General features: G+C 44.9%; 1 protein-coding gene across 1 annotated transcript; it reads right to left on the bottom strand.

Moving 5' to 3' along the window:
- Positions 1 to 227: 227 nt before the first annotated feature.
- LOC137384013 (methyltransferase-like protein 27) lies at positions 228 to 58,336 on the bottom strand. The gene is made up of 6 exons (XM_068057580.1): positions 58,276 to 58,336; positions 7,188 to 7,237; positions 6,072 to 6,236; positions 4,054 to 4,190; positions 3,658 to 3,752; positions 228 to 430 (listed from the first exon to the last, which is right to left on the bottom strand). The coding sequence occupies exons 1-6, from the start codon at positions 58,334 to 58,336 to the stop codon at positions 228 to 230; spliced, it is 711 nt and encodes a 236-aa protein (XP_067913681.1).
- Between the last annotated feature and the right edge of the window lie 13,753 nt (positions 58,337 to 72,089).

A 72,089-nucleotide genomic window follows, 5' to 3' on the forward strand; every position in this document is an offset into this window, starting at 1 on the left:
TTTCTGCCACCTGTTATGTGAGCACATCCCTTTCAATTTACACATAATGTAATGTCAGCAACACATTTCAGACAAATGAAGAGCAAAGAGACAAGGAAAGGGAAGATCACTCTCTGGTTTATTTGCACCAGGTGAATTCCGGCTCATTTATTTCTCACATTAAATTTATTCAACACAATTTTCAAATGTAAACCTCCCAGAATATCCAGGGACTGGTGACAGCATCATTATATCTTCCTATAGATGGCCACAACCCCATCAACGTATTCTTCTGAAACCTTTGTCTCCAGCATCTCCTTCTGCCACTTCTCCACATATCGCTCCACAACCTTCTCCCACAGCCCTTTGTTCACCAACTCTTGAATTAAAGTAAGCAGTTTACTTCTGTGATCACTCTCCTCAGCTCTCATTGTTAAACCGTTAAAGCCACCTGCAAAAGACATGTGAACCAGCCAGACAACTCCATGTGAAACATGTATTGGTAAGGCAGCCATTTCCCAACAACAGAGTTATACTGCACAACCTGGGCTGACCTTAGTCAGGCCATCACGGGTCCTTGTGGCAGCACTGGAAGCAGGTGCCATCAGCACACATGACGCATACAGCCGTCCAACCACAATCACAGGGCAACTGGCCAATTTGATTTCATGAGGAGTGAGGCACATCGTATTGGAGGACGGGGGAGTGTAACAAGATGCCAATTGTGCCGTCAACTGACAGGAATGTCGATGCTGGCACCATATTTAAAGTGCCCCAGCCCTGCTTGTACTGCTGCTTCACTTAGTGAGTTTTCTGCTGCATTGCTTTTCTATCCTTGTGCTGGTGTGCTGCTGACCGCCTGTGACTCAACTCCCTCTGGCGACCCTGTGCTCTTGTTACCCAGACCAAGGCCTCGAAGGCCCGGAGCTGACCGGGAAATAACAGGGACCATGTCCGGGGAAAGACACTGGCTTGTCCCACGGGTTTAGTGGTGCCTCCCTGCGAATCTTCCTCCAGGCTGTAAGGAAAATGCAGGCGGTCCTCTTCCCAAGGAACAGCAGGAACAGACCCTCCTGTCTGACCAAGCAAGCTTCGACGGAGATCACAGATGAGGTTAGCAGCCAGAGGATCACCCACCAAACATAGGAACATAGGAGCAGGAGTAGGCCATTCAGCCCATCGAGCCTGCTCCGCCATTCAGTTAGATCATGGCTGATCATCTACCTCAACGCCACTTTCCCCGCTATCCCCATATCCCTTGATGTCATTTGTATCCAGATAGCTATCGATTTCTGTCTTGAACATGCTCAATGACTGAGCTTCCACAGCCCTCTGGGGTAGAAAATTCCACAGATTCACCACTCTCTGAGTAAAGAAATTCCTCCTCATCTCAGTCTTAAATGGCCTTCCCCTTATTTTGAGTCTGTGGAAAGATTTGAGGCAATATCTGAAGAGTATGTTATGGTTCTTCGAGCTTAGTGTAGAGTCCTTTTGTAGGTTGATCTTGCTTTTCATTGGGGCCCAGTATTCTTCTCAAACCTGGTTCACTGTAGGAGACTTTTCTCTCTTCGGGTTCACGTGTCTTCAATGGATTTGGAAGCAGATGGGAGTAGACAGGAGCGAGATGTTCTCAGTCCAGGAGCAAAACTGCCTTCTGTCTTCAAACACTGTTTCTCCAATTTAAAACACTCAGTTCAAAACTCTGCAACAGCCAGTTAGTCATGTGACTAAACTGGTCTGACCATGTCTGCTTTGTGTATTGGGAGTAGGGGATAGCTCCTTTGTTCCAACACTGTCTGCTAGTATGTAAATGTCTTTCTAGTTAAGGGTCTAGTGTTTATTGTTTAAAAAAACAATTCCTTCTTTACTCCAGTAACAGTTTAAAATCAATGTTCATGTGGTGAAATTAATATGCCTCATTCTTGGCAGGTGGGGGCCTGCATGACACCTCCACACCCAGGGGAATGAAACGCGATTTGAAAAGAAGGCATATTTCATTTCAAGGGATGAGAGAAATATATATCAGATAGAAAACCATGCAATTATGTTATTCATTTCCATTCATTCATAAACCTTAAAACTTATTAAAATTGTCTTTTCTGTGTGCCTGTGCTGCTTTAATTTCCCTTTTTTGGCATCCCAGTTATCGTCTGGTTCTTCGGGGAAATTTTTCTTCAGTTTGCCCATTGCCAGGACTGCCTAGGGTCTTTGTTCCTGTTGAGGTCATTTTCTTTCTGGAGAGTTAGTAGTGGGTGGGTCTATCCTGAACTCTCTTTCAGTGCTTTGCTGAGTCATGCAAAGGTATTTGAATGCACATAGACACACTTGGGTTTCACAGGTGTATAGACCTTGCTCTTGCTATTGTGTGATGCAAAAGTTTAAATAAATGGAGGTCAATTTCATCGCTGAAAATATCTCATGGTTTCTTTGCTGCCTTGACAGATGGCACCTTCACCCTCGCAGTCTCAATGGGCTCCTAGTGTAGGGCCTGGCCACGTTTGGTACAGCTTCTCAACTCTGTCAGTGTGCCTGGTGAGCCTGGGCACCAGCTGCTGAAGTGCAATAGGAAGGAGGTGACAGGCAGAATACATTGATGTGAGTCTTTAATGAGTTCACTTGGAGCGGGCATCATGATGGCAGGAACTGGGTATATATGAGATTTTCCCGAACCTCCTGTGTGAGTCTCTCAATGTGCATGGCCTCTGGTGCAAGGGGATCATCATCCAATGCTGCCTGTCCACTTCCTCCTCGTTGGATGAGGACTAGTGATCAATCATTTCCTCTTTATGCAAGGCCTTCCCCCTCTGCAGTTCTAGATTGTGCAGAGTATAGCAGACCACCACATTACTTGAGACCCTCACTGGAGCATCCTGCAGGGTCTCTCGGATGGACCCATGGCAGGTGTTATACCTCTCCTCTGATGCAGTGCAAGGGTTTCTCACAGGTGTGAGTAGCTATGTCTTCAATGGCTAGCCTTTTCCCTGAGAATCCATCCCAAAAAGTGAGCAAGCAGCCTGAAAAGCAGTGTGACCTGGGACTGCTGAAGTATGTAGGTGTCATGGCTGCTGCCTGGCAAGAGGCCACACACCTGCAGGAAATGCTTTTGACTGTCGCAGACCAGTTAGACGGTGATGCAATGGAAGCCCTTCCTGTTGATGAAGGCGGCTGCATGCAATTGATGACCTTGCACCTGGGGAATCCAGTAATGGCTATGATGCCAATGGCCCTCTCCGCCTGACTGGCACGGTCGATTCTGTATTGCATATATTCTCTGCCCTTGATGCAGCAGTGGGCAGCTGCCTGGGAGACTCCACACACGTCCCCAGTGGATCCCTGGAAAGAGCCCGATGTGTAATAGTTGTGTGCCACAGTGATCTTCAGGGCCATGAGCTTTGGTTGTTCACCGATCATCCTACAATATGGCACATAGGTCAGTGACGGCCTCCCTGGAGAGCTGAAGTCTTTGCTGACACTGCCGTTCGAACACTTGTAGGTAGTTGAGGCAATTCTGGTACATTGTCTGTCACTTGCATGGCCGGCTGCTGTCATTCCCCCATAAAATTACCCCTTCCCCCCAGTGCTGTTGCCTTGTGACAACCTTCTTGTTTAGGTGGCACTTCCTGTGGATGTCACAATGATGGGCCGAGTGGTCGGACGGGAATGGACTTTTCTGCTCACCTGATTTGGTGACTCTCAGCAGTTCTGGAAGGTTGTCCCATGGCAGATACTGTTGAGCCAGTCCACCAACAACAGTCACTAAATCATAGGTACCGAGAACAATTTAATCAAAAACAAAGAGGCTTGTTAGACTCTGTGCAGACAAACCATTACCTGATCTCATATAACAAACTGAGAGGACATCTTTCATAATAAGTCAAGTTCCCTTTAAACCCAATCAGTCAGATTGAAGATCCTGCTACTCTACCAGTGGAGGAGCTCTAAAGGTCTCGGAAATATTTGGTCATGACCTCTTCAATGGAGCCAAATTTCAGAAGGATTAGCAACAGAATAGTGGGGCCTGTTCCCTGGGATCTCTGGGGGTTAATTCGATGAGGTCGAATCAGTTGATTACCTGATTTTATCGGCAGTGAATTATCTGCAGTTCCCATCCATTGTGTGAGACTCTGATACAGGCCTTTGGATTTCACTATATTCACCATTCTTTCACTGCCGTCGATTCCATGGAATTTTTTAAATCCCACTTTCTGCAACTAAAGAAAGCAGATTTCTTCACATCAGGGGTTATCCAACAAGACTCTAATTGTCTATTAAACTTGTCTCCTGGGGATTTGATCAAGCTCCACATGAAAGGTTAATTGTGCCACATAATTTGGAGTCCCAGCATCTCTTGGTCAGGATTTGGGCACTTGCACCAATTGCAACTAACTGGAAACAGATTAGTGACAAAAATGAAGCATTTCACTCTCTCACGTGATATGTGTTTGGTTTCTCCCCTCCTGCCACGGGACTCATGGGGTCCAAAAACCAGTCTCACTAACAGAAAATGGCTGAGCTTGTTTCATATCCCGATAGCTGCAGAACCCACTGCAAAGGAGATTTCATTGTGTCTGTGACTAGCTGTGCTTGATTACCCTGTGTGCAGTGTGTACGCTAGTGACTATGGTACTGGATAAGCTGCCAGAAATTGTAAGTTCATATCCCACCATGGCATGTTAGGAAATTGGATACATCACATCTGGTAATTTACAGGTCGGCACCAGAAAAAATGAACTTGGAAGCTACTGATTGTCATAAAAACCCACTTGGTTCATAAAAGCCAGTATGTCCTCCATACTCCAGTCCCAGACGACATTGTCATGCACACGAGACATGCAATTAGACAACAATCATGAACAAAGTCTGAAGCATCATAAAAACTGACTTTGTGTTTTTTAATGAACCTTTCTTTTAAAAAGTGACCAATACTCCTAAAAGGTCAAAAAAGAAAAAGGCTTGGCCTTTGTATATTCAAGCTGCCTGACAAGGACAAAGGACAAATCTTCAAAGCTAAGAGGTTTCAATTGAGCCCATCTTACACCCATCCTAAAACATTCCAGAATTGAATGTCTTCTTCTGAAACAAAGGAAATGTGAAGTAGCCACATCCTGGGCCATTGTGTGATCACCAAGGGGAAGAGACCAGAATGTCTCCGACCAGGAGGTGTGAAGTAACACAGCTTTACCTTAAAAAAACAGCCAAGAGAGAGTCTCCAGAGAGAGAGAGACGCAAAGCAAATCCAGCAACTTGTTTTCCAGCAAACCAGAAGGCACGTGTTCTGCTGTAGAATCCAACATCTACATGAGACAGCAGTGAACTAGAAGTGATCCAGAGATTACAACTGAGTTTTCAATGAAGACAGACATCTACAGTCATCTTCCTTGTTATGTCAGCGACCAGTAACTGAGGGAGGAGCCAGCCATTTCATTCAGATTCAAACATCTGTAGGTTTGCTTTGAATTTTATTCAAGTTTAAGAGACACAAATGTTTCATTGTCCTGGGAATTTTGGAAAGCCCATCTCAGCCTGTCTTATTCCAATGGAGTTGCCACTGGAAGCTTTTAGAGAGATAAAAGAATATATTCTTCCTGGAAAATACAGTGATCTTTGTCAGGATATTTTTATTTAGAGATACAGCATTGAAACTGGCCCTTCGAGTCTGTGCCGACCAACAACCACCCATTTATACTAACCCTGCAGTAATCCCACATTCCCTACCACCTACCTATACTAGGGGCAATTTACAATGGCCAATTTACCTATCAACCTGCAAGTCTTTGGCTGTGGGAGGAAACCAGAGCACCCGGCAAAAACCCACACAGTCACAGCGAGAACTTGCAAACTCCGCACAGGCAGTATCCAGAATCGAACCCGGGTCGCTGGAGCTGTGAGGCTGCAGTGCTAACCACTGCACCACTGTGCCACCCAAACATGCTTGTGGGGAAGTTGTCAGTGTCTTCACCCCCTTCTCGGTTTCTCTTCCTCCACTTATACCCACAATATACCGCAACCCGCAACACTGTTCAATAACATCTGCATTCCAGAAACTTCTCAATATCTCCATAGTATTTGATTACGGGTTCATCATCTCTTACCCCTTCAGCCACTAGTCCTGTTCCACAACGTACATCAAGGACCAATGCACTGTCTCGATCTTCTGGATACACAGCGTCCACAGTCTCCACACCAAACCTGGGATCCTGGTATTCCATCACACTCATGTGTTGAGGGCAGAAAGAGATTTCATTCACCTGGTCTGGCTACAGAACAGTTTTGTTCTTATTTAAGAAAGGATGTAAATGCATTGGAAGCAGTTCAGAGAAGGTTTGCTGGTCTACTACCTGGAATGGGCGGGTTGTGTTATGAGGAAAGATTGGACAGGAGAGGGTTGGATCTGCTGGAGTTTAGAAGAGTAAGAGGCGACTTGTTTAAACATATAATATCCTGAGGGGTCTTGACAGGGTGAATGTGGAAAGGATGTTTCCCCATGTGGGAGAATCTAGAACGAGGGGTCACTGTTTAAAAATAAGTGGTCACCCATTTAAGACAGAGGAGAAATTTTGTCTCTCAGAGGGTTGTGAGTCTTTGAAACTCTTCCTCAAAAGGCAGTGGAAGCAAAGTCTTTAAATATTTTTAAGGCAGAGGTCGATAGATTCTTGATAAGCAAGGGGGTGAAAGGATATCAGGGGAAGGTGGAATGTTGATTTGAGGTTACAATCAGATCAGCCATGATCTTGTTGAATGGCAGAGCAGGCTCGAGGGGCTAAGCTCCTAATTCACATGTTCGTATGTACAATCTCTGCCTTACAGCACACAGTGAGAGGAGCTGATTCAGGAGCATGTGTTGAACCAGGGGAGCTTAGCAACAATCATCACCTATTGTAATAATGCACGTGAACAGTCTGTATCTGTCACCCATCAAATCAACAGATGGAGAATTTTCTGGTATACATGAGGTTACACAATCGCACACCTCTCCTAGTTTTGCCGTTTATTACAATGCTGACAGTATATTGATCCCACCTCCTGTGTTGTTTATCTCTGACCTCCCTCTTTCACCATGCTGATTCTAAATCCATCTTTTTCATTTTTACACCCTGCCAGCCCTCTCTACTCTCTGAATGTTCCTGTTATTAACCGGCCTCGTTGCCCTGTTTCCTACCCATCCCCACTCTGTTTGCATGGACATCCACTGCTGTCTTTTACTGTACCTGGTAACAACAATGACTGAGGTTAATGTGTTGCAAGAGCTGGAAACTGGCTGAAAGAGAGGAACAGAGATCAACTTAAATAGCAATTTAACAGTATCACCAGTGTGGATCCCACTGGATTGGACTTGGGGCCCTTGCTATTTTAATACATATAAATGACATGATGGTGGATAAATCTATAGATCCAGAGTGAGGGTATTTAAATCTATGAAAGAATTGTCACTGTGCTGAGCAGCATCAAATGACATGATGACACTGGTTTCATGTTTGCATTAGCAAATATACAAAATCCAAGTGGAAAAGCAGAATGTGAGTGTTTCTGCTCTTTATGACTGGCTCATGTCCCTGGTTATTGAACGTGTCCAGAATGACCATAGTCACAGCTAGAGTGACAAGACCACAATTTCTATCAGACAATACTGGACAAAATCCGTGTTTAAACTTCGAGCACAAGCAACTTTCACCTTTGTGACGAAGCAGAAATGAATATTGGTAACATTACAATACAATAGGGAAAGATTTGTACTGGCTGCTCTGGGTGATAATTTCACAACTACAAGCAGAACATTTATTGCAGACGGCATTTGATAGAAAATGATAAATTCAGTTATAATGGAGGTGCAGAGACACCAAGCAGAGTAACCCATGGTAACAATGACCATGGGTGGAGTGATTCTTTCCCCCAGAGATCAGTTCCATGGCTGGTAAAGTGAGAGAGTGACAGGTACTGCCTGATGCATAGAGTCATACAGCACTGAAACAGGCCCTTCGGCCCACAGAGTCTGTGCTGACCATCAACCACTCATTTATACTCATCCTACCACATCCCCACAATTCTCCGACCAACTACCTACACTAGGGGCAATTTACAATGGCCAACCTGCAAGTCTTTGGTTGCGGGAAGAAACTGAAGCACCCAGCAGAAACCCACACGGTCACAGGGAAAACTTACAAATGCCACACAGGCAGTACCCAGAACCGAACCCGGGTCGCTGGAGCTGTGAGGCTGCCATGCAAACCACTGTGCTGTCCAAGCCACATGCAGGCCAGACCAGGTAAGAACAGCAGATTTATTTCCTTAAAGGACAATAGTGAACCAGATAGTTTAAAAAAAATAACAATCAGCACTAGTTTCACAGTCGTGATTACGCTAGAATTTTTTGAAGTGCCAGAGTAACTGAATTCAAATTTCACCTTCAGCCGTGGTGAGATCGAACCCATGTCCCCAGAGCATTAATCTGGGCTCGGCATTACTCGGCCAATAATATTCCCACTGTGCCACTGCCTCCCCCTACTTGCAGTTCTCAGACAAGAGTCATAAAATTTCACTTTTTCCTCCATTTCCATGGTTTTGAACATTGTGAGGAGGTTGTTGGTGGCTGCAGCCACATCAATTCCAGACTTTTCCATCAGTGGAAATAAAGAAAACGAGACAATAAAAGGAGGGTAAGAATAAAATATTGCAGCAAAGTTCCATTCATTCTAAATAGGAGGAAATGAAATGGGACAGATATATCCTTCCTATAAACACTGGACTGGGATTGAAATGGGACAGATACACCCTTCCTATAAACATAGGACTGATATTGCAATGGGACACATACACCCTTCCGAAAAACACTGGACTGGGATTGAAATGGGACAGATACACACTTCCTATAAATACTGCACTGGGATTGAACTGGGACAGATACACACTTCCTATAAACACAGGACTGGTATTGCAATGGGACAGATACACACTTCCTATAAACACTGGACTGGGAATGAACTGGGACAGATACACCCTTCCTATTAAGACTGGACAGGGATTGAAATGGGACAGATATACCCTTCCTAGAAATACTGCACTGGGATTGAAATGGGGCAGATACACCCTTCCTATAAACACAGGACTGGGATTGAAATCAGACAGATACAACCTTCCTATAAACGCTGGACTGGGATTGAATTGCGGCAGATACACCCTTCCTAGAAACACTGGACTATGATTGAAATGGGACAGATACACCCTTTCTATAAACACTGGACTGTGATTGCAATGCGGCAGATACAACCTTCCTATCAACACTGGACTGGGATTTAAATGGGACAGATATACCCTTCCTATAAACACTGGACTGGGATTGAAATGGTGCAGATACACCCTTCCTATAAACACTGGACTGGGATTGAAATGGTGCAGATACACCCTTCCTATTAACACTGGACTGTGATTGCAATGCGGCAGATACACCCTTCCAATAAACACTGGACTTCGATTTAAATGGGACAGATATACCCTTCCTATCAACACTGGACTGGGATTTAAATGGGACAGATACAACCTTCCTAATACACCGGACTGGGATTGAAATGGGACAGATACACCCTTCCTATATATAATTGACTGGGATTGCAATGGGGCAGATACACCCTTGCTATAAATACTGGACTGGGATTGCAATGGGACAGATACACCCTTCCTATAGACACTGGACTGGGATTGAAATGGGGGAGATACAGCCTTCCTATAAACACTGGACAGGGATTCAAATGGGACAGATACACCCTTCCTATAAACACTGGACTGGGATTGAAATGGGGCAGATACAGCCTTCCTATATATAATTGACTGGGATTGCAATGGGGCAGATACGCCCTACCTATATATAATTGACTGGGATTGCAATGGGGCAGATACACCCTTCCTATAAATACTGGACTGGGATTGAAATGGGGGAGATACAGCCTTTTTATAAACACTGGACTGGGATTGAAATGGGACAGATACACCCTTCCTATAAACACTGGACTGGGATTGAAATGGGGCAGATACAGCCTTCCTGTAAACACTGGACAGGGATTGAAATGGGGGAGTTATATCCTTCCGAAAACACTGGACTGAGTTTGCAATGGGACAGATAGAGCATTCTTATAAACACTGGACTGGGATTGAAATGGGACAGATACACGCTTCCTCTAAACTCTGGATTGGGATTGAAATGGAACAGATACACCATTCCGATAAACACTGGACTGGGATTGAAATGGGACAGATACACCCTTCCTATAAACACTGGACTGGGAATAAAATGGGACAGATACACCTTTCCCATAAACACTGGACTTGTATTGAAATGGGCAGATACATCCTTCCTATAAACACTGGACTGGTATTGAAATGGGACAAATAAATCCTTCCAATAAATACTGGACCGGGATTGAATTGGGACAGATACGTCCATCCTATAAATACTGGACTGGGATTGCAATGGGACAGATACATCCTGCCTATAGACACTGGACTGGTATTGAAATGGGGCAGATACACCCTTCCTGTCAACATGGGACTGGGATTTAAATGGGACAGATACACCCATCCTATAAACACTGGACTGAGTTTGCAATGGGACAGATAAACCCTTCCGATAAACACTGGACTGGGATTGAAATGGGACAGATACACCCTACCATTAGACACTGGACTGGGATTAAAATGGGACAGTTACACCCTTCCTATAAACACTGGACTGAGTTTGCAATGGGACAGATATACCCTTCCTGTAAACACTGGACTGGGATTGAAATTGGACAGATATAGCCTTCCTATAAACACTGGACTGGATTAAAATGGGGCTGATACACCTTTCCTATAGATACTGGAGTGCGGTTGAAATGGGGGAGATACAGCCTTCCTATAAACAGTGGACTGGGATTGAAATGGGACAGATACACCGTTCCTATAAACACTGGACAGGGATTGAAATGGGGGAGATACACCATTCCTATAAACACTGGACTGGGATTGAAATGGGGCAGATACAGCCTTCCTATATATAATTGACTGGGATTGCAATGGGGCAGATACGCCCTTCCTATATATAATTGACGGGGATTGCAATGGGGCAGATACACCCTTCCTGTAAATACTGGACTGGGATTACAATGGGACAGATATATCCTACCGAAAACACTGGACTGAGTTTGCAATGGGACAGAGAGAGCATTCTTATAAACACTGGACTGGGATTGAAATGGGATAGATACACGCTTCCTCTAAACTCTGGACTGGTATTGAAATGGGACAGATACATCCTTCCTATAAACACTGGACTGGGATTGAAATGGGACAGATACATCCTTCCTATAAACACTGGACTGGTATTGAAATGGGACAGATACATCCTTCCTATAAACACTGGACTGGTATTGAAATGGGACAGATACATCCTTCCTCTAAACTCTGGACTGGTATTGAAATGGGACAGATATATCCTTCCAAAAACACTGGACTGAGTTTGCAATGGGACAGAGAGAGCATTCTTATAAACACTGGACTGGGATTGAAATGGGGCAGATACGCCCTTCCTATATATAATTGACTGGGATTGCAATGGGGCAGATACACCCTTCCTATAAATACTGGACTGGGATTAAAATGGGGCAGATACAGCCTTCCTGTAAACACTGGACAGGGATTGAAATGGGGGAGTTATATCCTTCCGAAAACACTGGACTGAGTTTGCAATGGGACAGATAGAGCATTCTTATAAACACTGGACTGGGATTGAAATGGGACAGATACACGCTTCCTCTAAACTCTGGATTGGGATTGAAATGGAACAGATACACCATTCCGATAAACACTGGACTGGGATTGAAATGGGACAGATACACCCTTCCTATAAACACTGGACTGGGAATAAAATGGGACAGATACACCTTTCCCATAAACACTGGACTTGTATTGAAATGGGCAGATACATCCTTCCTATAAACACTGGACTGGTATTGAAATGGGACAGATAAATACTTCCAATAAATACTGGACCGGGATTGAATTGGGACAGATACGTCCATCCTATAAACACTGGACTGGGATTGCAATGGGACAGATACATCCTGCCTATAGACACTGGACAGGTATTGAAATGGGGGAGATACACCCTTCCTATAAACACTGGACTGGGATTGCAAAGCGGCAGATACACCCTTCCTGTCAACATGGGACTGGGATTTAAATGGGACAGATACACCCATCCTATAAACACTGGACTGAGTTTGCAATGGGACAGATAAACCCTTCCGATAAACACTGGACTGGGATTGAAATGGGACAGATACACCCTACCGTTAGACACTGGACTGGGATTAAAATGGGACAGTTACACCCTTCCTATAAACACTGGACTGAGTTTGCAATGGGACAGATATACCCTTCCTGTAAACACTGGACTGGGATTGAAATTGGACAGATATAGCCTTCCTATAAACACTGGACTGGATTAAAATGGGGCTGATACACCTTTCCTATAGATACTGGAGTGCGGTTGAAATGGGGGAGATACAGCCTTCCTATAAACAGTGGACTGGGATTGAAATGGGACAGATACACCGTTCCTATAAACACTGGACAGGGATTGAAATGGGGGAGATACAGCCTTCCTATATATAATTGACTGGGATTGCAATGGGGCAGATACGCCCTTCCTATATATAATTGACGGGGATTGCAATGGGGCAGATACACCCTTCCTGTAAATACTGGACTGGGATTACAATGGGACAGATATATCCTACCGAAAACACTGGACTGAGTTTGCAATGGGACAGAGAGAGCATTCTTATAAACACTGGACTGGGATTGAAATGGGATAGATACACGCTTCCTCTAAGCTCTGGACTGGTATTGAAATGGGACAGATACATCCTTCCTATAAACACTGGACTGGGATTGAAATGGGACAGATACATCCTTCCTATAAACACTGGACTGGTATTGAAATGGGACAGATACATCCTTCCTATAAACAATGGACTGGTATTGAAATGGGACAGATACATCCTTCCTCTAAACTCTGGACTGGTATTGAAATGGGACAGATATATCCTTCCAAAAACACTGGACTGAGTTTGCAATGGGACAGAGAGAGCATTCTTATAAACACTGGACTGGGATTGAAATGGGACAGATACACCCTTCCTATAAACACTGGACTGGTATTGAAATGGGACAGATACATCCTTCCTATAAACACTGGACTGGGATTGAAATGGGACAGATACATCCTTCCTATAAACACTGGACTGGGATTGAAATGGGACAGATACACCCTTCCTATAAACACTGGACTGGGATTGAAATGGGACAGCTACATCCTTCCTATAAACACTGGACTGGGATTGAAATGGAACAGATACACCCTTCCTATAAACACTGGACTGGTATTGCAATGGGACAGATACACCCTTCCTCCTAACACTGGACTGCGATTGAAATGGGGCTGATACAGCCTTCCGAGAAACACTGGACTGGTATTGCAATGGGACAGCTACATCCTTCCTATAAACACTGGACTGGGATTGAAGTGGGACAGATACACCCTTCCTATAAACACTGGACTGGGATTGAAATGGGACAGCTACATCCTTCCTATAAACACTGGACTGGGATTGAAATGGGACAGATACACCCTTCCCATAAACACTGGACTGGGATTGAAATGGGACAGCTACATCCTTCCTATAAACACTGGACTGGGATTGAAATGGGACAGCTACATCCTTCCTATAAACACTGGACTGGGATTGAAGTGGGACAGATACACCCTTCCTATAAACACTGGACTGGGATTGAAATGGGACAGCTACATCCTTCCTATAAACACTGGACTGGGATTGAAATGGGACAGATACACCCTTCCTATAAACACTGGACTGGTATTGAAATGGGACAGATACATCCTTCCTATAAACACTGGACTGGTATTGCAATGGGACAGATACACCCTTCCTCCTAACACTGGACTGCGATTGAAATGGGGCTGATACAGCCTTCCGAGAAACACTGGACTGGTATTGCAATGGGACAGCTACATCCTTCCTATAAACACTGGACTGGGATTGAAATGGGACAGCTACATCCTTCCTATAAACACTGGACTGGGATTGAAATGGGACAGATACACCCTTCCCATAAACACTGGACTGGGATTGAAATGGGACAGCTACATCCTTCCTATAAACACTGGACTGGGATTGAAATGGGACAGCTACATCCTTCCTATAAACACTGGACTGGGATTGAAGTGGGACAGATACACCCTTCCTATAAACACTGGACTGGGATTGAAATGGGACAGATACACGCTTCCTATGAACGCTGGACAGGGATTGAAATGGGACAGATACATCCTTCCTATAAACACTGGACAGGGATTGAAATGGGACAGATGCAACCATGCTATAAATACTGGACTGAGTTTGCAATGGGACAGATACACCCTTCCTATAAACACTGGACTGGGATTAAAATGGGGCAGATACAGCCTTCCTGTAAACACTGGACTGGGATTAAAATGGGGCAGATACAGCCTTCCTGAAAACACTGGACAGGGATTGAAATGGGGGAGATAAAACTTTCCTAGAAACAGGGGACTGGGATTGAAATAGGACAGATACATGCTTCTTATAAACACTGGACAGGGATTGAAATGGGACAGATACACCTTACTGGTTAAAACTGGACTGGGATTGAAATGGTGCAGATACACCCTTCTTATAAACGCTGGACAGGGATTGAAATGGGACAGATGAACTCTTCCTATAAAAACTGGACTGGGATTGAAATGGGACAGATACATCCTTCCTATAAACACTGGACTGGGATTGAAATGGGACAGGTACACCCTTCCGATAATCACTGGACTGGGATTGAAATGGGACAGATACACCCTTCCTATAAACACTGGACAGGGATTGAAATGGGACAGATACACTCTTCCTGTAAACACTGGACTGGGATTGAAATGGGACAGATACATCCTTCCTATAAACACTGGACTAGTATTGAATTAGGTCAGATACACCCTTCCTGTAAACACTGGACTGGGATTTAAATGGGACAGATATTCCCTTCCTATAATCACCGAACTGGGATTGAAATGGGACAGATACACCCTTCCTGTAGATACTGGACTGGTACTGAAATGGGACAGAGGCATCCTTCCTATAAACACTAGACTGGGATTGAAATGGGACAGATACACCCTTCCTGGAAACACTGGACTGGAATTGAAATGGGACAGATACACCCTTGAAATAAACACTGGACTGGGATTGAAATTGGGCTGATACATCCTTCCTATGAACACTGGACTGGGATTGAAATGGGACAGATACACCTTTCCTATAAACACTGGACTGGTACTGAAATGGGACAGATACATCCTTCCTATAAACACTGGACTGGGATTGAAATGGGACAGATACACCCTTCCTGTAGATACTGGACTGGTACTGAAATGGGACAGAGGCATCCTTCCTATAAACACTGGACTGGGATTGAAATGGGACAGATACACCCTTCCTGGAAACACTGGACTGGAATTGAAATGGGACAGATACACCCTTCCTATAAACACTGGACTGGGATTGAAATTGGGCTGATCCATCCTTCCTATGAACACTGGACTGGGATTGAAATGGGACAGATACACCTTTCCTATAAACACTGGACTGGTACTGAAATGGGACAGATACATCCTTCCTATAAACACTGGACTGGGATTGAAATGGGACAGATACACCATTCCTGGAAACACTGGACTGGAATTGAAATGGGACAGATACACCCTTCCTATAAACACTGGACTGGGATTGAAATTGGGCTGATACATCCTTCCTATGAACACTGGACTGGTATTGAAATGGGACAGATATATCCTTCCAAGAAACACTGGACTGGGATTGAAATGGCACAGATACACCCTTCCAAGAAACACTGGACTGGGATTGAAATGGGACAGATACACCCTTCCTTTAAACACTGGACTGGGATTGAAATGGGACAGATACACCCTTCCTTTAAACACTGGACTGGGATTGAAATGGGACAGATACACCCTCCCGAAAAACACTGGACTGGGATTTAAATGGGACAGATACACCCTTCCTATAAACACTGGACTGGGATTGAAATGGGACAGATACACCCTCCCGAAAAACACTGGACTGGGATTTAAATGGGACAGATACACCCTTCCTATAAACACTGGACTGGGATTGAAATGGGACAGATACATCCTTCCTGTAAACACTGGACTGGTATTGAAATGGGACAGATACATCCTTCCTATAAACACTGGACTGGTATTGAAATGGGACAGATACACCCTTCCTATAAACACTGGACTGGGATTGAAATGGGACAGATACATCCTTCCTGTAAACACTGGACTGGGATTGAAATGGGGCTGATACACCCTTCCTACAAACACTGGACTGGTATTGAAATGGGACAGATACCTCCTTCAGATAAACACTGGACTGGGATTGAAATGGGGGAGATAAAACTTTCCTAGAAACAGGGGACTGGGATTGAAATAGGACAGATACATGCTTCTTATAAACACTGGACAGGGATTGAAATGGGACAGATACACCTTACTGGTTAAAACTGGACTGGGATTGAAATGGTGCAGATACACCCTTCTTATAAACGCTGGACAGGGATTGAAATGGGACAGATGAACTCTTCCTATAAAAACTGGACTGGGATTGAAATGGGACAGATACATCCTTCCTATAAACACTGGACTGGGATTGAAATGGGACAGATACACCCTTCCCATAAACACTGGACTGGGATTGAAATGGGACAGGTACACCCTTCCTATAAACACTGGACTGGGATTGAAATGGGACAGGTACACCCTTCCGATAATCACTGGACTGGGATTGAAATGGGACAGATACACCCTTCCTATAAACACTGGACTGGGATTGAAATGGGACAGATACACTCTTCCTGTAAACACTGGACTGGGATTGAAATGGGACAGATACATCCTTCCTATAAACACTGGACTAGTATTGAATTAGGTCAGATACACCCTTCCTGTAAACACTGGACTGGGATTTAAATGGGACAGATATTCCCTTCCTACAATCACCGAACTGGGATTGAAATGGGACAGATACACCCTTCCTGTAGATACTGGACTGGTACTGAAATGGGACAGATACATCCTTCCTATAAACACTGGACTGGGATTGAAATGGGACAGATACACCTTTCCTATAAACACTGGACTGGTACTGAAATGGGACAGATACATCCTTCCTATAAACACTGGACTGGGATTGAAATGGGACAGATACACCCTTCCTGTAGATACTGGACTGGTACTGAAATGGGACAGAGGCATCCTTCCTATAAACACTGGACTGGGATTGAAATGGGACAGATACACCCTTCCTGGAAACACTGGACTGGAATTGAAATGGGACAGATACACCCTTCCTTTAAACACTGGACTGGGATTGAAATGGGACAGATACACCCTCCCGAAAAACACTGGACTGGGATTTAAATGGGACAGATACACCCTTCCTATAAACACTGGACTGGGATTGAAATGGGACAGATACACCCTCCCGAAAAACACTGGACTGGGATTTAAATGGGACAGATACACCCTTCCTATAAACACTGGACTGGGATTGAAATGGGACAGATACATCCTTCCTGTAAACACTGGACTGGTATTGAAATGGGACAGATACATCCTTCCTATAAACACTGGACTGGTATTGAAATGGGACAGATACACCCTTCCTATAAACACTGGACTGGGATTGAAATGGGACAGATACATCCTTCCTGTAAACACTGGACTGGGATTGAAATGGGGCTGATACACCCTTCCTATAAACACTGGACTGGTATTGAAATGGGACAGATACCTCCTTCAGATAAACACTGGACTGGGATTGAAATGGGGGAGATACACCCTTCCTGTAGATACTGGACTGGTACTGAAATGGGACAGAGGCATCCTTCCTATAAACACTGGACTGGGATTGAAATGGGACAGATACACCCTTCCTGGAAACACTGGACTGGAATTGAAATGGGACAGATACACCCTTCCTATAAACACTGGACTGGGATTGAAATTGGGCTGATACATCCTTCCTATGAACACTGGACTGGGATTGAAATGGGACAGATACACCTTTCCTATAAACACTGGACTGGTACTGAAATGGGACAGATACATCCTTCCTATAAACACTGGACAGGGATTGAAATGGGACAGATGCAACCATGCTATAAATACTGGACTGAGTTTGCAATGGGACAGATACACCCTTCCTATAAACACTGGACTGGGATTAAAATGGGGCAGATACAGCCTTCCTGTAAACACTGGACTGGGATTAAAATGGGGCAGATACAGCCTTCCTGAAAACACTGGACAGGGATTGAAATGGGGGAGATAAAACTTTCCTAGAAACAGGGGACTGGGATTGAAATAGGACAGATACATGCTTCTTATAAACACTGGACAGGGATTGAAATGGGACAGATACACCTTACTGGTTAAAACTGGACTGTGATTGAAATGGTGCAGATACACCCTTCTTATAAACGCTGGACAGGGATTGAAATGGGACAGATGAACTCTTCCTATAAAAACTGGACTGGGATTGAAATGGGACAGATACATCCTTCCTATAAACACTGGACTGGGATTGAAATGGGACAGATACACCCTTCCTATAAACACTGGACTGGGATTGAAATGGGACAGGTACACCCTTCCTATAAACACTGGACTGGGATTGAAATGGGACAGGTACACCCTTCCGATAATCACTGGACTGGGATTGAAATGGGACAGATACACCCTTCCTATAAACACTGGACTGGGATTGAAATGGGACAGGTACACCGTTCCTATAAACACTGGACTGGGATTGAAATGGGACAGGTACACCCTTCCTATAAACACTGGACTGGGATTGAAATGGGACTGGTACACCCTTCCGATAATCACTGGACTGGGATTGAAATGGGACAGATACACCCTTCCTATAAACACTGGACTGGGATTAAAATGGGGCAGATACAGCCTTCCTGTAAACACTGGACTGGGATTAAAATGGGGCAGATACAGCCTTCCTGAAAACACTGGACAGGGATTGAAATGGGGGAGATAAAACTTTCCTAGAAACAGGGGACTGGGATTGAAATAGGACAGATACATGCTTCTTATAAACACTGGACAGGGATTGAAATGGGACAGATACACCTTACTGGTTAAAACTGGACTGGGATTGAAATGGTGCAGATACACCCTTCTTATAAACGCTGGACAGGGATTGAAATGGGACAGATGAACTCTTCCTATAAAAACTGGACTGGGATTGAAATGGGACAGATACATCCTTCCTATAAACACTGGACTGGGATTGAAATGGGACAGATACACCCTTCCTATAAACACTGGACTGGGATTGAAATGGGACAGGTACACCCTTCCTATAAACACTGGACTGGGATTGAAATGGGACAGGTACACCCTTCCGATAATCACTGGACTGGGATTGAAATGGGACAGATACACCCTTCCTATAAACACTGGACTGGGATTGAAATGGGACAGATACACTCTTCCTGTAAACACTGGACTGGGATTGAAATGGGACAGATACATCCTTCCTATAAACACTGGACTAGTATTGAATTAGGTCAGATACACCCTTCCTGTAAACACTGGACTGGGATTTAAATGGGACAGATATTCCCTTCCTATAATCACCGAACTGGGATTGAAATGGGACAGATACACCCTTCCTGTAGATACTGGACTGGTACTGAAATGGGACAGAGGCATCCTTCCTATAAACACTAGACTGGGATTGAAATGGGACAGATACACCCTTCCTGGAAACACTGGACTGGAATTGAAATGGGACAGATAGACCCTTCCTATAAACACTGGACTGGGATTGAAATTGGGCTGATACATCCTTCCTATGAACACTGGACTGGGATTGAAATGGGACAGATACACCTTTCCTATAAACACTGGACTGGTACTGAAATGGGACAGATACATCCTTCCTATAAACACTGGACTGGGATTGAAATGGGACAGATACTTCCTTCCTGTAAACACTGGACTGGGATTGAAATGGGGCTGATACACCCTTCCTATAAACACTGGACTGGTATTGAAATGGGACAGATACCTCCTTCATATAAACACTGGACTGGGATTGAAATGGGACAGATACACCTTTCCTGTAAACACTGGACTGGTATTGAAATGGGACAGATACATCCTTCCTGTAAACACTGGACTAGTATTGAATTAGGTCAGATACACCCTTCCTGTAAACACTGGACTGGGATTTAAATGGGACAGATATTCCCTTCCTATAATCACCGAACTGGGATTGAAATGGGACAGATACACCCTTCCTGTAGATACTGGACTGGGATTGAAATGGGACAGATACACCCTTCCTATAAACACTGGACTGGGATTGAAATGGGACAGATACACCCTTCCTATAAACACTGGACTGGGATTGAAATGGGACAGATACACTCTTCCTTTAAACACTGGACTGGGATTGAAATGGGACAGATACATCCTTCCTGTAAACACTGGACTAGTATTGAATTAGGTCAGATACACCCTTCCTGTAAACACTGGACTGGGATTTAAATGGGACAGATATTCCCTTCCTATAATCACCGAACTGGGATTGAAATGGGACAGATACACCCTTCCTGTAGATACTGGACTGGTACTGAAATGGGACAGAGGCATCCTTCCTATAAACACTGGACTGGGATTGAAATGGGACAGATACACCCTTCCTGGAAACACTGGACTGGAATTGAAATGGGACAGATACACCCTTCCTATAAACACTGGACTGGGATTGAAATTGGGCTGATACATCCTTCCTATGAACACTGGACTGGGATTGAAATGGGACAGATACACCTTTCCTATAAACACTGGACTGGTACTGAAATGGGACAGATACATCCTTCCTATAAACACTGGACTGGGATTGAAATGGGACAGATACACCATTCCTGGAAACACTGGACTGGAATTGAAATGGGACAGATACACCCTTCCTATAAACACTGGACTGGGATTGAAATTGGGCTGATACATCCTTCCTATGAACACTGGACTGGAATTGAAATGGGACAGATATATCCTTCCAAGAAACACTGGACTGGGATTGAAATGGCACAGATACACCCTTCCAAGAAACACTGGACTGGGATTGAAATGGGACAGATACACCCTTCCTTTAAACACTGGACTGGGATTGAAATGGGACAGATACACCCTTCCTTTAAACACTGGACTGGGATTGAAATGGGACAGATACACCCTCCCGAAAAACACTGGACTGGGATTTAAATGGGACAGATACACCCTTCCTATAAACACTGGACTGGGATTGAAATGGGACAGATACACCCTCCCGAAAAACACTGGACTGGGATTTAAATGGGACAGATACACCCATCCTATAAACACTGGACTGGGATTGAAATGGGACAGATACATCCTTCCTGTAAACACTGGACTGGTATTGAAATGGGACAGATACATCCTTCCTATAAACACTGGACTGGTATTGAAATGGGACTGATACACCCTTCCTATAAACACTGGACTGGGATTGAAACGGGACAGATACATCCTTCCTGTAAACACTGGACTGGGATTGAAATGGGGCTGATACACCCTTCCTATAAACACTGGACTGGTATTGAAATGGGACAGATACCTCCTTCATATAAACACTGGACTGGGATTGAAATGGGGGAGATAAAACTTTCCTAGAAACAGGGGACTGGGATTGAAATAGGACAGATACATGCTTCTTATAAACACTGGACAGGGATTGAAATGGGACAGATACACCTTACTGGTTAAAACTGGACTGGGATTGAAATGGTGCAGATACACCCTTCTTATAAACGCTGGACAGGGATTGAAATGGGACAGATGAACTCTTCCTATAAAAACTGGACTGGGATTGAAATGGGACAGATACATCCTTCCTATAAACACTGGACTGGGATTGAAATGGGACAGATACACCCTTCCCATAAACACTGGACTGGGATTGAAATGGGACAGGTACACCCTTCCTATAAACACTGGACTGGGATTGAAATGGGACAGGTACACCCTTCCGATAATCACTGGACTGGGATTGAAATGGGACAGATACACCCTTCCTATAAACACTGGACTGGGATTGAAATGGGACAGATACACTCTTCCTGTAAACACTGGACTGGGATTGAAATGGGACAGATACATCCTTCCTATAAACACTGGACTAGTATTGAATTAGGTCAGATACACCCTTCCTGTAAACACTGGACTGGGATTTAAATGGGACAGATATTCCCTTCCTATAATCACCGAACTGGGATTGAAATGGGACAGATACACCCTTCCTGTAGATACTGGACTGGTACTGAAATGGGACAGAGGCATCCTTCCTATAAACACTAGACTGGGATTGAAATGGGACAGATACACCCTTCCTGGAAACACTGGACTGGAATTGAAATGGGACAGATAGACCCTTCCTATAAACACTGGACTGGGATTGAAATTGGGCTGATACATCCTTCCTATGAACACTGGACTGGGATTGAAATGGGACAGATACACCTTTCCTATAAACACTGGACTGGTACTGAAATGGGACAGATACATCCTTCCTATAAACACTGGACTGGGATTGAAATGGGACAGATACACCATTCCTGGAAACACTGGACTGGAATTGAAATGGGACAGATACACCCTTCCTATAAACATTGGACTGGGATTGAAATTGGGCTGATACATCCTTCCTATGAACACTGGACTGGTATTGAAATGGGACAGATATATCCTTCCAAGAAACACTGGACTGGGATTGAAATGGCACAGATACACCCTTCCAAGAAACACTGGACTGGGATTGAAATGGGACAGATACACCCTTCCTTTAAACACTGGACTGGGATTGAAATGGGACAGATACACCCTTCCTTTAAACACTGGACTGGGATTTAAATGGGACAGATACACCCTTCCTATAAACACTGGACTGGGATTGAAATGGGACAGATACACCCTCCCGAAAAAAACTGGACTGGGATTTAAATGGGACAGATACACCGTTCCTATAAACACTGGACTGGGATTGAAATGGGACAGATACATCCTTACTGTAAACACTGGACTGGTATTGAAATGGGACAGATACATCCTTCCTATAAACACTGGACTGGTATTGAAATGGGACAGATACACCCTTCCTATAAACACTGGACTGGGATTGAAATGGGACAGATACATCCTTCCTGTAAACACTGGACTGGGATTGAAATGGGGCTGATACACCCTTCCTATAAACACTGGACTGGTATTGAAATGGGACAGATACCTCCTTCATATAAACACTGGACTGGGATTGAAATGGGACAGATACACCCTTCCTGTAAACATTGGACTGGTATTGAAATGGGACAGATACACCCTTCCGATTAACACTGGACTGGGAATAAAATGGGGCAGATACACCCTTCCTATAAACACTGGACTGGGATTGAAATGGGACAGATACATCCTTCCTATAAACACTGGACTGGGATTCAAATGGGACAGATACACCCTTCCTATAAACACTGGACTAGTATTGAAATGGGACAGATACCTCCTTCCTATAAACACTGGACTGGGATTGAAATGGGACAGATACACCCTTCCTATAAACACTGGACTGGGATTGAAATGGGACAGATACATCCTTCCTGTAAACACTGGACTGGTATTGAAATGGGACAGATACACCCTTCCGATTAACACTGGACTGGGAATAAAATGGGGCAGATACACCCTTCCTATCAACACTGGACTGGGATTGAAATGGGACAGATAAATCCTTCCAATAAACACTGGACCGGGATTGAAATGGGACAGATAAATCCTTCCAATAAACACTGGACCGGGATTGAAATGGGACAGATACGTCCATCCTATAAACACTGGACTGAGTTTGCAATGGGACAGATACACCCTTCCTATGCACACTTTTCTGGGATTGAAATGGGACAGATACATCCTTCCTGTAAACACTGGACTGGTATTGAATTGGGGGAAATACACGCTTCTTACAAACACTGGACTGGGATTGAAATGGGACAGATACACCCTTCCTATAAACACTGGACTGGGATTGAAATGGGACTGATCCACCCTTCCTATAAACACTGGACTGGGATTGAAATGGGACAGATACATCCTTCCTATGAACACTGGACAGGGATTGAAATGGGACAGATACACCCTTCCGATTAACACAGGACTGGGATTGAAATGGGACAGATACACCCTTCCTATAAACACTGGACTGGGATTGAAATGGGACAGATACATCCTTCCTGTAAACACTGGACTGGTATTGAATTGGGGGAAATACACGCTTCTTACAAACACTGGACTGGGATTGAAATGGGACAGATACACCCTTCCTATAAACACTGGACTGGGATTGAAATGGGACTGATCCACCCTTCCTATAAACACTGGACTGGGATTGAAATAGGACAGATACACCCTTCCTATAAACACTGGACTGGGATTGAAATGGGACAGATACACCCTTCATGTAAACACTGGACTGGGATTGAAATGGGACAGATAAACCCTTCCTAAAATACCGGACTGGGATTGAAATGGGAGAGATACACCCTTCCAATTAACACTGGACTGGGAATAAAATGGGGCAAATACACCCTTCCTATAAACACTGGACTGAGTTTGCAATTGGACAGATAAACCCTTCCCATGAACACTGGACATGGATTGAAATGGGACAGATACACCATTCCTGTAAACACTGGACTGGGATTGAAATGGGACTGATACACCATTCCTGTAAACACTGGACTGGGATTGAAATGGGACTGATACACCATTCCTGTAAACACTGGACTGGGATTGAAATGGGACTGATACACCCTTCCCATAAACACTGGACTTGGATTGAAATGGGACAGATACACCTTTCCTATAAACACTGGACTTGTGTCGAAATGGGCAGATACATCCTTCCTATAAACACTTTACTGGGATTCAAATGGGGCAGATAAACCCTTCCTATAATCACTGGACTGGTATTGAAATGGGACAGTTAAATCCTTCCAATAAACACTGGACAGGGATTGAAATGGGACAGATGAACCCTTCCTACAGACACTGGACTGGTATTGAAATGGGGGAGATACAGCCTTCCTATAAACACTGGACTGGGATTGAAATGGGACAGATATCCGCTTCCGATGAACGCGGAACAGGGATTGAAATGGGACAGATGCACCCATCCTATAAATACTGGACTGGGTTTGCAATGGGACAGATACACCCTTCCTGTAGACACTGGACTGGTATTGAAATGGGGGAGATACAGCCTTCCTATTAACACTGGAGTGTGATTGCAATGCGGCAGATACACCCTTCCTGTAAACACGGGACTGGGATTTAAATGGGACAGATACACCCTTCCTATAAACACGGGACTGGGATTTAAATGGGACAGATATACGCTTCCTATGAATGCTGGACAGGGATTGGAATGGGACAGATTCACCCTTCCTATAAACACTGGACTGAGTTTGCAATGGGACAGAAACACCCTTCCTATAAACACTGGACTCAGTTTGCAATGGGACAGATAAACCCTTCCTATAAACACTGGACTGGGATTGAAATGGGACAGATACACCCTACCATTCAACACTGGACTGGGATTGAAATGGGACAGATGCACCCATCCTATAAACACTGGGCTGAGTTTGCAATGGGACAGATAAACCCTTCCTATAAACACTGGACTGGGATTGAAATGGGGCTGATACACCCTTCCATTTAACACTGGACTGGGATTGAAATGGGGCAGATAAACCTTCCTGTAAACACTGGACTGGGATTGAAATGGGACAGATACATCCTTCCTGTAAACACTGGACTGGTATTGAATTGGGACTGATACACCCTTCCCGTAAACACTGGACTGGGATTGAAATGGGACAGATACACCCTTCCTATAAACACTGGACTGGGATTGAAATGGGACAGATACACCCTTCTATAAACACTGGACTGGGATTGAAATGGGACAGATACACCCTTCCTATAAACACTGGACTGGGATTGAAATGGGACTGATACACCCTTCCTATAAACACTGGACTGGGATTGAAATGGGACAGATAGAACCTTCCTAATACACCGGACTGCGATTGAAATGGGACAGATACACTCTTCCGATTAACACTGGACTGGGAATAAAATGGGACTGATTCACCCTTCCTATAACCACTGGACTGGGATTGAAATGGGACAGATACATCCTTCCTATAAACACTGGACTGGAATTCAAATGGGGCAGATAAACCTTCCTGTATCACTGGACTGGTATTGAAGTGGGACAGATACACCCTTCCGATAAACACTGGGCTAGTATTGAAATAGGTCAGATTCACCCTTCCTGTAAACACTGGACTGGGATTTAAATGGGACAGATATACCCTTCCAATAATCACTGGACTGGGATTGAAATGGGACAGATACACCCTTCCGAAAAACTCTGGACTGGTATTGAAATGGGACAGATACACACTTCCTATAAAAGCTACACAGGGTTTTAAATGGGACAGATGCACCCTTCCTATAAACACTGGACTGGGTTTGAAATGGGGCAGAGACACCCTTCCGAAAAACACTGGACTGGTATTGAAATGGGACAGATACACCCTTCCTATAAACACTGGAATGGGATTGAAATGGGACAGATACACCCTTCCCGTAAACACTGGACTGGTATTGAAATGGGACAGATACACCCTTCCTATAATCACTGGACTGGTATTGAAATGGGACAGATACACCCTTCCTGTAAACACTGGACTGGTATTGAAATGGGACAGATACACCCTTCCCGTAAACACTGGACTGGTATTGAAATGGGACAGATACACCCTTCCCGTAAACACTGGACTGGTATTGAAATGGGACAGATACACCCTTCCTATAATCACTGGACTGGTATTGAAATGGGACAGATACACCCTTCCCGTAAACACTGGACTGGTATTGAAATGGGACAGATACACCCTTCCTATAATCACTGGACTGGTATTGAAATGGGACAGATACACCCTTCCTATAAACACTGGACTGGGATTTAAATGGGACAGATATACGCTTCCTATGAACGCTGGACTGGGATTGAAATGGGACAGATGCAACCATCCTATAAATACGGGACTGAGTTTGCAATGGGACAGATACACCCTTCCTATAAACACTGGACTGGTATTGAAATGGGACAGATACACCCTTCCTATAAACACTGGAATGGGAGTGAAATGGGACAGATACATCCTTCCTGTAAACACTGGACTGGGATTGATATGGGGCTGATACACCCTTCCTATAATCACTGGACTGGTATTGAAATGGGACAGATACCTCCTTCATATAAACACTGGACTGGGATTGAAATGGGACAGATACACCCTTCCGAAAAACACTGGACTGGTATTGAAATGGGACAGATACACCCTTCCGATTAACACTGGACTGGGAATAAAATGGGGCAGATAGACCCTTCCTATAAACACTGGACTGGGATTGAAATGGGACAGATACATCCTTCCTATAAACACTGGACTGGGATTGAAATGGGACAGATGCAACCATCCTATAAATACTGGACTCGGATTGAAATGGGACAGATACCTCCTTCCTATAAACACTGGACTGGGATTGAAATGGGACAGATACACACTTCCTATAAACACTGGACTGGTATTGAAATGGGACAGATACACCCTTCCTATAATCACTGGACTGGTATTGAAATGGGACAGATACACCCTTCCCGTAAACACTGGACTGGTATTGAAATGGGACAGATACACCCTTCCTATAAACACTGGACTGGTATTGAAATGGGACAGATACACCCTTCCCGTAAACACTGGACTGGTATTGAAATGGGACAGACACACCCTTCCTATAATCACTGGACTGGTATTGAAATGGGACAGATACCTCCTTCCTGTAAACACTGGACTGGGATTTAAATGGGACAGATATACGCTTCCTATGAATGCTGGACTGGGATTGAAATGGGAGAGATACACCCTTCCTGTAAACACTGGACTGGGATTGAATTGGGGGAAATACACCCTTCTTACAAACACTGGACTGGTATTGAAATGGGACAGATACACCCTTCCTATAAACACTGGACTGGGATTGAAATGGGACAGATACATCCTTCCTGTAAACACTGGACTGGTATTGAAATGGGACAGATACACCCTTCCTATAAACACTGGACTGGGATTGAAATGGGACAGATACATCCTTCCTGTAGACACTGGACTGGGATTTAAAAGGGGCTGATACACCCTTCCTATAAACACTGGACTGGTATTGAAATGGGACAGATACCTCCTTCATATAAACACTGGACTGGGATTGAAATGGGACAGATACACCCTTCCTGTAAACACTGGACTGGTATTGAAATGGGACAGATACACCCTTCCGATTAACACTGGACTGGGAATAAAATGGGGCAGATACACCCTTCCTATAAACACTGGACTGGGATTGAAATGGGACAGATACATCCTTCCTATAAACACTGGACTGGGATTCAAATGGGACAGATACACCCTTCCTATAAACACTGGACAAGTATTGAAATGGGACAGATACCTCCTTCCTATAAACACTGGACTGGTATTGAAATGGGACAGATACACCCTTCCTATAAACACTGGACTGGGATTGAAATGGGACAGATACATCCTTCCTGTAAACACTGGACTGGTTTTGAAATGGGACAGATACACCCTTCCTATAAACACTGGACTGGGATTGAAATGGGACAGATACACGCTTCCTATCAACACTGGACTGGGATTGAAATGGGACAGATAAATCCTTCCAATAAACACTGGACCGGGATTGAAATGGGACAGATAAATCCTTCCAATAAACACTGGACCGGGATTGAAATGGGACAGATACGTCCATCCTATAAACACTGGACTGAGTTTGCAATGGGACATTTACACCCTTCCTATGTACACTTTTCTGGGATTGAAATGGGACAGATACATCCTTCCTGTAAACACTGGACTGGTATTGAATTGGGGGAAATACACGCTTCTTACAAACACTGGACTGGGATTGAAATGGGACAGATACACCCTTCCTATAAACACTGGACTGGGATTGAAATGGGACTGATACACCCTTCCTATAAACACTGGACTGGGATTGAAATGGGACAGATACATCCTTCCTATGAACACTGGACAGGGATTGAAATGGGACAGATACACCCTTCTGATTAACACTGGACTGGGAATAAAATGGGGCAGATACACCCTTCCTATAAACACTGGACTGGGATTGAAATGGGACAGATACACCCTTCCTGTAAACACTGGACTGGGATTGAAATGGGACAGATAAACCCTTCCTAAAAATACTGGACTGGGATTGAAATGGGAGAGATACATCCTTCCTGTAAACACTGGACTGGTATTGAATTGGGGGAAATACACGCTTCTTACAAAGACTGGACTGGGATTGAAATGGGACAGATACACCCTTCCTATAAACACTGGACTGGGATTGAAATGGGACTGATACACCCTTCCTATAAACACTGGACTGGGATTGAAATGGGACAGATACATCCTTCCTATGAACACTGGACAGGGATTGAAATGGGACAGATACACCCTTCCGATTAACACTGGACTGGGAATAAAATGGGGCAGATACACCCTTCCTATAAACACTGGACTGGGATTGAAATGGGACAGATACACCCTTCCTGTAAACACTGGACTGGGATTGAAATGGGACAGATAAACCCTTCCTAAAAATACTGGACTGGGATTGAAATGGGAGAGATACACCCTTCCTGCAAACACTGGACTGGGATTGAAATGGGACAGATACACCCTTCCAATTAACACTGGACTGGGAATAAAATGGGGCAAATACACCCTTCCTAGAAACACTGGACTGAGTTTGCAATGGGACAGATAAACCCTTCCCATGAACACTGGACATGGATTGAAATGGGACAGATACACCATTCCTGTAAACACTGGACTGGGATTGAAATGGGACTGATACACCATTCCTGTAAACACTGGACTGGGATTTAAATGGGACTGATACACCATTCCTGTAAACACTGGACTGGGATTGAAATGGGACTGATACACCCTTCCCATAAACACTGGACTTGGATTGAAATGGGACAGATACACCTTTCCTATAAACACTGGACTTGTGTCGAAATGGGCAGATACACCCTTCCTATAATCACTGGACTGGTATTGAAATGGGACAGATAAATCCTTCCTATAAACACTGGACTGGGATTGAAATGGGACAGTTAAATCCTTCCAATAAACACTGGACAGGGATTGAAATGGGACGGATGAACCCTTCCTATAGACACTGGACTGGTATTGAAATGGGGGAGATACAGCCTTCCTATAAACACTGGACTGGGATTGAAATGGGACAGATATCCGCTTCCGATGAACGCGGAACAGGGATTGAAATGGGACAGATGCACCCATCCTATAAATACTGGACTGGGTTTGCAATGGGACAGATACACCCTTCCTATAGACACTGGACTGGTATTGAAATGGGGGAGATACAGCCTTCCTATTAACACTGGAGTGTGATTGCAATGCGGCAGATACACCCTTCCTGTAAACACGGGACTGGGATTGAAATGGGGCTGATACACCCTTCCTATAAACACTGGACTGAGTTTGCAATGGGACAGATACACCCTTCCTATAAACACTGGACTGAGTTTGCAATGGGACAGATAAACCCTTCCTATAAACACTGGACTGGGATTGAAATGGGACAGATACACCCTTCCTATAAACACTGGGCTGGGATTGAAATGGGGCTGATACACCCTTCCTATAAACACTGGACTGAGTTTGCAATGGGACAGATACACTCTTCCTATAAACACTGGACTGAGTTTGCAATGGGACAGATAAACCCTTCCTATAAACACTGGACTGGGATTGAAATGGGACAGATACACCCTTCCTATAAACACTGGGCTGAGTTTGCAATGGGACAGATAAACCCTTCCTATAAACACTGGACTGGGATTGAAATGGGGCTGATACACCCTTCCATTTAACACTGGACTGGGATTGAAATGGGGCAGATAAACCTTCCTGTAAACACTGGACTGGTATTGAATTGGGACTGATACACCCTTCCTATAAACACTGGACTGGGATTGAAATGGGACAGATACACCCTTCCTATAAACACTGGACTGGGATTGAAATGGGACTGATACACCCTTCCTATAAACACTGGACTGGGATTGAAATGGGACAGATACAACCTTCCTAATACACCGGACTGCGATTGAAATGGGACAGATACACCCTTCCGATTAACACAGGACTGGGAATAAAATGGGGCAGATACACCCTTCCTATAAACACTGGACTGGGATTGAAATGGGACAGATACACCCTTCCTGTAAACACTGGACTGGGATTGAAATGGGACAGATAAACCCTTCCTAAAATACCGGACTGGGATTGAAATGGGAGAGATACACCCTTCCAATTAACACTGGACTGGGAATAAAATGGGGCAAATACACCCTTCCTATAAACACTGGACTGAGTTTGCAATTGGACAGATAAACCCTTCCCATGAACACTGGACATGGATTGAAATGGGACAGATACACCATTCCTGTAAACACTGGACTGGGATTGAAATGGGACTGATACACCATTCCTGTAAACACTGGACTGGGATTGAAATGGGACTGATACACCATTCCTGTAAACACTGGACTGGGATTGAAATGGGACTGATACACCCTTCCCATAAACACTGGACTTGGATTGAAATGGGACAGATACACCTTTCCTATAAACACTGGACTTGTGTCGAAATGGGCAGATACATCCTTCCTATAAACACTTTACTGGGATTCAAATGGGGCAGATAAACCCTTCCTATAATCACTGGACTGGTATTGAAATGGGACAGTTAAATCCTTCCAATAAACACTGGACAGGGATTGAAATGGGACAGATGAACCCTTCCTACAGACACTGGACTGGTATTGAAATGGGGGAGATACAGCCTTCCTATAAACACTGGACTGGGATTGAAATGGGACAGATATCCGCTTCCGATGAACGCGGAACAGGGATTGAAATGGGACAGATGCACCCATCCTATAAATACTGGACTGGGTTTGCAATGGGACAGATACACCCTTCCTGTAGACACTGGACTGGTATTGAAATGGGGGAGATACAGCCTTCCTATTAACACTGGAGTGTGATTGCAATGCGGCAGATACACCCTTCCTGTAAACACGGGACTGGGATTTAAATGGGACAGATACACCCTTCCTATAAACACGGGACTGGGATTTAAATGGGACAGATATACGCTTCCTATGAATGCTGGACAGGGATTGGAATGGGACAGATTCACCCTTCCTATAAACACTGGACTGAGTTTGCAATGGGACAGAAACACCCTTCCTATAAACACTGGACTCAGTTTGCAATGGGACAGATAAACCCTTCCTATAAACACTGGACTGGGATTGAAATGGGACAGATACACCCTACCATTCAACACTGGACTGGGATTGAAATGGGACAGATGCACCCATCCTATAAACACTGGGCTGAGTTTGCAATGGGACAGATAAACCCTTCCTATAAACACTGGACTGGGATTGAAATGGGGCTGATACACCCTTCCATTTAACACTGGACTGGGATTGAAATGGGGCAGATAAACCTTCCTGTAAACACTGGACTGGGATTGAAATGGGACAGATACATCCTTCCTGTAAACACTGGACTGGTATTGAATTGGGACTGATACACCCTTCCCGTAAACACTGGACTGGGATTGAAATGGGACAGATACACCCTTCCTATAAACACTGGACTGGGATTGAAATGGGACAGATACACCCTTCTATAAACACTGGACTGGGATTGAAATGGGACAGATACACCCTTCCTATAAACACTGGACTGGGATTGAAATGGGACTGATACACCCTTCCTATAAACACTGGACTGGGATTGAAATGGGACAGATAGAACCTTCCTAATACACCGGACTGCGATTGAAATGGGACAGATACACTCTTCCGATTAACACTGGACTGGGAATAAAATGGGACTGATTCACCCTTCCTATAACCACTGGACTGGGATTGAAATGGGACAGATACATCCTTCCTATAAACACTGGACTGGAATTCAAATGGGGCAGATAAACCTTCCTGTATCACTGGACTGGTATTGAAGTGGGACAGATACACCCTTCCGATAAACACTGGGCTAGTATTGAAATAGGTCAGATTCACCCTTCCTGTAAACACTGGACTGGGATTTAAATGGGACAGATATACCCTTCCAATAATCACTGGACTGGGATTGAAATGGGACAGATACACCCTTCCGAAAAACTCTGGACTGGTATTGAAATGGGACAGATACACACTTCCTATAAAAGCTACACAGGGTTTTAAATGGGACAGATGCACCCTTCCTATAAACACTGGACTGGGTTTGAAATGGGGCAGAGACACCCTTCCGAAAAACACTGGACTGGTATTGAAATGGGACAGATACACCCTTCCTATAAACACTGGAATGGGATTGAAATGGGACAGATACACCCTTCCCGTAAACACTGGACTGGTATTGAAATGGGACAGATACACCCTTCCTATAATCACTGGACTGGTATTGAAATGGGACAGATACACCCTTCCTGTAAACACTGGACTGGTATTGAAATGGGACAGATACACCCTTCCCGTAAACACTGGACTGGTATTGAAATGGGACAGATACACCCTTCCCGTAAACACTGGACTGGTATTGAAATGGGACAGATACACCCTTCCTATAATCACTGGACTGGTATTGAAATGGGACAGATACACCCTTCCCGTAAACACTGGACTGGTATTGAAATGGGACAGATACACCCTTCCTATAATCACTGGACTGGTATTGAAATGGGACAGATACACCCTTCCTATAAACACTGGACTGGGATTTAAATGGGACAGATATACGCTTCCTATGAACGCTGGACTGGGATTGAAATGGGACAGATGCAACCATCCTATAAATACGGGACTGAGTTTGCAATGGGACAGATACACCCTTCCTATAAACACTGGACTGGTATTGAAATGGGACAGATACACCCTTCCTATAAACACTGGAATGGGAGTGAAATGGGACAGATACATCCTTCCTGTAAACACTGGACTGGGATTGATATGGGGCTGATACACCCTTCCTATAATCACTGGACTGGTATTGAAATGGGACAGATACCTCCTTCATATAAACACTGGACTGGGATTGAAATGGGACAGATACACCCTTCCGAAAAACACTGGACTGGTATTGAAATGGGACAGATACACCCTTCCGATTAACACTGGACTGGGAATAAAATGGGGCAGATAGACCCTTCCTATAAACACTGGACTGGGATTGAAATGGGACAGATACATCCTTCCTATAAACACTGGACTGGGATTGAAATGGGACAGATGCAACCATCCTATAAATACTGGACTCGGATTGAAATGGGACAGATACCTCCTTCCTATAAACACTGGACTGGGATTGAAATGGGACAGATACACACTTCCTATAAACACTGGACTGGTATTGAAATGGGACAGATACACCCTTCCTATAATCACTGGACTGGTATTGAAATGGGACAGATACACCCTTCCCGTAAACACTGGACTGGTATTGAAATGGGACAGATACACCCTTCCTATAAACACTGGACTGGTATTGAAATGGGACAGATACACCCTTCCCGTAAACACTGGACTGGTATTGAAATGGGACAGACACACCCTTCCTATAATCACTGGACTGGTATTGAAATGGGACAGATACCTCCTTCCTGTAAACACTGGACTGGGATTTAAATGGGACAGATATACGCTTCCTATGAATGCTGGACTGGGATTGAAATGGGAGAGATACACCCTTCCTGTAAACACTGGACTGGGATTGAATTGGGGGAAATACACCCTTCTTACAAACACTGGACTGGTATTGAAATGGGACAGATACACCCTTCCTATAAACACTGGACTGGGATTGAAATGGGACAGATACATCCTTCCTGTAAACACTGGACTGGTATTGAAATGGGACAGATACACCCTTCCTATAAACACTGGACTGGGATTGAAATGGGACAGATACATCCTTCCTGTAGACACTGGACTGGGATTTAAAAGGGGCTGATACACCCTTCCTATAAACACTGGACTGGTATTGAAATGGGACAGATACCTCCTTCATATAAACACTGGACTGGGATTGAAATGGGACAGATACACCCTTCCTGTAAACACTGGACTGGTATTGAAATGGGACAGATACACCCTTCCGATTAACACTGGACTGGGAATAAAATGGGGCAGATACACCCTTCCTATAAACACTGGACTGGGATTGAAATGGGACAGATACATCCTTCCTATAAACACTGGACTGGGATTCAAATGGGACAGATACACCCTTCCTATAAACACTGGACAAGTATTGAAATGGGACAGATACCTCCTTCCTATAAACACTGGACTGGTATTGAAATGGGACAGATACACCCTTCCTATAAACACTGGACTGGGATTGAAATGGGACAGATACATCCTTCCTGTAAACACTGGACTGGTTTTGAAATGGGACAGATACACCCTTCCTATAAACACTGGACTGGGATTGAAATGGGACAGATACACGCTTCCTATCAACACTGGACTGGGATTGAAATGGGACAGATAAATCCTTCCAATAAACACTGGACCGGGATTGAAATGGGACAGATAAATCCTTCCAATAAACACTGGACCGGGATTGAAATGGGACAGATACGTCCATCCTATAAACACTGGACTGAGTTTGCAATGGGACATTTACACCCTTCCTATGTACACTTTTCTGGGATTGAAATGGGACAGATACATCCTTCCTGTAAACACTGGACTGGTATTGAATTGGGGGAAATACACGCTTCTTACAAACACTGGACTGGGATTGAAATGGGACAGATACACCCTTCCTATAAACACTGGACTGGGATTGAAATGGGACTGATACACCCTTCCTATAAACACTGGACTGGGATTGAAATGGGACAGATACATCCTTCCTATGAACACTGGACAGGGATTGAAATGGGACAGATACACCCTTCTGATTAACACTGGACTGGGAATAAAATGGGGCAGATACACCCTTCCTATAAACACTGGACTGGGATTGAAATGGGACAGATACACCCTTCCTGTAAACACTGGACTGGGATTGAAATGGGACAGATAAACCCTTCCTAAAAATACTGGACTGGGATTGAAATGGGAGAGATACATCCTTCCTGTAAACACTGGACTGGTATTGAATTGGGGGAAATACACGCTTCTTACAAAGACTGGACTGGGATTGAAATGGGACAGATACACCCTTCCTATAAACACTGGACTGGGATTGAAATGGGACTGATACACCCTTCCTATAAACACTGGACTGGGATTGAAATGGGACAGATACATCCTTCCTATGAACACTGGACAGGGATTGAAATGGGACAGATACACCCTTCCGATTAACACTGGACTGGGAATAAAATGGGGCAGATACACCCTTCCTATAAACACTGGACTGGGATTGAAATGGGACAGATACACCCTTCCTGTAAACACTGGACTGGGATTGAAATGGGACAGATAAACCCTTCCTAAAAATACTGGACTGGGATTGAAATGGGAGAGATACACCCTTCCTGCAAACACTGGACTGGGATTGAAATGGGACAGATACACCCTTCCAATTAACACTGGACTGGGAATAAAATGGGGCAAATACACCCTTCCTAGAAACACTGGACTGAGTTTGCAATGGGACAGATAAACCCTTCCCATGAACACTGGACATGGATTGAAATGGGACAGATACACCATTCCTGTAAACACTGGACTGGGATTGAAATGGGACTGATACACCATTCCTGTAAACACTGGACTGGGATTTAAATGGGACTGATACACCATTCCTGTAAACACTGGACTGGGATTGAAATGGGACTGATACACCCTTCCCATAAACACTGGACTTGGATTGAAATGGGACAGATACACCTTTCCTATAAACACTGGACTTGTGTCGAAATGGGCAGATACACCCTTCCTATAATCACTGGACTGGTATTGAAATGGGACAGATAAATCCTTCCTATAAACACTGGACTGGGATTGAAATGGGACAGTTAAATCCTTCCAATAAACACTGGACAGGGATTGAAATGGGACGGATGAACCCTTCCTATAGACACTGGACTGGTATTGAAATGGGGGAGATACAGCCTTCCTATAAACACTGGACTGGGATTGAAATGGGACAGATATCCGCTTCCGATGAACGCGGAACAGGGATTGAAATGGGACAGATGCACCCATCCTATAAATACTGGACTGGGTTTGCAATGGGACAGATACACCCTTCCTATAGACACTGGACTGGTATTGAAATGGGGGAGATACAGCCTTCCTATTAACACTGGAGTGTGATTGCAATGCGGCAGATACACCCTTCCTGTAAACACGGGACTGGGATTGAAATGGGGCTGATACACCCTTCCTATAAACACTGGACTGAGTTTGCAATGGGACAGATACACCCTTCCTATAAACACTGGACTGAGTTTGCAATGGGACAGATAAACCCTTCCTATAAACACTGGACTGGGATTGAAATGGGACAGATACACCCTTCCTATAAACACTGGGCTGGGATTGAAATGGGGCTGATACACCCTTCCTATAAACACTGGACTGAGTTTGCAATGGGACAGATACACTCTTCCTATAAACACTGGACTGAGTTTGCAATGGGACAGATAAACCCTTCCTATAAACACTGGACTGGGATTGAAATGGGACAGATACACCCTTCCTATAAACACTGGGCTGAGTTTGCAATGGGACAGATAAACCCTTCCTATAAACACTGGACTGGGATTGAAATGGGGCTGATACACCCTTCCATTTAACACTGGACTGGGATTGAAATGGGGCAGATAAACCTTCCTGTAAACACTGGACTGGTATTGAATTGGGACTGATACACCCTTCCTATAAACACTGGACTGGGATTGAAATGGGACAGATACACCCTTCCTATAAACACTGGACTGGGATTGAAATGGAACTGATACACCCTTCCTATAAACACTGGACTGGGATTGAAATGGGACAGATACAACCTTCCTAATACACCGGACTGCGATTGAAATGGGACAGATACACCCTTCCGATTAACACTGGACTGGGAATAAAATGGGGCAGATTCACCCTTCCTCTCAACACTGGACTGGGATTGAAATGGGACAGATACATCCTTCCTATAAACAGTGGACTGGGATTCAAATGGGGCAGATAAACCATTCCTATAATCACTGGACTGGTATTGAAATGGGCAAGATACATCCTTCCTGTAAACACTGGACTGGATTGAATTGGGACAGATAAACCTTCCTGTATCACTGGACTGGTATTGAAGTGGGACAGATACACCCTTCCGATAAACACTGGGCTAGTATTGAAATAGGTCAGATTCACCCTTCCTGTAAACACTGGACTGGGATTTAAATGGGACAGATATACCCTTCCAATAATCACTGGACTGGTATTGAAATGGGACAGATACACACTTCCTATAAAAGCTACACAGGGATTTAAATGGGACAGATGCACCCTTCCTATAAACACTGGACTGGGTTTGAAATGGGGCAGAGACACCCTTCCAAAAAACACTGGACTGGTATTGAAATGGGACAGATACACCCTTCCTATAAACACTGGAATGGGATTGAAATGGGACAGATACACCCTTCCCGTAAACACTGGACTGGTATTGAAATGGGACAGATACACCCTTCCTATAATCACTGGACTGGTACTGAAATGGGACAGATACACCCTTCCGATTAACACTGGACTGGGAATAAAATGGGGCAGATTCACCCTTCCTATAAACACTGGACTGGGATTGAAATGGGACAGATACATCCTTCCTATAAACAGTGGACTGGGATTCAAATGGGGCAGATAAACCATTCCTATAATCACTGGACTGGTATTGAAATGGGCAAGATACATCCTTCCTGTAAACACTGGACTGGATTGAATTGGGACAGATAAACCTTCCTGTATCACTGGACTGGTATTGAAGTGGGACAGATACACCCTTCCGATAAACACTGGGCTAGTATTGAAATAGGTCAGATTCACCCTTCCTGTAAACACTGGACTGGGATTTAAATGGGACAGATATACCCTTCCAATAATCACTGGACTGGGATTGAAATGGGACAGAAACACACTTCCTATAAAAGCTACACAGGGTTTTAAATGGGACAGATGCACCCTTCCTATAAACACTGGACTGGGTTTGAAATGGGGCAGAGACACCCTTCCGAAAAACACTGGACTGGTATTGAAATGGGACAGATACACCCTTCCTATAAACACTGGAATGGGATTGAAATGGGACAGATACACCCTTCCCGTAAACACTGGACTGGTATTGAAATGGGACAGATACACCCTTCCTATAATCACTGGACTGGTATTGAAATGGGACAGATACACCCTTCCCGTAAACACTGGACTGGTATTGAAATGGGACAGATACACTCTTCCTATAATCACTGGACTGGTATTGAAATGGGACAGATACACCCTTCCCGTAAACACTGGACTGGTATTGAAATGGGACAGATACACCCTTCCCATAAACACTGGACTGGTATTGAAATGGGACAGATACACTCTTCCTATAATCACTGGACTGGTATTGAAATGGGACAGATACACCCTTCCCGTAAACACTGGACTGGTATTGAAATGGGACAGATACACCCTTCCCATAAACACTGGACTGGTATTGAAATGGGACAGATACACCCTTCCCGTAAACACTGGACTGGTATTGAAATGGGACAGATACACCCTTCCTATAAACACTGGACTGGTATTGAAATGGGACAGATCGACCCTTCCCGTAAACACTGGACTGGTATTGAAATGGGACAGATACACCCTTCCTATAATCACTGGACTGGTATTGAAATGGGACAGATACCTCCTTCCTGTAAACACTGGACTGGGATTTAAATGGGACAGATATACGCTTCCTATGAACGCTGGACTGGGATTGAAATGGGACAGATGCAACCATCCTATAAATACGGGACTGAGTTTGCAATGGGACAGATACACCCTTCCTAAAAATACCGGACTGGGATTGAAATGGGAGAGATACACCCTTCCTGTAAACACTGGACTGGGATTGAATTGGGGGAAATACACCCTTCTTACAAACACTGGACTGGTATTGAAATGGGACAGATACACCCTTCCTATAAACACTGGACTGGGATTGAAATGGGACAGATACATCCTTCCTGTAAACACTGGACTGGTATTGAAATGGGACAGATACATCCTTCCTATAAACTCTGGACTGGTATTGAAATGGGACATATACACCCTTCCTATAAACACTGGACTGGGATTGAAATGGGACAGATACACCCTTCCTGTAAACACTGGACTGGTATTGAAATGGGACAGATACATCCTTCCTATAAACACTGGACTGTTATTGAAATGGGACAGATACACCCTTCCTATAAACACTGGACTGGGATTGAAATGAGACAGATACATCCTTCCTGTAAACACTGGACTGGTATTGAAATGGGACAGATACACCCTTCCTATAAACACTGGACTGGTATTGAAATGGGACAGATACACCCTTCCTATAAACACTGGACTGGTATTGAAATGGGACAGATACACCCTTCCTATAATCACTGGACTGGTATTGAAATGGGACAGATACCTCCTTCCTGTAAACACTGGACTGGGATTTAAATGGGACAGATATACGCTTCCTATGAACGCTGGATTGGGATTGAAATGGGACAGATGCAACCATCCTATAAATACGGGACTGAGTTTGCAATGGGACAGATACACCCTTCCTAAAAATACCGGACTGGGATTGAAATGGGAGAGATACACCCTTCCTGTAAACACTGGACTGGGATTGAATTGGGGGAAATACACCCTTCTTACAAACACTGGACTGGTATTGAAATGGGACAGATACACCCTTCCTATAAACACTGGACTGGTATTGAAATGGGACAGATACATCCTTCCTGTAAACACTGGACTGCTATTGAAATGGGACAGATACATCCTTCCTATAAACACTGGACTGGTATTGAAATGGGACAGATACACCCTTCCTATAAACACTGGACTGGGATTGAAATGGGACAGATACATCCTTCCTGTAAACACTGGACTGGTATTGAAATGGGACAGATACATCCTTCCTATAAACACTGGACTGTTATTGAAATGGGACAGATACACCCTTCCTATAAACACTGGACTGCGATTGAAATGAGACAGATACATCCTTCCTGTAAACACTGGACAGGTATTGAAATGGGACAGATACATCCTTCCTATAAACACTGGAGTGGTATTGAAATGGGAGAGATACACCCTTCCTATAAACTCTGGACTAGTATTGAAATGGGACAGATACCTCCTTCCTATAAACACTGGACTGGGATTGAAATGGGACAGATACACCCTTCCTATAAACACTGGACTGGGATTGAAATGGGACAGATACATCCTTCCTGTAAACACTGGACTGGTATTGAAATGGGACAGATACACCCTTCCGATTAACACTGGACTGGGAATAAAATGGGGCAGATACACCCTTCCTATCAACACTGGACTGGGATTGAAATGGGACAGATAAATCCTTCCAATAAACACTGGACCGGGATTGAAATGGGACAGATAAATCCTTCCAATAAACACTGGACAGGGATTGAAATGGGACAGATACGTCCATCCTATAAACACTGGACTGAGTTTGCAATGGGACAGATACACCCTTCCTATATACACTTTTCTGGGATTGAAATGGGACAGATACATACTTCCTGTAAACACTGGACTGGTATTGAATTGGGGGAAATACACGCTTCTTACAAACACTGGACTGGGATTGAAATGGGAGAGATACACCCTTCCTATAAACACTGGACTGGGATTGAAATGGGACTGATACACCCTTCCTATAAACACTGGACTGGGATTGAAATGGGACAGATACACCCTCCCGATTAACACTGGACTGGGAATAAAATGGGGCAGATACACCCTTCCTATAAACACTGGACTGGGATTGAAATGGGACAGATACACCCTTCCTATAAACACTGGACTGGGATTGAAATGGGACAGATACACCCTTCCTGTAAACACTGGACTGGGATTGAAATGGGGCAGATACACCATTCCTGTAAACACTGGACTGGGATTGAAATGGGACAGATACACCCTTCCAATTAACACTGGACTGGGAATAAAATGGGGCAAATACACCCTTCCTATAAACACTGGACTGAGTTTGCAATGGGACAGATAAACCCTTCCCATGAACACTGGACATGGATTGAAATGGGACAGATACACCATTCCTGTAAACACTGGACTGGGATTGAAATGGGACTGATACATCATTCCTGTAAACACTGGACTGGGATTGAAATGGGACTGATACACCATTCCTGTAAACACTGGACTGGGATTGAAATGGGACTGATACACCCTTCCTATATACACTTTTCTGGGATTGAAATGGGACAGATACATCCTTCCTGTAAAGACTGGACTGGGATTGAAATGGGACAGATACACCCTTCCCATAAACACTGGACTTGGATTGAAATGGGACAGATACACCTTTCCTATAAACACTGGACTTGTGTCGAAATGGGCAGATACATCCTTCCTATAAACACTTTACTGGGATTCAAATGGGGCAGATAAACCCTTCCCGTAAACACTGGACTGGGATTGAAATGGGACAGTTAAATCCTTCCAATAAACACTGGACAGGGATTGAAATGGGACAGATGCACCCTTCCTATAGACACTGGACTGGTATTGAAATGGGGGAGATACAGCCTTCCTATAAACACTGGACAGGGATTGAAATGGGACAGATGCACCCATCCTATAAATACTGGACTGGGTTTGCAATGGGACAGATACACCCTTCCTATAGACACTGGACTGGTATTGAAATGGGGGAGATACAGCCTTCCTATTAACATTGGAGTGTGATTGCAATGCGGCAGATACACTCTTCCTGTAAACACGGGACTGGGATTTAAATGGGACAGATACACCCTTCCTATAAACACGGGACTGGGATTTAAATGGGACAGATATACGCTTCCTATGAACGCTGGACAGGGATTGAAATGGGACAGATTCACCCTTCCTATAAACACTGGACTGAGTTTGCAATGGGACAGATAAACCCTTCCTATAAACACTGGACTGGGATTGAAATGGGGCTGATACACCCTTCCATTTAACACTGGACTGGGATTGAAATGGGGCAGATAAACCTTCCTGTAAACACTGGACTGGGATTGAAATGGGACAGATACATCCTTCCTGTAAACACTGGACTGGTATTGAATTGGGACTGATACACCCTTCCTATAAACACTGGACTGGGATTGAAATGGGAGAGATACACCCTTCCTATAAACACTGGACTGGGATTGAAATGGGACAGATACAACCTTCCTAATACACCGGACTGCGATTGAAATGGGACAGATACACCCTTCCGATTAACACTGGACTGGGAATAAAATGGGGCAGATTCACCCTTCCTATAAACACTGGACTGGGATTGAAATGGGACAGATACATCCTTCCTATAAACAGTGGACTGGGATTCAAATGGGGCAGATAAACCATTCCTATAATCACTGGACTGGGATTGAAATGGGACAGATACAACCTTCCTAATACACCGGACTGCGATTGAAAAGGGACAGATACACCCTTCCGATTTACACTGGACTGGGAATAAAATGGGGCAGATTCACCCTTCCTATAACCACTGGACTGGGATTGAAATGGGACAGATACACCCTTCCGATAAACACTGGGCTAGTATTGAAATAGGTCAGATTCACCCTTCCTGTAAACACTGGACTGGATTGAAATGGGACAGATAAACCTTCCTGTATCACTGGACTGGTATTGAATTGGGACAGATACACCCTTCCGATAAACACAGGGCTAGTATTGAAATAGGTCAGATTCACCCTTCCTGTAAACACTGGACTGGGATTTAAATGGGACAGATATACCCTTCCAATAATCACTGGACTGGGATTGAAATGGGACAGATACACACTTCCTATAAAAGCTACACAGGGTTTTAAATGGGACAGATGCACCCTTCCTATAAACACTGGACTGGGTTTGAAATGGGGCAGAGACACCCTTCCGAAAAACACTGGACTGGTATTGAAATGGGACAGATACACCCTTCCTATAAACACTGGAATGGGATTGAAATGGGACAGATACACCCTTCCCATAAACACTGGACTGGTATTGAAATGGGACAGATACACCCTTCCTATAAACACTGGACTGGGTTTGAAATGGGGCAGATACACCCTTCCTATAAACACTGGAATGGGATTGAAATGGGACAGATACACCCTTCCCGTAAACACTGGACTGGTATTGAAATGGGACAGATACACCCTTCCTATAAACACTGGACTGGGATTGAAATGGGACAGATACACCCTTCCTATAAACACTGGACTGGGATTGAAATGGGACAGATACACCCTTCCGAAAAACACTGGACTGGTATTGAAATGGGACAGATACACCCTTCCTATAAACACTGGAATGGGATTGAAATGGGACAGATAGACCCTTCCCGTAAACACTGGACTGGTATTGAAATGGGACAGATACACCCTTCCGAAAAACACTGGACTGGTATTGAAATGGGACAGATACACCCTTCCTATAAACACTGGAATGGGATTGAAATGGGACAGATAGACCCTTCCCGTAAACACTGGACTGTATTGAAATGGGACAGATACACCCTTCCTATAAACACTGGACTGGGATTGAAATGGGACAGATACACCCTTCCTATAAACACTGGACTGGGATTGAAATGGGACAGATACACCCTTCCTATAAACACTGGAATGGGATTGAAATGGGACAGATACACCCATCCCGTAAACACTGGACTGGGATTGAAATGGGACAGATACACCCTTCCTATAAACACTGGACTGGGATTGAAATGGGAGTGATACACCCTTCCCGTAAACACTGGACTGGTATTGAAATGGGACAGATACACCCTTCCGAAAAACACTGGACTGGTATTGAAATGGGACAGATACACCCTTCCTATAAACACTGGACTGGGATTGAAATGGGACAGATACACCCTTCCCGTAAACACTGGACTGGTATTGAAATGGGACAGATACACCCTTCCTATGAACACTGGACTGGGATTGAAATGGGACAGATACACCCTTCCTATAAACACTGGACTGGGATTGAAATGGGACAGATACACCCTTCCGATTAACACTGGACTGGGAATAAAATGGGGCAGATTCACCCTTCCTGTAAACACTGGACTGGGATTGAAATGGGGCTGATACACCCTTCCATTTAACACTGGACTGGGATTGAAATGGGGCAGATAAACCTTCCTGTAAACACTGGACTGGGATTGAAATGGGACAGATACATCCTTCCTGTAAACACTGGACTGGTATTGAATTGGGACTGATACACCCTTCCTATAAACACTGGACTGGGATTGAAATGGGAGAGATACACCCTTCCTATAAACACTGGACTGGGATTGAAATGGGACAGATACAACCTTCCTAATACACCGGACTGCGATTGAAATGGGACAGATACACCCTTCCGATTAACACTGGACTGGGAATAAAATGGGGCAGATTCACCCTTCCTATAAACACTGGACTGGGATTGAAATGGGACAGATACATCCTTCCTATAAACAGTGGACTGGGATTCAAATGGGGCAGATAAACCATTCCTATAATCACTGGACTGGGATTGAAATGGGACAGATACAACCTTCCTAATACACCGGACTGCGATTGAAAAGGGACAGATACACCCTTCCGATTTACACTGGACTGGGAATAAAATGGGGCAGATTCACCCTTCCTATAACCACTGGACTGGGATTGAAATGGGACAGATACACCCTTCCGATAAACACTGGGCTAGTATTGAAATAGGTCAGATTCACCCTTCCTGTAAACACTGGACTGGATTGAAATGGGACAGATAAACCTTCCTGTATCACTGGACTGGTATTGAATTGGGACAGATACACCCTTCCGATAAACACAGGGCTAGTATTGAAATAGGTCAGATTCACCCTTCCTGTAAACACTGGACTGGGATTTAAATGGGACAGATATACCCTTCCAATAATCACTGGACTGGGATTGAAATGGGACAGATACACACTTCCTAAAAAAGCTACACAGGGTTTTAAATGGGACAGATGCACCCTTCCTATAAACACTGGACTGGGTTTGAAATGGGGCAGAGACACCCTTCCGAAAAACACTGGACTGGTATTGAAATGGGACAGATACACCCTTCCTATAAACACTGGAATGGGATTGAAATGGGACAGATACACCCTTCCCATAAACACTGGACTGGTATTGAAATGGGACAGATACACCCTTCCTATAAACACTGGACTGGGTTTGAAATGGGGCAGATACACCCTTCCTATAAACACTGGAATGGGATTGAAATGGGACAGATACACCCTTCCCGTAAACACTGGACTGGTATTGAAATGGGACAGATACACCCTTCCTATAAACACTGGACTGGGATTGAAATGGGACAGATACACCCTTCCTATAAACACTGGACTGGGATTGAAATGGGACAGATACACCCTTCCGAAAAACACTGGACTGGTATTGAAATGGGACAGATACACCCTTCCTATAAACACTGGAATGGGATTGAAATGGGACAGATAGACCCTTCCCGTAAACACTGGACTGGGATTGAAATGGGACAGATACACCCTTCCGAAAAACACTGGACTGGTATTGAAATGGGACAGATACACCCTTCCTATAAACACTGGAATGGGATTGAAATGGGACAGATAGACCCTTCCCGTAAACACTGGACTGGTATTGAAATGGGACAGATACACCCTTCCGAAAAACACTGGACTGGTATTGAAATGGGACAGATACACCCTTCCTATAAACACTGGAATGGGATTGAAATGGGACAGATAGACCCTTCCCGTAAACACTGGACTGTATTGAAATGGGACAGATACACCCTTCCTATAAACACTGGACTGGGATTGAAATGGGACAGATACACCCTTCCTATAAACACTGGACTGGGATTGAAATGGGACAGATACACCCTTCCTATAAACACTGGAATGGGATTGAAATGGGACAGATACACCCATCCCGTAAACACTGGACTGGGATTGAAATGGGACAGATACACCCTTCCTATAAACACTGGACTGGGATTGAAATGGGAGTGATACACCCTTCCCGTAAACACTGGACTGGTATTGAAATGGGACAGATACACCCTTCCGAAAAACACTGGACTGGTATTGAAATGGGACAGATACACCCTTCCTATAAACACTGGACTGGGATTGAAATGGGACAGATACACCCTTCCCGTAAACACTGGACTGGTATTGAAATGGGACAGATACACCCTTCCTATGAACACTGGACTGGGATTGAAATGGGACAGATACACCCTTCCTATAAACACTGGACTGGGATTGAAATGGGACAGATACACCCTTCCGATTAACACTGGACTGGGAATAAAATGGGGCAGATTCACCCTTCCTGTAAACACTGGACTGGGATTGAAATGGGGCTGATACACCCTTCCATTTAACACTGGACTGGGATTGAAATGGGGCAGATAAACCTTCCTGTAAACACTGGACTGGGATTGAAATGGGACAGATACATCCTTCCTGTAAACACTGGACTGGTATTGAATTGGGACTGATACACCCTTCCTATAAACACTGGACTGGGATTGAAATGGGAGAGATACACCCTTCCTATAAACACTGGACTGGGATTGAAATGGGACAGATACAACCTTCCTAATACACCGGACTGCGATTGAAATGGGACAGATACACCCTTCCGATTAACACTGGACTGGGAATAAAATGGGGCAGATTCACCCTTCCTATAAACACTGGACTGGGATTGAAATGGGACAGATACATCCTTCCTATAAACAGTGGACTGGGATTCAAATGGGGCAGATAAACCATTCCTATAATCACTGGACTGGGATTGAAATGGGACAGATACAACCTTCCTAATACACCGGACTGCGATTGAAAAGGGACAGATACACCCTTCCGATTTACACTGGACTGGGAATAAAATGGGGCAGATTCACCCTTCCTATAACCACTGGACTGGGATTGAAATGGGACAGATACACCCTTCCGATAAACACTGGGCTAGTATTGAAATAGGTCAGATTCACCCTTCCTGTAAACACTGGACTGGATTGAAATGGGACAGATAAACCTTCCTGTATCACTGGACTGGTATTGAATTGGGACAGATACACCCTTCCGATAAACACAGGGCTAGTATTGAAATAGGTCAGATTCACCCTTCCTGTAAACACTGGACTGGGATTTAAATGGGACAGATATACCCTTCCAATAATCACTGGACTGGGATTGAAATGGGACAGATACACACTTCCTAAAAAAGCTACACAGGGTTTTAAATGGGACAGATGCACCCTTCCTATAAACACTGGACTGGGTTTGAAATGGGGCAGAGACACCCTTCCGAAAAACACTGGACTGGTATTGAAATGGGACAGATACACCCTTCCTATAAACACTGGAATGGGATTGAAATGGGACAGATACACCCTTCCCATAAACACTGGACTGGTATTGAAATGGGACAGATACACCCTTCCTATAAACACTGGACTGGGTTTGAAATGGGGCAGATACACCCTTCCTATAAACACTGGAATGGGATTGAAATGGGACAGATACACCCTTCCCGTAAACACTGGACTGGTATTGAAATGGGACAGATACACCCTTCCTATAAACACTGGACTGGGATTGAAATGGGACAGATACACCCTTCCTATAAACACTGGACTGGGATTGAAATGGGACAGATACACCCTTCCGAAAAACACTGGACTGGTATTGAAATGGGACAGATACACCCTTCCTATAAACACTGGAATGGGATTGAAATGGGACAGATAGACCCTTCCCGTAAACACTGGACTGGGATTGAAATGGGACAGATACACCCTTCCGAAAAACACTGGACTGGTATTGAAATGGGACAGATACACCCTTCCTATAAACACTGGAATGGGATTGAAATGGGACAGATAGACCCTTCCCGTAAACACTGGACTGGTATTGAAATGGGACAGATACACCCTTCCGAAAAACACTGGACTGGTATTGAAATGGGACAGATACACCCTTCCTATAAACACTGGAATGGGATTGAAATGGGACAGATAGACCCTTCCCGTAAACACTGGACTGGTATTGAAATGGGACAGATACACCCTTCCTATAAACACTGGACTGGGATTGAAATGGGACAGATACACCCTTCCTATAAACACTGGACTGGGATTGAAATGGGACAGATACACCCTTCCTATAAACACTGGAATGGGATTGAAATGGGACAGATACACCCATCCCGTAAACACTGGACTGGGATTGAAATGGGACAGATACACCCTTCCTATAAACACTGGACTGGGATTGAAATGGGACTGATACACCCTTCCCGTAAACACTGGACTGGTATTGAAATGGGACAGATACACCCTTCCGAAAAACACTGGACTGGTATTGAAATGGGACAGATACACCCTTCCTATAAACACTGGACTGGGATTGAAATGGGACAGATACACCCTTCCCGTAAACACTGGACTGGTATTGAAATGGGACAGATACACCCTTCCTATGAACACTGGACTGGGATTGAAATGGGACAGATACACCCTTCCTATAAACACTGGACTGGGATTGAAATGGGACAGATACACCCTTCCGATTAACACTGGACTGGGAATAAAATGGGGCAGATTCACCCTTCCTGTAAACACTGGACTGGGATTGAAATGGGACAGATACATCCTTCCTATAAACAGTGGACTGGGATTCAAATGGGGCAGATATACGCTTCCGATGAACGCTGGACAGGGATTGAAATGGGACAGATGCACCCATCCTATAAATACTGGACTGAGTTTGCAATGGGACAGATAAACCCTTCCTAAAAATACTGGACTGGGATTGAAATGGGGCAGATACACCATTCCTGTAAACACTGGACTGGTATTGAAATGGGGCAGATACACCATTCCTGTAAACACTGGACTGGGATTGAAATGGGGCAGATACACCCTTCATATAAACACTTTTCTGGGATTGAAATGGGACAGATACATCCTTCCTATAAGACTGGACTGGGATTGAAATGGGACAGATACACCCTTCCTATAAACACTGGACTTGGATTGAAATGGGACAGATACACCCTTCCCATAAACACTGGACTTGGATTGAAATGGGACAGATACACCCTTCCCATAAACACTGGACTTGTATCGAAATGGGACAGATACATCCTTCCTATCAACACTGGACTGGGATTGAAATGGGACAGATAAATCCTTCCAATAAACACTGGACCGGGATTGAAATGGGACAGATGCACCCATACTATAAATACTGGACTGGGATTGCAATGGGACAGATACACCCTTCCTATAAACAGTGGACTGGGATTCCAATGGGGCAGATAAACCATTCCTATAATCACTGGACTGGTATTGAAATGGGACAGATACCTCCTTCCTGTAAACACTGGACTGGTATTGAAATGGGACAGATACCTCCTTCCTGTAAACACTGGACTGGGATTGAAATGGGACAGATACCTCCTTCCTCTCAACACTGGACTGGGATTGAAATGGGACAGATACCTCCTTCCTATAAACACTGGACTGGGTTTGAAATGGGGCTGATACATCCTTCCTAGAAACACTGGACTGGGATTGAAATGGGACAGAGGCATCCTTCCTATAAACACTGGACTGGGATTGAAATGGGGCTGATACATCCTTCCTATAAACACTGGACTGGGATTGAAATGGGGCTGATACATCCTTCCTCTCAACACTGGACTGGGATTGAAATGGGGCTGATACATCCTTCCTATAAACACTGGACTGGGATTGAAATGGGGCTGATACATCCTTCCTATAAACACTGGACTGGGATTGAAATGGGACAGATACCTCCTTCCTGTAAACACTGGACTGGTATTGAAATGGGACAGATGCCTCCTTCCTTTAAACACTGGACTGGTATTGAAATGGGACAGTTACCTCCTTCCTGTAAACACTGGACTGTTATTGAAATGGGACAGATACCTCCTTCCTGTAAACACTGGACTGGTATTGAAATGGGACAGATACCTCCTTCCTGTAAACACTGGACTGGGATTGAAATGGGACAGATACCTCCTTCCTGTAAACACTGGACTGGGATTGAAATGGGACAGATACATCCTTCCTGTAAACACTGGACTGGAATTGAAATGGGACAGATACCTCCTTCCTGTAAACACTGGACTGGGATTGAAATGGGACAGATACATCCTTCCTTTAAACACTGGACTGGTATTGAAATGGGACAGATACCTCCTTCCTATAAACACTGGACTGGTATTGAAATGGGACAGATACCTCCTTCCTGTAAACACTGGACTGGGATTGAAATGGGACAGATACCTCCTTCCTGTAAACACTGGACTGGGATTGAAATGGGACAGATACATCCTTCCTTTAAACACTGGACTGGTATTGAAATGGGACAGATACCTCCTTCCTATAAACACTGGACTGGTATTGAAATGGGACAGATACCTCCTTCCTGTAAACACTGGACTGGGATTGAAATGGGACAGATACCTCCTTCCTGTAAACACTGGACTGGGATTGAAATGGGACAGATACATCCTTCATTTAAACACGGGACTGGTATTGAAATGGGACAGATACCTCCTTCCTGTAAACACTGGACTGGGATTGAAATGGGACAGATACATCCTTCCTTTAAACACTGGACTGGTATTGAAATGGGACAGATACCTCCTTCCTGTAAACACTGGACTTGGATTGAAATGGGACAGATACATCCTTCCTTTAAACACTGGACTGGTATTGAAATGGGACAGATACCTCCTTCCTATAAACACTGGACTGGTATTGAAATGGGACAGATACATCCTTCCTGTAAACACTGGACTGGGATTGAAATGGGACAGATACCTCCTTCCTGTAAACACTGGACTGGGATTGAAATGGGACAGATACATCCTTCCTTTAAACACTGGACTGGTATTGAAATGGGACAGATACCTCCTTCCTATAAACACTGGACTGGTATTGAAATGGGACAGATACCTCCTTCCTGTAAACACTGGACTGGGATTGAAATGGGACAGATACCTCCTTCCTGTAAACACTGGACTGGGATTGAAATGGGACAGATACATCCTTCATTTAAACACGGGACTGGTATTGAAATGGGACAGATACCTCCTTCCTGTAAACACTGGACTGGGATTGAAATGGGACAGATACATCCTTCCTTTAAACACTGGACTGGTATTGAAATGGGACAGATACCTCCTTCCTGTAAACACTGGACTGGGATTGAAATGGGACAGATACATCCTTCCTATAAACACTGGACTGGTATTGAAATGGGACAGATACCTCCTTCCTGTAAACACTGGACTGGGATTGAAATGGGACAGATACATCCTTCCTATAAACACTGGACTGGTATTGAAATGGGACAGATACCTCCTTCCTGTAAACACTGGACTGGGATTGAAATGGGACAGATACATCCTTCCTTTAAACACTGGACTGGTATTGAAATGGGACAGATACCTCCTTCCTGTAAACACTGGACTGGGATTGAAATGGGACAGATACATCCTTCCTATAAACACTGGACTGGGATTGAAATGGGACAGATACATCCTTCCTGTAAACACTGGACTGGGATTGAAATGGGACAGATACCTCCTTCCTGTAAACACTGGACTGGAATTGAAATGGGACAGATACCTCCTTCCTGTAAACACTGGACTGGGATTGAAATGGGACAGATACCTCCTTCCTGTAAACACTGGACTGGGATTGAAATGGGACAGATACATCCTTCATTTAAACACGGGACTGGTATTGAAATGGGACAGATACATCCTTCCTGTAAACACTGGACTGGGATTGAAATGGGACAGATACCTCCTTCCTGTAAATACTGGACTGGTATTGAAATGGGACAGATACCTCCTTCCTGTAAACACTGGACTGGGATTGAAATGGGACAGATACCTCCTTCCTGTAAACACTGGACTGGGATTGAAATGGGACAGATACATCCTTCCTTTAAACACTGGACTGGTATTGAAATGGGACAGATACCTCCTTCCTGTAAACACTGGACTGGGATTGAAATGGGACAGATACATCCTTCCTATAAACACTGGACTGGTATTGAAATGGGACAGATACCTCCTTCCTGTAAACACTGGACTGGGATTGAAATGGGACAGATACATCCTTCCTATAAACACTGGACTGGTATTGAAATGGGACAGATACCTCCTTCCTGTAAACACTGGACTGGGATTGAAATGGGACAGATACATCCTTCCTTTAAACACTGGACTGGTATTGAAATGGGACAGATACCTCCTTCCTGTAAACACTGGACTGGGATTGAAATGGGACAGATACATCCTTCCTATAAACACTGGACTGGGATTGAAATGGGACAGATACATCCTTCCTGTAAACACTGGACTGGGATTGAAATGGGACAGATACCTCCTTCCTGTAAACACTGGACTGGAATTGAAATGGGACAGATACCTCCTTCCTGTAAACACTGGACTGGGATTGAAATGGGACAGATACCTCCTTCCTGTAAACACTGGACTGGGATTGAAATGGGACAGATACATCCTTCATTTAAACACGGGACTGGTATTGAAATGGGACAGATACATCCTTCCTGTAAACACTGGACTGGGATTGAAATGGGACAGATACCTCCTTCCTGTAAATACTGGACTGGTATTGAAATGGGACAGATACCTCCTTCCTGTAAACACTGGACTGGGATTGAAATGGGACAGATACCTCCTTCCTGTAAACACTGGACTGGGATTGAAATGGGACAGATACATCCTTCATTTAAACACTGGACTGGGATTGAAATGGGACAGATACCTCCTTCCTGTAAACACTGGACTGGGATTGAAATGGGACAGATACATCCTTCCTTTAAACACTGGACTGGTATTGAAATGGGACAGATACCTCCTTCCTGTAAACACTGGACTGGGATTGAAATGGGACAGATACCTCCTTCCTGTAAACACTGGACTGGGATTGAAATGGGACAGATAGATCCTTCCTTTAAACACTGGACTGGTATTGAAATGGGACAGATACCTCCTTCCTGTAAACACTGGACTGGGATTGAAATGGGACAGATACCTCCTTCCTGTAAACACTGGACTGGGATTGAAATGGGACAGATACATCCTTCATTTAAACACTGGACTGGGATTGAAATGGGACAGATACATCCTTCCTTTAAACACTGGACTGGTATTGAAATGGGACAGATACCTCCTTCCTGTAAACACTGGACTGGGATTGAAATGGGACAGATACATCCTTCCTTTAAACACTGGACTGGTATTGAAATGGGACAGATACCTCCTTCCTGTAAACACTGGACTGGGATTGAAATGGGACAGATACACCCTTCCTTTAAACACTGGACTGGTATTGAAATGGGACAGATACCTCCTTCCTGTAAACACTGGACTGGGATTGAAATGGGACAGATACATCCTTCCTTTAAACACTGGACTGGTATTGAAATGGGACAGATACCTCCTTCCTGTAAACACTGGACTGGGATTGAAATGGGACAGATACCTCCTTCCTGTAAATACTGGACTGGTATTGAAATGGGACAGATACCTCCTTCCTGTAAATACTGGACTGGTATTGAAATGGGACAGATACATCCTTCCTATAAACACTGGACTGGGATTGAAATGGGACAGATACCTCCTTCCTGTAAATACTGGACTGGTATTGAAATGGGACAGATACCTCCTTCCTGCAAACACTGGACTGGGATTGAAATGGGACAGATACCTCCTTCCTGTAAATACTGGACTGGTATTGAAATGGGACAGATACCTCCTTCCTGTAAACACTGGACTGGGATTGAAATGGGACAGATACATCCTTCCTTTAAACACTGGACTGGTATTGAAATGGGACAGATACCTCCTTCCTGTAAACACTGGACTGGGATTGAAATGGGACAGATACATCCTTCCTATAAACACTGGACTGGGATTGAAATGGGACAGATACCTCCTTCCTGTAAACACTGGACTGGAATTGAAATGGGACAGATACCTCCTTCCTGTAAACACTGGACTGGGATTGAAATGGGACAGATACATCCTTCCTTTAAACACTGGACTGGTATTGAAATGGGACAGATACCTCCTTCCTATAAACACTGGACTGGTATTGAAATGGGACAGATACCTCCTTCCTGTAAACACTGGACTGGGATTGAAATGGGACAGATACCTCCTTCCTGTAAACACTGGACTGGGATTGAAATGGGACAGATACATCCTTCATTTAAACACGGGACTGGTATTGAAATGGGACAGATACCTCCTTCCTGTAAACACTGGACTGGGATTGAAATGGGACAGATACCTCCTTCCTGTAAATACTGGACTGGTATTGAAATGGGACAGATACCTCCTTCCTGTAAACGCTGGACTGGGATTGAAATGGGACAGATACATCCTTCCTTTAAACACTGGACTGGTATTGAAATGGGACAGATACCTCCTTCCTGTAAACACTGGACTGGGATTGAAATGGGACAGAGGCATCCTTCCTGTAAACACTGGACTGGTATTGAAATGGGACAGATACATCCTTCCTGTAAACACTGGACTGGTATTCAAATGGGACAGATACACCCTTCCTGTAAACACTGGACTGGTATTGAAATGGGACAGATACCTCCTTCCTGTAAACACTGGACTGGGATTGAAATGGGACAGATACCTCCTTCCTATAAACACTGGACTGGGATTGAAATGGGGCTGATACCTCCTTCCTCTCAACACTGGACTGGGATTGAAATGGGACAGATACCTCCTTCCTTTCAACACTGGACTGGGATTGAAATGGGACAGAGGCATCCTTCCTATAAACACTGGACTGGGATCGAAATGGGGCTGATACATCATTCCTATAAACACTGGACTGGGATTGAAATGGGGCAGATACCTCCTTCCTCTCAACTCTGGACTGGGATTGAAATGGGGCTGATACATCATTCCTATAAACACTGGACTGGGATTGAAATGGGGCTGATACACCCTTCCTATAAACACTGGACTGGTATTGAAATGGGACAGAGGCATCCTTCCTATAAACACCGGACTGGGATTGAAATGGGGCTGATACATCATTCCTATAAACACTGGACTGGGATTGAAATGGGGCTGATACACCCTTCCTATAAACACTGGATTGGGATTGAAATGGGGCTGATACACCCTTCCTATAAACACTGGATTGGGATTGAAATGGGGCTGATACACCCTTCCTATAAACACTGGACTGGGATTGAAATGGGGCTGATACACCCTTCCTATAAACACCGGACTGGGATTGAAATGGGACAGATACACCCTTCCTATAAACACCGGACTGGGATTGAAATGGGACATATACACCCTTCCTATAAACACTGGACTGGGATTGAAATGGGACAGATACCTCCTTCCTATAAACACTGGACTGGGATTGAAATGGGACAGATACACCCTTCCTTTAAACACTGGACTGGGATTGAAATGGGGCTGATACACCCTTCCTATAAACACTGGACTGGGATTGAAATGGGACACTTACACCCTTCCCATTAACACTGGACTGGTATTGAAATGGGACAGATACCTCCTTCGTATAAACACTGGACTGGGATTGAAATGGGACACTTACACCCTTCCTATTAACACTGGACTGGTATTGAAATGGGACAGATACCTCCTTCCTATAAACACTGGACTGGGATTGAAATGGGACACTTACACCCTTCCTATAAACACTGGACTGGGATTGAAATGGGACAGATACACCCTTCCTATAAACACTGGACTGGGATTGAAACAAGACAGATACATCCTTCCTATAAACATTGGACTGGGATTGAAATGGGACAGATACCTCCTTCCTATTAACACTGGACTGGTATTGAAATGGGACAGATACCTCCTTCCTATTAACACTGGACTGGTATTGAAATGGGACAGATACCTTCTTCCTATAAACACTGAACTGGGATTCAAATGGGGGAGATACACCCTTCCTATAAACACTGAACTGGGATTGAAATGGGACAGATACACCCTTCCTATAATCAGTGGACTGGGATTGAAATGGGACAGATACACCCTTCCTATAAACACTGGACTGGGATTGAAATGGGGCTGATACACCCTTCCTATGAACACTGGACTGGGATTGAAATGGGGCTGATGCACCCTTCCTATAAACACTGGACTGGGATTGAAATGGGGCTGATACACCCTTCCTATAAACACCGGACTGGGATTGAAATGGGACAGATACACCCTTCCTATAAACACCGGACTGGGATTGAAATGGGACAGATACACCCTTCCTATAAACACTGGACTGGGATTGAAATGGGACAGATTCACCCTTGTTATAATCATTGGACTGGGATTGGAATGGGACAGATACATCCTTCCTATAAACATTGGACTGGGATTGGAATTGGACAGATGCACCCTTGTTATAATCATGTTATAAAGTACAGTGATCTGTTTACCTGGAGCCACAAATCTCTTTGGACTTTCACTGTTTCTAGATTTTCGCCATTTAGAAAGCATCCTGTTCCACCTGGTTTAGGTCCAGCACCCATTCAGTGCCTGTTTCCAGCTTTTCATCAATCTCCCCCCCCTGCTCCCCCCATGTTATCTCGGAGGTACTTGCAATTGAATTCTCACAAGGGATTAGCATGCCTAATAGGAAGAATCCTAACAGTGGACCACCAACGATCCCAAACATAGTGAGGGCAGCCTGGAAAACTGAGAAGGAGAAAGTGGATGGTTGTTATATTCGTATTATGTCTGTGACAGAGAGATGTGAAGCAGTTTTAAAAGGAGAGATTGCCAACACCAGTAACAATCAACAGATATATTTGACATTTCTCTGCCTATTAGTTTAACACAGATATTAACCCTTCAACTGCTGGTATCACCAGGACAATTATTACCTTTAACCCTTTAGTAAATTGCATGCTCTGAAGTGCTGCTGTACACTCAAGAGTTGGAAAATTTTAATGAAGTTTCCAGTTCTCCATGAACTAAACTTTGCTCCTCTGAAGTAACTGTTACGAATAGTCCGAATATTTATTGGATTGAAATTTTTGAATCAGCAAGTGTTTCTTGATATGTGTGCAGTATTGAGATAAGAATGTTTTATCAATTTCATTGAATCCAGCACAAATTGAGAGGTAGAACTGAATAAAACCTTAAGTAAATACAAGGTCCAAAGGAATAACCCTAAATTATCTAATCTAATCTCAGGCTTCAGATAATGGTGATAAAATGCTCAGGTGTCACTCTGTGATAGATATTATTTTTTGTTTATTCATTCATGGGATGTGGGCATCACTGGCCAGGCCAGCATTTATTGCCCATCCCTAATTGCCCTTGAGAAGGTGGTGGTGAGTTGCCTTCTTGAACCCCTGCAATCCATGTGAGGTAGGTACACCCACAGTGCTGTTAGGAAGGGAGTTCCAGGATTTTGACCCAGCGACAGTGAAGGAACGGCGATATAGTTCCAAGTCAGGATGGTGTGTGACTTAGAGGGGAACTTGCAGGTGGTGGTGCTCCCATGTATTTGCTGCCCTTGTCCTTCTAGTTGGTAGAAGTCGCGGGTTTGAAAGGTGCTGTCTAAGGAGCCTTGGTGCATTGCTGCAGTGCATCTTGTAGATGGTACACACTGCTGCTGCTGCGCGTCAGTGGTGGAGGGAGTGAATGTTTGTAGATGGGGTGCCAATCAAGCGGGCTGCTTTGTCCTGGATAGTGTCGAGCTTCTTGAGTGTTGTTGGAGCTGCACCCATCCAGGCAAGTGGAGAGTATTCCATCACACTCCTGACTTGTGCCTTGTAAATGGTGGATAGGCTTTGGGGAGTCAAGAGGTGAGTTACTCGCCTCAGGATTCCTAGCCTCTGACCTGCTCTTGTAGCCACGGTATTTATATGGCTACTCCAGTTCAGTTTCTGTTAGGTTGTGGCTTGGTGACATCATTTCCTAGATATTCCCATTCAGTTTATTACTGATTGTAACACTCCAGGTCTGGGGCTAACCCTATGTCCTCTGTGTTAATCAACAGTTGAGGATGGTCCCAAAATTTCTTAAAGATGGTATCATCACTAGAATGTCAATGACTTCTATGGACTCTACCTTAAACAATCATACAGGAGAGGCTGTGGAGTTCATGATGATTGAGACTGTTAATGTCACTGGTACCTGGCCATTGCTGCCTGATACGTTTATATTCTTCCTCCGTCTTGTTAGTTCCGAACCAGGTCGTCAAGTGGTGATTCTTGATAATGTCAGGAATACGATTAGATTCAAGGTCAGACAGTCCTTTTAGTAGTAAGGTAAGTACAAAGTTTCCATACATACTCCAGACGACTGCTTTGGAGATGCTTGTACTCCTAGTCGTTTTCCCCAATACTCTCGTTGACCTTATCCAAGATGGACCACATGGCCTTCATTATCTTTTGGGTGGATAATGGAGTTTCACCTTGCTTGTGAATTAGGTTCCCGCTTTGGTGATTTAATTTGGTCAAAAGTCCTTCCATTGCCTTTGCGTGACTTCATCCTGTTTCCACATAGATTTAGCATCTATATGACTCAGGCTGGCCACACCGGTAGTGGCTCCTATTTCCAACCATTCAGCTAGACCTCTTTGTTTACATTAAGCCTTTGGCCCTGTACCCATGTCTGAGTCAGGCTCCTCCGATCTGTCCTCCTTGCCTGCGAGTCCCCGATCACATCTTTCAACATAAGGTGAAACAAATTCAGATAGCTACTATGGCACAATGCGCTAGCAGACCGATGCTGACGGACAGGCCAAGACGGCTGGCAGCTTTGGAGCCATTGTTGGATTTCCACAGGTGCAAAGTGTCATTGACTGTCAGAGTCCTCACCAGTCACAGTCTCTGTCAGCTGCTCAGACTGTGTGGTGCTCTCACCGGCTCATGATCCTGCATTTAAGCCCGATTGCATACCTACCAAGGTGAGAGTATCTGCACTGTTGGAGGGTACAGGAGAACAGTGTGACAGTGCACCCTCTGAGGATTTTTCCTCCTCATCCTCAGAGGACAACGGGATTCCAGAGGATCCAGCAGACTGTCTTCCCTCTGAGATTCCACGAACTGCATGAGAAAACACAAACATTTAGGGGAACTGCTGCATGGATCTCCCCCTGCCAACCATGCATGATGTGCTTCTCCAGAAGGTTGGTGGTCGCCACATGACCACAATGCCTCCTCACTCCCTCGGGAGAACATTCCAGTCTTTCCGTCTGCTATACATTGGCCGCCCTGGGAGCCTGCTAGTTGCACAGCCTACTCCTCGGTCAGGGTCAGTTCTTAAATGTCCAGGATCCCAATTCCAGTCTTACCCCTTCACTTGTATTGTGGGCCTTTTTCTCCTGCAAACAGAAAGAGGGACACTGCTAGTCTTCCCAGAGAGACCAGCAGGACACTGGGTCTGGGGGCAGCCCTTTGGCACCTGATGGGGGCTCCGGAATGCCTCCTCCTCATGTCCACTCTCAAGGGATGTGTGGGGGGGCAATCAAGGACAGAAGGCAGGCTGTCTTGGAGATGCAGCCATGCATCTAACTTTATTTGCAGTTGCCTCAGCCCCCTGCCACCCTCTTTGAAGCTACTTCCTGACCATGTCACCCACTCACCTGCGTGGCCACATGCAAACCCCAATGATGAAATCAGTATGGAGGACAACCTTGCAGGTGTGAAGGAGGTCATTGACCCTCTTACGACACTGCACCCAGTTTTGGAAGGTGACTCCATGCTGACCTCCTCTCTGATCTCTGTCCAGGCTTGCTTGGGTAGGTGGGGTGGGGGGGTGGATGGTGGTGGGTGGGTGGGGGGTTCTTTCCTTAGGGAGAGGAGCTCCAGCCTTTCACTTAGAGCCTTGAGCAGAATCCGCAGGGAGGAATTGGGGAACTGAACATTGGTCTCTGACAGGGTCCCTCTTGGATTCTGGAGAGCTCCCGACCTTATGAGGCCTTGGTCAACAGCACAGGGACTCCAGGCAGGGGGTCAGTAACACAGGTGCACAGGGATACCAGGCGGGGGGTCAGTAACACAGGTGCACAGGGACTCCAGGCAGGGGGTCAGTAACACAGGTGCAAAGGGAATCCAGCAAGGGGGTCAGTAACACAGGTGCACTGGGACACCAGGCGGGGGGTCAGTAACACAGGTGTACAGGGACTCCAGGCAGGGGGTCATTAACACAGGTGCAGAGGGACACCAGGCGGGTGGTCAGTAACACAGGTGCACAGGGACACCAGGCGGGGGGTCAGTATCACAGGTGCACAGGGACACAAGGCGGGGGTCAGTAACACAGGTGCACAGGGACACCAGGCAGGGGGTCAGTATCACAGGTGCACAGGGACAACAGGCGGGGGTCAGTAACACAGGTGCACAGGGACACCAGGCAGGGGGTCACTAACACAGGTGCACAGGGACAACAGGCAGGGGGTCACTAACACAGGTGCACAGGGACAACAGGCAGGGGGGTCAGTAACACAGGCACACAGGGACAACAGGCAGGGGGGGGGCAGTAACACAGGCGCACAGGGACTCTGGGCAGGGCGGGGTCAGTAACACAGAGACTCCAGGAAAGGCAGGGACAGTAACACAGGGACGCTGGGCAGGGCGGGGACAGTAACACAGGGACTCTGGACAGGGTGGGGTCAGTAACACAGAGACTCTGGGCAGGGCGGGGTCAGTAACACAGGGACTCTGGGCAGGGCGGGGCCAGTAACACAGGGACTCTGGGCAGGACGGGGACAGTAACACAGAGACTCTGGGCAGGGTGGGGTCAGTAACACAGGGACTCTGGGCAGGGTGGGGTCAGTAACACAGAGACTCTGGGCAGGGTGGGGTCAGTAACACAGGGAATCTGTGCAGGGCTGGGTCAGTAACACAGGGACTCTGGGCAGGGCGGGGTCAGTAACACAGGGACTCTGGGCAGGGTGGGGTCAGTAACACAGGGAATCTGTGCAGGGCTGGGTCAGTAACACAGGGACTCTGGACAGGGCGGGGTCAGTAACACAGGGACTCTGTGCAGGGCGGGGTCAGTAACACAGGGACTCTGGGCAGGGCGGGGTCAGTAACACAGGGACTCTGGGCAGGGTGGGGTCAATAACACAGGGAATCTGTGCAGGGCTGGGTCAGTAACACAGGTACTCTGGACAGGGCGGGGTCAGTAACACAGGGACTCTGTGCAGGGCTGGGTCAGTAACACAGGTACTCTGGACAGGGCGGGGTCAGTAACACAGGGAATCTGTGCAGGGCTGGGTCAGTAACACAGGTACTCTGGACAGGGCGGGGTCAGTAACACAGGGACTCTGGACAGGGCGGGGTCAGTAATACAGGTACTCTGGACAGGGCGGGGTCAGTAACACAGGTACTCTGGACAGGGCGGGGTCAGTAACACAGGGAATCTGTGCAGGGCTGGGTCAGTAACACAGGTACTCTGGGCGGGGTCAGTAACACAGGAACTCTGGGCAGGGTGGGGTCAGTAATACAGGTACTCTGGACAGGGCTGGGTCAGTAACACAGGTACTCTGGACAGGGTGGGGTCAGTAACACAGGGACTCTGGACAGGGCGGGGTCAGTAATACAGGTACTCTGGACAGGGCTGGGTCAGTAACACAGGTACTCTGGACAGGGCGGGGTCAGTAACACAGGGACTCTGGACAGGGCGGGGTCAGTAATACAGGGACTCTGTGCAGGGCTGGGTCAGTAACACAGGTACTCTGGACAGGGCGGGGTCAGTAACACAGGGACTCTGGACAGGGCGGGGTCAGTAATACAGGTACTCTGTGCAGGGCGGGGTCAGTAATACAGGTACTCTGGACAGGGCGGGGTCAGTAACACAGGGACTCTGGACAGGGCGGGGTCAGTAACACAGGGACTCTGTGCAGGGCTGGGTCAGTAACACAGGTACTCTGGACAGGGCGGGGTCAGTAACACAGGGACTCTGGACAGGGCGGGGTCAGTAATACAGGTACTCTGTGCAGGGCGGGGTCAGTAATACAGGTACTCTGTGCAGGGCTGGGTCAGCAGTACAGCAGCATCAATGGAAAAGCAGCAGCAAAGTCACCCAGTGAAGCAGCAGTTCAAGCAGAGTTTGCAACATTTAAAATATGACACCAACACCTGCGTTCATCTCTGCTGATGACGCCATTGACGTCTCACTGACCATCATCTAATGATATGCGCCCTTTGACTCCTTCATTCAAATGGACCGGTCATTGTGTGATTGCAGTCAGCTACCCGCACACGTAATGACCGGCAACACAACCCTCATCTGTCTTGCTGCCTGGACCTACGGTGGGCTATAAAATTCAGCTTCTTTTGTGCAATTCTGATGCCTGTCCCAGACTGTCAGCCAAGATACTGGTGGTTTGCACACTCCTAGCTTTTTGTGCACATATTTCTGAATAATATTGATGAACTCTTCAGCCATGGTGCCTCCCTCCTATGACCAACTGGTTACCAAGAGACCATCGATCAATTTATTTCACTTGGTTGCAAACTATGGGCTGAGTTTAATGGACATCCAGGAGAGAGGTGGGGTGGGGGAGGAGGCCCATAGAATTGTGATGGAAGTCAGGGGATGGATCCCATCACCTTCCCGCCACATCACAATTATGTCAGGGGCGGGAAAGGGTGAAGATGGCTTTCCTGCTATAGGTCAATTGAGGCCCTTAAGTGGCCAATTACCTGCCTCATAAGGGCTTGTTCCCGCTGCAGCTGGAATTAACCCTGCAGCAAAAGTTGCCCTCCATTAACACCCACCCTGCTCTCAACACCCACCCTCACCCCTCACCTCACCAGGGCCTGCCACACTTACTTGGGATCTGGGACTCCAGTGCTAGGCCTGGTCCCAGGCCAGGTGTAGGACTGGCAGTGGCCCACTGCTCCCAGTGGCACTGACAATACCACTGAGCTGCCAGCTCTCTGATTGGCTGCCAACTCTTGGAGGTGGGCTCCCTGTCCTTAAAGGGATAGGGAGCCCAGCGCCAGCCAGTTAATTGCCTGAGTGCCATTGAATTGTACTGGGGGGGGGGGGGGGGTGGTGGTGGTGGGGTGATGGGGTGGGGGTGAATGGGGGGAGGAGGGGGGGAGTGCTCTGAAGGGCTGAGGTGGGGCTCCCCTTGCCTTTTCAGCCCAGTGCCAGAAACCCCATCAGCTCCACCAAATTCAGCCCTTTATCCCTTCCATCAGAACCACGTCTTACACTTTGTTTTCAGCACTTTAACTCAAGCACACTCAGGGATGCCAACATGTAAGGAAATCTTTTAAATTCAATTAAATGATTGCTCGTAGTTCAGCTCGCGTGTATTGTCCAAATGTAAGTTTATTACATAAAACACCAATACTATAATATCTATTGTGATTATACAATAAACTCATGCAACTTGGTTTCCTGCGGACACAAGCTGATCAGGCTTGGCTTATGTAGCTTGGACTTCAGCTTAACCCAGAATGCCTGCTTCATGTTCTTATGTCTTCCCCTTAATGTATGTCATCTCACAAGATGCCCAGAATGTTTACTGAAATGAGGCTCTTTCTCACCAAACCTCCAGATGTTGATGGAATGGCTATTTCAATAGTTTAATTGCTAATCAATTTATCTTGATGATTTGTCTGGTTATACAGAGGGACAGGAGATTAATAATGTGATGACTACTTGCTTCCATTGTTCCAGCTACTTTCTGATATTAATATACATCCTTATCAGATAATCACATTGAAATGTGATTAACTTTGATGGAACACAAAGCAAATTCTAACAGTCCCACAGTGCTGATATTCTTCTTTGTAGTGATTTGATACAACAGAGTGGCTTGCTATGCCCTTTCAGAGGGCAGTTAACTATCAACCAGTTTGGTATGGGACTGAATTCACATTTAGGCCAGATATGTAGATCAGGAAAAGTAAGGATCCCACAATCAGTCCCTATGGCACTCCGTTTGATAAAATTATGCAAATAACCAGCCCAGTTAGATACAGAGTAAAACTCCCTTTAATGTCCTTAATCTCATAAGAAGACCATCTCCCCTTGATTTCACAGTGTCACCATGTCCCATATCAGGCATTGTATTGCCTCTCAAACAGAGGGGCAGGATTTAGTGGAGCCAGCAGGGTTCCCAGCGTCAGGCCGAGAAGGCGGTGGGAACCCCACCTTGGCCATTCGGAGCCTCCCTCAGCTCTATTTAATTGCACTCAGCCACTTAAGTGCCCGGTGCCAGAATCCCAGTCCCGTTAAAGACAGGGATCCGCTTCCAAGAGTTTCCGGCCAATCAGAGGCGCCGGCAGCTCAAGAGTATCAGCAGAGCCACCAGGAATGGTGGTGACTATCGGTTCTGCAGGAGGCCTTGGAACCAGGCGCAGCACCGGAGACCCAGACCTCAAGGTAAGTGAGGCAGGGTTGCCGGGGCTAGTCCAGCAGGCCCCAGCGAAGGAGGGAGGGAGGATGGGTGTTGAGTGGAGGGCGAGGGGGTTCAGGGAGGTGGGCAATTTTCCGCTGGGAACCCTCTATAGACCACAGATTACCCACAGAGGAGGGCCCCCTAACCCACAGGGAGGTTGCCTCATTTTACTGGGTGACCTCCCCATGTGGCGCATCTCCCCACCACTGGCTTAATTCGAGTGGTGCGGGAAGAGGCCTTAAGTAGCTGATAATAGGCTCTTAAGAGCTTCAATTGGCCGCGAGGTGGTAAGGCCGTCATGATCGTATCATTAGACAATTTTGATTGAAACCATGTTATCCTTCAAGAGTAAAGTGTAGTGCCCAATTCTAGATAACTTTGAAGCTTTCCCATATCTTAAATAATCTACAACTGTTGCCAGAGCTGTCACTTTTTGATGACATCACACACTAATGATGTACAGATAAATTTGTCCCCTTTTGATTACATCACATACCATTGGCATACACAGAGGGTGAACAAGCCAGTTAAACTTTCTTAATTTTTCTTTGGAAACTTTGTTGGATGCAGTGGCCAGCTGTTGAATTTTGTTTCTGGGAACAAGGTTTTAAATCCAGCCCGCATTCATGAGACTGACGGTGACAATTATTTGGGTTTGAACAAGATAGTCAGGATATTTCCAAAAATAAACTGGACCACAAAAGTCTAAGGTTTCAACATATTCCCACTGCTGTGCCTGTAGATACAAAGCCATTAGTTTAGTGAGCAATAGCAGAAGCTGAAAGCACAACCCAGTTCTAGCCTTACCCTAATTCTGGCTCTTGTTGGCCAGAAGAGTCTAATGTGAAATAAATTTGGAATTCCTAATCCAGCCCCAAGCTTGGTCCGAGTGACTTTGAGCTAATACTTCAATGCATCTAAAGCAGAGAAGAGGCAATGTTTAATTATTCTTCTGTAGCCTGTAAATATGAGCTGAGATAACTAGCTAATATTTAGAATACAGTCTCACAGACCAACTACGACCCAGAATGTGTATCCCTCAGTGTTTCTCGGAAACTGCTTTTGCTTTACTAAATTTGCAGCATAATGTCAGCTGTGGTCCACTTTCACCTTTGAATCAGAAAGTTGTGAACCCAGGCCCCACTCCAGAGACTTGGGGACATAATCCGTGCAACACTGAGGGAGTGCTCCACTGTCAGAGGTGCTGTCATTCTGCTGAGTCATTAAGCAGAGGCTCCGTCTGCACTCTCAGGTAGCACTAAAAATTCCATGACACTATGTGAAGAAGAGCAGGGGAGTTCTCCAAACCAAAATTTTGTCCTTCAGCCAACTCCTAAAACACTCAGTGTCACATTGCTGTTTGTGAGAGCCTGCTTTGTGAAAATTGACTGCCATTTTCCCGACAACCGGGACTACACTTCAGAAGTCCTACATTGACTGTAAGAAGTCCTGAAGTTGTGAAAGGCACTATATAAATGTGAGTCTTGCTTTACTAATAACAGGCTCCATTGTGAGGTAATGGGCCTTTCAGAAGTCCTTAGCATGCAGCCTTGACCTTTGTTCACTATAATGAGGTTTTATTTCCTCAATCACTGTCTCCAAGACTAGTTATCAATTAACTGTATCTACTGCAAAGTACACTGTCAGCACATTAAGAAAATGAATCAGCACTGCAGGCACAAGCTGTGTTGGCTCAGTTTGAACACAGTGTTCCAGGATGTTTCTTCACAATGTACAGTGATCTGGGATTTATGTGATCAGTATCTATCAATCAAATATCAGCACGCAAGAAGTAAGGTCACCTCTGAAAACAATATTCTCGGTTACTTCATAGAAGATGAATATTGTAGTCGCACATTTACAGTACTGCTTCCAGGCAGGCAATGTACTGCTTGGCTCTTGCCTTCTGGAGAGTTAATATTCCTGCCCAGGAGAGGGCCTTGTGCTTGTCTGGATACACATTTTGGCAGCAGTCTTACCAACTGTTTAAATTATAAATGTCTAGAGTAGAATGCACCCTCCCATTTTAATTTAACATCAGGTTGTCAAGCCAACTGGCTTTGTTGAATGATAATTTTCTTTAATCCATTGACTGGAGATCTGAATTTGTGTGCCATCTACAAGATGCACTGCAGCAACGCACCAAGGCTCCTTAGACAGCACCTTCCAAACCCCCGACCTCTACCAACTAGAAGGACAAGGGCAGCAAATGCATGGGAACACCACCACCTGCAAGTTCCCCTCCAAGTCACACACCATCCTGACTTGGAACTATATTGCTGTTCCTTCACTGTCGCTGGGTCAAAATCCTGGAACTCCCTTCGTAACTGCACTATAGGTGTACCTACCCTACATGAATTGCAGCGGTTCAAGAAGGCACCTCACCACCACCTTCTCAAGAGCAATTCGGGATGGGCAATAAATGCTGGCCTAGTCAGTGACACCCACATCCCATGAATGAATAAAAATAGTGTCAAGCGGCACTTGCTCAGCAATAACCTGCCCACAGACGCTCAGTTTGTGTTCCACTAGGGCCACTCATCTTAGTAAAGCCTTTGTCCAAACATTGACAAAAGAGCTGAACCCCAGAGGTGAAGTGAGAGTTATGACTGCCCTTGACATCAAGGCAGCATTTGACCAAGTATGGCATCAAGGAGCCCTAACAAAACTGGAGTCAGTGGGAATCAGGGGGAAAACTCTCTGCTGGTTGGAGTCATACCTAGCACAAAGGAAGATGGTTGTGGTTGTTGGAGGCCAATCATCTCAGTCCCAGGACATCACTGCAAGAGTTCCTTGGGGTAGTGTTGCTCCAACAACACTCAAGTAGCTTGTCACCATGCAGGACAAACCTAGGCCCAACCATCTTCAGCTGCTTCATCAATGACCTACCCTCCATCATAAGGTCAGAAGTGGGAATGTTCGCTAATGATTGCACAATTTTCAGCACCATTCCCGACTCCTCAGATACTAAAGCAACCCATGCCCATTTGCAGCAAGACCTGGAAAACATCCAGGCTTGGGCTGATAAGTGGCAAGTAACATTCATGCCACACAAGTGCCAGTCAATGACAATTTCCAACAAGAGAGAATCTAACCATCTTCCCTTGATGTTCAATGACATCACCATCACTGAATCCCCCACTATCAACATCCTGGGGGTTGCCATTGACCAGAAACTGAACTGGAGTAACCATATAAATACCATGGCTACAAGAGCAGTTCAGAGGCTGGGAATCCTGCAGCGAGTAACTCACTTCCTGTCTCCCAAATGCCTGTCCACTATCTTCCAACACTTTATGCTATAATTTGGGAAAAGAGGAGTTCATTTCTGCAGATGAGAAAATGTCTGTAGACATGGCAGTTCATAAAGTAAGGGCATATATTAAAATCAAACTTCTCTGTGGCATCAATCAGCAAGCTGACGAATTGGTGATGAAAGGAGTACGGATGGAATAGATTGGGATCTGGCAGAAATGATCCCCCCAGTGAAAGCCTGTGAAAGTACCCGATCCAATCCATCTGGAACAATTGCAAAATGGGGATCCTGACATAAAGGCACTAATAATAGCATTAGAAAGGAAAGAAAATCCACCTGGACAATGTGCTAATAAATCCAAATTGTAGGTGGAAAATGGAGCCTTGTTTACAACCAATAATGGCTGGTACTTCAGAAAGAGAACAATGATTTTCTCTACCAACCCCATTATGCACTTACCTTGGGATGTCCTGGACAATGGAGCAGCTTAGAAAGTTTCCAACAAGTGGCCTGATGGCCTAGCCTGTGAGGCCACGTGGAATCCGATTGCCACAACTGTCGAATATGTGTGCAACAAAATCCTGATGTAAATACACAAGGCACTGTTGAGCCACGTCTGGCTAACTGCAGGCCCTTGACAGAATTACAATTGGATTATATTGGACCATTTTCCCCATTCTCAAGAGGACGAATTAGTAATAGTGGACAACGTCCCCCCAAAATTGCAGGCATTCCCATGCCCCAGTGCGATGGCTCAGGCCACAGCAAAGATACTGGTGAAGCATGTATTCACCAGATGGGGTCTTCTGAGATCCGTTGACTCAGATCAGGGGAACCACTTCACTGAAAAGATTATGTGAACTGCAATACTGCTGTTCGAATCAAAACACAATTCCATAGTTCACGCAGTGCTATGTCATCAGGTATAGTTGAGAGGATGAACCAAACATTGAAAACTATATTAAAGAAACTAATTGGACAATTCTGTCAGACAGAGGATTAATTGCTGCCCTTGTCATTAACGGCCACGCACTCACTGAGATCTCACCTCATGAAGTAATGGTGAACGCTGAAGATTTAATGTACCTGAAAATGTCTGAACCCCATTATCAGACCCAATAAATAATGATCTTTAATGCCACAAATATTGGTCAGTCTAAAAGTGCCAATAAAATGTATTTTACTACAAAGATTTGGATAATAGAATGGGATGTGGGTCTGTAAATCTGAGTTCTTTTTGCCTTCAGTCTGGTTCAGTAAATATACCGAGTCGGATGTGTAGGTAAAATCAATTACTTTATTTGCGCATTTAGCCGGCTGACTTACTCTAATACAACGACACTGACTCCACCCCAGAGTCTGTCGGGTCCACCAGAGTAAGTGAAGTTTGTGATACAGGTACTACTGTTTATACATTAAGATTCATGCTACACCTCCTTGTTTAACCAATCAGTGCGGTACAATTCGACTTCACCCACGTGGTGACATGCAGTACATCTGTTACTGAGGTTAACAATACACTCCATTCTCAATACATACTTGTTACTAATAAAATATTGTTTTGTACCAGCAAGATAAAAGAAAGCAGACAAGCAAGCTAATTAGCAAGAGCATAGGAATCATCAATAAACATTCTGGTCTCACACCCTACATTGATCGTGAGTTCTGTTTCTATCTTGTGACAAGTAATTGCGACGCATCCTGCTATCTCTATTAGGTTTACATTCCTGAGTGTTTCATGCAGTCTGCAGTTACCCAAAGCAGGGTAGTATATACTGATAAGAGGGGCCCTACATTCCTTATCACTCACACAGGGATGGACATCATTTGATTCACATGAGTCCATTTGTTCCAAACCACAGGGAGTCACACAATCAGGCCATAAAAGAACAGATGTCCTTTTAATTACCGGTGTCGGCTATTCTTTGCAATCTCACACTCTCAGACTTTACTTTTAACTATTTCATTGTGGTTTCTGCCCCTTAACATTATACTATCAAAGCTCAGCAAAGCTACTATTCCTAACTTGGCTATATTTCCCATTAAGCATAGTGCCATGCCTTTCTGCTCACTTCCACAGGTCAGGCAGTAATGGTAAAGACCATGGAACCGTTTGCTATGAATTTTGCGGGACCATATCCCATTATTGATAAGGCTAGTCTATCTGGTCAGAAAGTCACCCTCTGGAAGGTGAAGTAAAAGTGGTTCTATATTAACCAGCTGAAGGATTGTCAGGGAGATATCCTTGACATGGTGGACAAGATGGATGTCACCCCCAAGATTAGACCCATCCTGTGAGACGACGAAGGAATGGTGGTGCCTCCAGCTGGGGTACACCAGAGTAGCAGGACAAACGTTATGGATTTGAAACCATGATCAACCACCCGATATCAGATATTTGACAGTCTCAGATGGGCTAGAGAAAGATATCGACCTAAACAAGATATTAACCAAGAACAGCTACTACTGCGTGTTCTTCCTTTTGCAGTAGTCAGCTGGTCTACAGAAAGGAACATACAGAACAAAATGAAGATATTGTGGCGGTGGACCTTATGTGCAGTTCGTATCATGCTTAATATACCCATGACACAAAGTAGTGGGAATGATTGGGAAAATGTGTC

This window comes from Heterodontus francisci, chromosome 25, assembly GCF_036365525.1.
Source record: "Heterodontus francisci isolate sHetFra1 chromosome 25, sHetFra1.hap1, whole genome shotgun sequence".
Classification (NCBI taxonomy): Eukaryota; Metazoa; Chordata; class Chondrichthyes; order Heterodontiformes; family Heterodontidae; genus Heterodontus; species Heterodontus francisci.

Coding starts and splice junctions, on each gene's coding strand:
- LOC137384013 (XM_068057580.1), bottom strand. CDS start 58,336: ATGCTTTCTAAATGGCGAAAATCTAGAAACAGTGAAAGTCCAAAGAGA. Junction 3,753..4,053: donor AATTCACTGCCGATAAAATC/AGGTAATCAACT, acceptor TTAAATTGTTCT/CGGTACCTATGATTTAGTGA. Junction 431..3,657: donor GCTGAGAGTCACCAAATCAG/GTGAGCAGAAAA, acceptor TGTCTTTTGCAG/GTGGCTTTAACGGTTTAACA.